The sequence below is a fragment of the Strongylocentrotus purpuratus genome, unplaced genomic scaffold, assembly GCF_000002235.5.
Source record: "Strongylocentrotus purpuratus isolate Spur 01 unplaced genomic scaffold, Spur_5.0 spur5_scaffold_6, whole genome shotgun sequence".
Lineage (NCBI taxonomy): Eukaryota > Metazoa > Echinodermata > Echinoidea > Camarodonta > Strongylocentrotidae > Strongylocentrotus > Strongylocentrotus purpuratus.
Genome location: NW_022145612.1, coordinates 36,170,762 through 36,242,850, shown reverse-complemented (window position 1 = coordinate 36,242,850; position 72,089 = coordinate 36,170,762). Strand labels below are relative to the sequence as shown.

The 72,089-nt window shown below is 38.3% G+C and overlaps 1 protein-coding gene and 1 long non-coding RNA gene across 2 annotated transcripts; both read right to left on the bottom strand.

Moving 5' to 3' along the window:
* Positions 1–35,600: 35,600 nt before the first annotated feature.
* On the bottom strand, positions 35,601–39,884 carry LOC115919167. Its single transcript, XM_030972233.1, has 2 exons — positions 39,231–39,884; positions 35,601–36,651 (listed from the first exon to the last, which is right to left on the bottom strand). Exons 1-2 carry the CDS (start codon positions 39,538–39,540, stop codon positions 36,185–36,187), a joined length of 777 nt encoding a protein of 258 aa, XP_030828093.1. The 5' UTR covers positions 39,541–39,884; the 3' UTR covers positions 35,601–36,184.
* A 1,097-nt stretch (positions 39,885–40,981) lies between these two features.
* LOC115919168 lies at positions 40,982–42,014 on the bottom strand. The gene is made up of 2 exons (XR_004061735.1): positions 41,827–42,014; positions 40,982–41,092 (listed from the first exon to the last, which is right to left on the bottom strand). It is a non-coding gene; the product is annotated as an uncharacterized LOC115919168 (long non-coding RNA).
* Between the last annotated feature and the right edge of the window lie 30,075 nt (positions 42,015–72,089).

Here is a 72,089-nt window from a genome sequence, read left to right as displayed (position 1 = left end):
AGGCCATATCCTAAAAATGGAGAAGGAAAATTGCATTTCAAAATATTTACATTTTCCCCAAACCATGCAAGCTTCCAATAGTAGTATGTTTAATAGAATTAAAATGTTGTCATTATCATTTGCCTGGTCTGTTCTGGTACCATTAGCCAGAAGAAATGTGTGCTTTCCTGGACGGTCCATGGGGATTCCCCTTCACAAAATTAATTCAAACCATTACAGTTCCTCCAAGTAGCACATGAGATGTTTCTAGGGTATATGGTGCTTGTCCAGAACAATGGAATTTAAAGTCTATCCCCACACTGTTAGAAAAAAATTAAACAAGTTGTTTAAAATTTTAAACAACCCGAGTTAACCGGTGAATCGCTCAACATTGTTTAAGAATTCAACAAATTAAGGTTGTTTACATTTTGAACACTTAGTTGTTTAAAAATTAGGAAACCTTTTAAACAACAGTTGTTTAGTAATAAAATTGCACAACTCGGTTGTTTAACGCAAGCTGTTTAAATTTTAAACAATAATGTTTAAATTACTAAGCAACTGTTGTTTAGTAATTTAAACAATAATGTTAAAATTATTAAGCAACTGTTGTTTAAATTACTAAGCAATTGTTGTTTAGTAATTTAAACAATAATGTTTAAATTACTAAACAACAGTTGCTTAGTAATTTAAACAATTTAAACAATAATGTTTAAATTACTAAGCAACTGTTGTTTAGTAATTTAGAATTAGAAGTCTCGAATTTCGAGCTACGATCAATCGTGAATTACTATTTGTATCCTTAGTTTTTACCTTTTATACGTTTTTATACGTTTAACAGTTTTAAAAGAATAATTAAAATGAATTAAATACCTTGAAATGTCTCTATGACTTCAGCTAAACCCCATCGGCAAAGCCGAGCAGAAACCAAATCGTCACCTTGCCTTTCCGCCATATTTTCATCTACACTGCACTTTCACTGCATGCACAGTACATGCACACTATATGGATGTCGCATGTGTGCGCACAAATCCGAGAAAATGTCAACGACGCGAAATCATGATTGGTTAAATCTATCACGTGATTTTTCCCCCAGACCTTTTTAAACAACTCTGTTTAATTAAATATTTTTTTCTTTTAATACATAGTTGTTTAAGTCAATCGAGCACTGATTTTTCGATTTTGAACAACGTTGTTTACTTTTTTAAACAACATTCTTTTAAACAGTGATATTTTAAACACCGTTCTAACAGTGTGTGTAAGCAAAATATTGCTATATGCATTTACCACAACGATATGTTGTCGATGTATTTCCTCGTCAGTCAGCCCCCAAACATCCGAGCCCTCGAAATGCAACCATCTGGGGCAAAAATCACATCCCACCCATTTCTCCTCTTGCTCGTATTGCCCTTGGCAAACGCAGCAAATATCCTCCACCACATTTTGTTCAATTCTGGCCTTTTTTTTGTTGATGTCTTGTCTCCGCCTTTTCTCTATTTTTACTTTCTCGCTCCTTCTCTCTATCGGCCTTTCTCGTCTCTTTCCTTTGTTGTAGCTCCATCTTCTTTCTTCTTCTCGCTTCTCCTTCTTTGTCCCGGCTCTCTTTCCTCTCCTTTAGCTGCTGCTCTTTCTCGAGTTTAATTCGCAGCCGCTCTTCTTTTCGTAGCTTCTTTCTGTTCTCCTCATCTTTTCGCTTTTCCTCTTTTTCCTTGATGTAATTATGGAAAGCAACACTAGAAATGGCCTCTGGTAGTTGCTGACGACGCTCCCCCTTCTTTACCTCTACAGTGGGAAAGCGTACATACTCGTGCAAAGCGGGGGACACAAAGTCTGCAGGCGCTGCTCTCGAAGATGCAGGAAGCCTTGATGGAGGCATTCCTGATGCCGAGGAGGGGAGCGTTGTCTACGTAGACCGTCCAGAAGGAGGCTTTGATGTTGCCGAGGATGAGAGGGATGATGAAGTACACAACCGAGACGGAGACTGCCAGGAAGGAGGCCTAGCTGACCCCATGGAGGAGAGTCCTATCGACGTAGATGAGAGGGATGATGAAGTACAGGGCCGAGACAGAGACTGCCAGGAAGGAGGCATAGCTGACCCCAAGGAGGAGAGCCCTATCGACGTAGACCGTCCAGAAGGAGGCTTTGATGTTGCCGAGGATGAGAGGGATGATGAAGTACACGGCCGAGACAGAGATTGCCAGGAAGGAGGCATAGCTGACGCCAAGGAGGAGAGTCCTAGCGACGTAGACCATCCAGAAGGAGGCTTTGCTGTTGCCGAGGGGGAGAGTACTATAAAAGTAGACCGCCAAGATGGAGGCATTGCCGATGCCGAGGACGAGTGTGATGTGGAAGTGGACGGCCGAGACGGAGACTGACAGGAAGGAGGCATAGTTGATTCAGTGGATGGTAGCGCTGTCAAGCTTGATGGTGGCAACGACGATGGTGACAACAATGCCGAAATTGATGGAACGCAAGATGATGATGGCAGCCCTGCCGAGGTAGATGGTATTGCCGACTCTGCTGGTGATGGTTGGACCTGTTGCCAAACCTGTGGATGGTGTGATAGAAGACGTTAGCCGGTAGATAGAGGATGGCATCACATGTTCCTTTATGTATCGTCAAGTGTAAGGATACAGGCCGGCAGCTCGGAATCCGTTGGCAACGACCCCGGGCTTCTTTACATACCATTCCGCTTTGAGGCATTTAAAAAATGACACTGTGGCCGAAAATATCGTATCATTTGGGGCACCGTCCATATATCGACCACAAACCCCCTGTCCGCTTTGCCGGAACGATGATGAGGGGTGGCATGACATCCTCCGCTGCGTTGAGGGACACCAGGACGGACACTTGCGTCTTGTCCGTGTTGCGCAGCTCGTGGACTAGCTTGATGCCCATTTCTGCCAGTACCCTTGTTCCCGCCCTCCCGCCAATGGCAAATCCCGATTCGTCGAAATTAAAGAGCCGTCGTGGCTCGTACAAACAGCTCATAGCACCCACCTGCAAGAAAAATGAATAATAAATAGTTTAAAGTACATTGGAACAAATACTTCACTTCCAGTTAATTTGTTTTATTTAGAATGTTACACTTTAGAACTCGCTATGAAAGTAGTTATCCTCATCATTCTCATTGTCATTGTGATAATTTACATTCTCAAATTAATAATATTTTATCATCATGAAGCTAGGCCTCATCGTCAGCTTATCGTCAACATCATAATCATAACCTTTATCATATTTTTTTATTCACGTTCATTAGCAATTCTAATCATACTCATCCTTATAATTTATAAGTCTCATATTCAGTCATGTCATTATTATATTCATCATCATCATCATCATCATCATCATCATAATCTTTATCATCTTCTTTTATTCATATGTACGTCATCATGGTAATTATCATCATCATCATCATCATCATCATAATCTTCATCATCTTTTTTTATTCATATGAACGTCATTAGCCATTATAATCCACATCATGGTAATTATCTTCATCATCATCATCATCATCATCATCATAATCTTCATCTTCTTTTATTCATATGTAGGCCTACGGCATTAGCAATTTTAATCCTCCTCCTCATCATCATCATTATCATCATAATCTTTATCATCTTCTTTTATTCATATGTAGGCCTACGGCATTAGCAATTTTAATCCTCATCATCATCATCATATTCAGAAATGGTCTAAATTTAAACCTCCTTTGTGAATTCCGGCCATTGAGTGTTTTTATCTCATATTCTATGATCTTTTGATTTTTTTCTTAAAATTAACTCAAGTATATATCAAATAGTGGTGTCAGGCAAAGAAATTTCGGCAACATCACATATTACGTGCTTATTTGGCGTTATTTGGCAAAGATGGTCTACAAAACAAGAACTTTTGCAAGTCTAGTGATACTTTTTTGTTGTGTTTAGTTACTTTGCGCTATGGGTTTTCCCCAAACTCTGATTTCTTTTAACACATTCTGCCAAATTGTGCTTAGCTTTCTTTGGTCTATTTGGCAGAACACTTCCAACACATCTCAAATCTTTTTCCTTTAATGGACAGTTTGAATTTTTTGGTTTTCTGCCTGTTTTAATGCACTTCCTACCACCTAATCTGGATACCCTGCGTGCAATAGCCGTAGGCTGCACATCAATTTTAGCACCATGCACCATCTTAGCACCATGCACCATCTTAAGCTTTGTTTTGGTTCCCTTCAGACTGAAGGAAGTGTACCGGCCAAAACAAGCAAGAGCTGAGTCTAAAGCATTATTTGTAGATAGATTTCCTGTCGTTGCAACAAATTTCTTTGCAGAAGGCACAAGTGATGGGTTGTTTACTACCCTCTGGCAAATAATGGATGCTGCCTCCATTATCTGTTCTGTAATGCTTGTAGCTGGATTCTCAGCTTCTAAAGTTGCTGCGTTCTCTCTGCCTCTCTTGCCCCGTCTGAGGAATTTGTTCTGGAGCTCCCGTCGTTGTTGTAAACTCCAAGGATCTTGGAAATCATCATCACTAACCTCATCAGATGCAGCTGACGGACAATGAGCTGAAGACTGTTCTTCACTTACAGGTGGTACAGGTGGTGGATTGGGGTTTTCTACTGGACCTGTTTGTTTCAAAGTTGCAAACCATCCCTCAGATACATCTTTCTGGCCAGTTGCCAGCTGTAGAAACTGCCCACGCATAAAAGGTGAGTTTACAGGCACAACATTTACCGAATCTACCCCAAAGTACTTTACTACTGCATGTTGGTGCTTACAGGAGGCACCAGTTTTGCCTACAAAACAAGTGCACAGACTTAGTGTGGTATCAACAAAGTATGTCGTATCTTCCTGGCTCTCACTTTGTACCCTGTACAAAGTTTCAGACATCTTTGTTATATTATCCTGTTCAATGTAACAACTGGTTGGGAGAAAGCACTTTGAGAGCGTCATGTCCAGACAATTGTTGGCAACATCAATGAAGCGACGTTCATAGTATGCCTCAAAGCGTGTGAAGATAAAATCCAACAACTGCACAACATTGAATGCCCTTGTATGGACAAACACCTTATCCTTCAAAACTTTCATGGCCGCCTCCACGTAATTGTTCGTATGATTGCCTCTAAGTGGTAGTTCTTCATGCAAACACACAGCCCACTCCTTTCTCCTGTCATAAATGCCCTGTAAATGCTTCCTGTAGGCCTCATACTTCAGCACTACCTCATCTTGTAATGCATTGTTGTATGTCTGCTGAAGAGTATCTGAAGAATCAGCATACACCATCATCTTCAAAACTGAAAGTAAATGGGGTCTGTCCTGCTTTGCAATCCCATTCTTAGCATCCCATAGGTACCGCCAATTAGCCTGCAGCAAATGGAAGATACACAGCAACAGGGTTGACTTCAGGTAAATATCTCCAATTGCTCCACGCTCTGCACTTGAGTCATCACTTAGAAAAACCTCTGGACCATCAGGGCCTCTGCCAGCAAATGCACCACTTGGTAGTACATCCTTGAGGAGATTCAATCCAGCACCAATGACTTCTCGAGATTCCGAGGTTGTTATGAAACACCCGAGGGGTACACCACCAGCACATGAATGAGTCAAGAGGAGGAAAATTCTACAGTGATGGCGGTCAAGTCCACCACTGGCATCAATAAAGACGATCTCTCCACTCTGAGGTATCAACGAATGTGCCCGCTTCATTAATGGAGTGCATAAAGCCACCACTAGGTCCTTTCCAACTGTTGTTACACGTGCACAATCTGCTTTCTCCAGGTTGAACTCATTGATGTGATGCTCAAGGTCCTTCACCATTTGTTCACCGCTTGGAGCACCATATGACTTGGAAAATATCTTGTAGTATAGCCTGAAAATGATTAAGAATAGTTTTAAATGTCAGTTCATCTAAAAATTTAACAGCAGCAAGACAATGCATTATCAACTGTCATAAGCTAAAAATATATTTTTTAAACTTTTTACATAAATCATACTTTTAAACAAGGCGATAGCCATAATGTGTCTTGCCCATGGTTGCGAAGTTACTATGGATGAACCATAGGCCTAATGAAAATTCTCAGGTGAAATTGAACATAGTTCTCCAAACGTTTGTTGACCCCTGTTGGTGACCTTTGACCTTGAGATGACATTCACCGCCCTGTGGGACATCTACCATCCAAGAAAGACCACTTCCCGATGTTTTTCTACCGAGGAAAATTTGAGGTGTTCCTTGCATGCATTGCTATTCATTTTCATTGCTAAAAAAACAAAAACAAAAACAAAAGACATGTACGTTCATCTTGATCACTTAGTCTTCCTCCACCTCTTAGGTCTTGACGAAAACAAAGATATTCAAATGAGAGCTGAGCATCAGATAGCATTAGGTGACTTTAGGTCTCATGACAAAATTGGACACAGTGATGCAGAGTCAATACCCAGTTTGAAGCATGACTCAATAGGGCAGGAGTCAAATAAAGCAGCAAAACTAAATCTATCAAGGGGTAATTGTCCGGGGGGTAATTGTCCTCGGGGGGGGGGGGGGACAGATTGTCCTAGGAGGTAATTTTCTGGGGGGTAATTGTCCTCGGGGGGGGGGGGGGACCTTTCCTGGGGGTTAATTTTCCAGGGGGGTAATTATCCTAGAACCGACTCAGAGGCCTAAAGCCATACATCCTGTTAACCCTTTAGGCCTATATGAACTTGTCATTTTATTTTCTATTCAAGTACTGCTGACATTTAGAATGGATATGCCTAGAACAAAAAAGCATGTGGAAGATGTATGTTATACTGTGCATATTGCATGTATTGTATACATTATGATAGGGTTTATTGTGAATATCTGTAAGTATGGATACTTTCAATCCTTATTGCTCCTAAACAAAAAATATTATATCTCTGAAACTTTTATATGTTTAAGTGAACATGTCAGAGATTACATTTCATGAAAAATGTTGTCAAGGTCACATGATCCACAAGGTCAATTTCAAGGTCAAATCTTAGGTCAAGAGGTCAAAGTACCCCAACATGTACAGATTTTCAAAATGGCGGCAGATTTGGAATCCTTATTGAATACCCTTTCCAACAATACAAATTTTGTGAAGATTGACCCATTAGGTCCCGAAATGCAAGGGTTCAAAGGTAGGCCCGCCACCCCCATTTTTGAAAAAATCTCAAAATTTGGTGGGCCATATCTCCCAAACCCCTTATCCGATTGATCTAAAATTTTGGATTTGGTGCTGTGAGATCACACTCAACAAGTACACTAAGTTTCATCAAAATCAAAAATGGTCGGGTTAAAACCATTGGGTGATTTGACATGGAATGACCCTATTGTGAGATTTCATATCACTGACACGTAACTTCAGTAATCGAACCTCAAGTCTATTTAGCACAGTTGCACTTGCAGAGTGGTGAACAGTCAAGATTTACCTTGCCACATTTGCAGGTAGAACAGTTTCCTTTGCATGAACACTTGACCAGTTCCTGACATGCTTTAGAGACATCCGATATTGTCATCCACACTGGTAACCAAGACCCTGAATCCTTGGTCCATCCATAGTCTTGTGGAGATGGGATATCTTGATGAGCTCTCATGCTTGATGTCCAGATTCCTGCTTGAGAAACGACCCGTTTCACATGCTGCAGTAATGCGTCCTGCGTGGGTGGCAGTTTCTCCATCGATCGATTTTCGTGGCAGAAGAGGCTTCTTCTTGTCTCTTTGATAGAGTTTGAAGGACTCGATTTGTCGTACAAGACAACGGTCAGCCTTTCAAGGACCTGGAAATGCTCAGAATCAACGGTCATCTTCTGAAAGGGATGCTTGGCTAGATAAGCAAATGTCTCTGTGGCATCATCGTACATTTTCCAAGCCTGCCAGACTGACTTCTTTCCCTTGCCATGAAATGCTGATGTCGTGTCGCAACCCGAATATGAGTGTAAGACAGGTAGGGCTTGTGACTTTGACTCTCCCAAACTCTCACAAATGGCATTGATGTTGAGGTACCTGTATTTCTTCCCCATACCAAATGCCATCCAGATGTCAGTTAACGGTGGAGTCTTGAGGAAATCATAGAATTTGCCGACAAGGATGACTACAACATCAGTGTCTACTGTTCACACAAGGACAGTCTTTGCTCCCTGCTCTAGTGCATGCATAATATGAACCACAATCCTTGTGTCGGCTTCTTTGTGATTGCAGTTTCCCATGCCGATGCTAGATCCGACGGATGACACAGTTTCTCCTGATGTGACAAAAATCTCTTTGCCATGTGGCCAGTGGAACTCTTTCACTTTGGATGTAAGAAAGGCAAACAGTTCTTTCTTATTGATTGGGTCACAAAGAAAATCCATCCAATTGCCTGGAAGCTTGGTCTGGCCAGACACTTTCCTACGGATGCCAGTTCCCCTCTTTTCACGGGTAGACTCTTTCAAACTGTCTGGAATGTAAGTGTCCCACACAAGATCTAATCTCTTGGCAGTCTTCAGTTGCTTCTCGAGGTATGGAATGAAGACTTCGTTGGCGTATCCATCAAATGTACTGGTGCCGATAACAGGCAGACAGTGGACGATGACAGCTCCATCGAAGACTTTACAGCAATATGCTGATGGTGGCTCTGGTTGGTCAGGCTGCTCAAGGCAATGCAGCAGGTCAGACTTTGTACCTGGTAGATGAAGATTACATGGTCCAAGTCGAAGAACAATGGGGTGAGCTCTTCTAGGACCTTCACATACAGTGTAAAGTTTTTCTCTCTGTGAGCTCTGATGAAGATGAGTATAAGGGCTTCATATTTCATGATCTGGTCCCAGAACATGAAAGTAGGGCTCTTCTTTAGCATGGTATCTCTCCACTCCTTAGCTGATTGTTCATCCTTGGGGCCCGTAGTTAGCATGAAAACCTCCTGCTGCAAATTGTGCAAAGTCAAGAGAGAGACTTGATGACCATGCCGGGTTCAAGTTAGGTGTGCAGCCTTAAAAAAAAAATTGGGGGGGGGCACGTGCCATTACTAAATTCTGTCTCTTTCGTTCGTTAGCCTCATATGCCAGTGTACGCGGGTAGGGTCGGCTGCTCTCAGCCGACCCTACCCGCACATGAGGCTAATGAGGCTAATGAACGAAAGAGACAGAATTCTGGGTCTAATTCCTAACCACAGCTCAGATCTTTTTGTAACTAAAAGCACGGTTTAACAATGAACATTTCAATACAAACCTTGCTCTTTTCAGACAGGTTTTATCTACAATAACATTCCGAACACCAATGAATTGGTCAGCCTTCACATTGTCCATTTTGTGACGTCCTCACTCCTGATGTGCTCCAGATCATTAACGTACAAATCGTACAATTCATCAATTTTGTCAACAGCCACACGTCCTCGGATAAAATCCCGACCTCCTTTAGATCTCCTCTCAAAATCCTTGACAACAAACAGATTGAATTGAATTGATTTATTGTCCATAACAAATGGAAATTCGTTGTTCACTGGTACAGGTGTGTTACAAATAATGTACAAAATTATACAGATTATAAAACATAATAACATCATAACATCAATGGCGTAAACATCCAAAAACACAATGCTCAGATCTTTTTGTAACTAAAAGCACGGTTTAACAATGAACATTTCAATACAAACCTTGCTCTTTCCAGACAGGATTTATCTACAATAACATTCCGAATGCCAATGAATCGGTCAGCCTTCACATTGTCCATTTTATGACGTCCTCACTCCTCATGTGCTCCAGATCATTAACGTACAAATCGTACAATTCATCAATTTTGTCAACAGCCACACGTCCTCGGATAAAATCCCGACCTCCTTTAGATCTCCTCTCAAAATCCTTGACAACAAACAGATTGAATTGAATTGATTTATTGTCCATAACAAATGGAAATTCGTTGTTCACTGGTACAGGTGTGTTACAAATAATGTACAAAATTATACAGATTTTAAAACATAATAACATCATAACATCAATGGCATGAACATCCAAAAATATAATGTGATTACTTGCCTGGGAATGGAGGAAAGCAATAAAATAGTTCAATGTCTACATTACTTGCCCTCGTTTTACTCTACTGTTGTAAATGTGAATCAAATCTGGCACAAATGTACGTCTAAATAGGCGAATTCCTGATCGGTTAAAATTATAATTATGGAACAAAGGATGTGATGGGTCTTTCATAATACGTGTTACCTTCTGCAATGTCACGCAAATATGTCTGACGTTGAAGTCGAGAAAGTAAATTACGGGTTCCCTTGCATAACTTTGACACTGCTGACATTCGAATTTCACAGATAGGACGCTTACATGACATATTCATAATTCCTGCCAAGTTCTACAAAATTTGATGTTGCCAGCAAAAGGAGATAACGGTAAATGCTGCCCTCTACTGCTGTACTACTGCCAGCAACAACAAACAAATGCAGATTTTCTTTCTCCATACAGAAAGTATAACAGTACAGTCAAAAGGCTCATTTGGTCTCAACAGAAAAATATAATGAAGAAAATATTTATCTTAATTCTTATGCTTAAAATTTGATTTGGCACGCCCGTCATAACCCTGGATACGGTGCTGTGTAGCGCCATCTCGCCTCCATCAGAATACAGTTATGCAATGTTGTCAGGCAACTTTTTATGTCATGATCGGCGATAACAATCCCAAAGCCGATTTTCCTTCTTTTATGATCACGTATGATGACAAATTTGTATTCATTAAAATCTTCTTCAATAAGACACTAAAAAATCACTTTCACATACTTTTGGTATCCAGGGTACAGCCCTGAAGAAAAAAAAATTCACCAAAACGGTGGATTTTTAGTCAATACCCCACCATGCCCATCAATTCCGTTTACGGTTAGACCTCATAGTCACTAGGAGAGAGCATGCCCAGGGTATCAAATACTGCATCATTTCCTGAATCAGTGGTTTAACTGGTCACCAAACAAGAAAAACTTTCACAGACAACTTGCTGGTAAATAATATTATGAGTTTCACTCTTTTGATCTCGTATTTTGGTTAGGATATTAGGCTACAGCAGGTTGTAGCTGTGTAATTTCAAGTGAGGATGAGTGGTTCAGAAAAACAAGCGGTCTTAGTTCTTACCTTTGATTTTGGCGTGAACTTGAAAGAGCTCGGGAAACGTAAGACATTTGTCAAAATTGCCGTTGTTCCCACTGCCAATCCCAATAACTTGCATCTCAACTTGTCGTCATAATTGTTAACATAACACGGCATAACACCAACAGAACTAACATTAGAGTTGCCTTTCTCCAAAGACAAACTGTTACTGCTTGCGGTTGCACTGGCATCAACACCGCTGTCGCTGGAACAGGCACGCTCTCGATCTCCTCCAGCGGCATCACTTGTTTCAGCAACTTCAAGAATCATTCCTACAATATACTCCCGACATCCGATCTTAGCCGAAATTCAAATGCCTCCATGACTTAATAGTTCAGACCACCATTATGATTAAAGGACAAGTCTATCCAAAAGGCAAAAAGAAAACAAAATTGTTACAACTTTGGTTCAATTACAGTGCGAAGATGCGTAATTATAGCAAAAGTGGACATCTAATCTCTCTAGACGTCGACACCACATGTGCTTAGCGCTTTCGGGCACAGCACACACGAATATGATTCATCCGCTACCGATGATAACGTAATGGAAGCTGACCAAAAATATTCATATGATATTTAATACCTGGCCTGATACCTGCTAAATGACGAATCTCTTGATCACAGTCAAGTGGTACAGCCTTGATGGTACCATCACTGATTTGCGAACTTCTACTTTCTTGTCTTGCTTGGATTTTTCTTTGGCCCACAATTTCTGGTCAACATTAACAATCACTGCATCTGTTTTGCACAGCTTTTCCACTTCATCTTGATAGAATATGCCTAGAATTTCTGTTACAAAGTGTGGTTGCGTTTCATTTTTCCTTCCATGAGGTTTACAGGGACCCCATGGAGTCGCGAACAACTGTCTCCTTGGCACATTATACTGTGCCTCCAAAAGAAATTGGTGGCGTAAAATCCATGGCACTTACCACACATTTTCAGGTTTCCTGATTTTTCTGCTTTTTCTCATTCATACTTTGGACTTTCATCCTCAGACATCATGTGGTTCCTATAAACCTCGTATATTCCTGTCTTCCGGAAATTCGAAAATGCCTTGTCTTGCTCCCTTTTTGGGAGCAGGACAGCTTTCTTGGCCTCCTCATCCTTGCGGACAAGTCTTATGTATTGTGAGAGCTTCTCCCCACAAGATTTTTCACAGCAGACGGAGAAAGGCACGGTTTGGGAGATATAACATTTACTTGATATGATTCCTTACAGCTCTCCTCTGGTTCAGGTCCCATGGAGGACTTGGCAAGGCGGGGTTTGGAGGATGTGATATTTCAGGGTTTCAGGGTGTGATATTTCCTGGATATGATTCCACACTGCTCTCCTCTGGTTCAGGTCCCATGGAGGACTTGGCAAGGCGGGGTTTGGAGGATGTGATATTTCCTGGATATGATTCCACACTGCTCTCCTCTGGTTCAGGTCCCATGGAGGACTTGGCAAGGCGGGGTTTGGAGGATGTGATATTTCAGGGTTTCAGGGTGTGATATTTCCTGGATATGATTCCACACTGCTCTCCTCTGGTTCAGGTCCCATGGAGGACTTGGCAAGGCGGGGTTTGTAGGATGTGATATTTCAGGGTTTCAGGGTGTGATATTTCCTGGATATGATTCCACACTGCTCTCCTCTGGTTCAGGTCCCATGGAGGACTTGGCAAGGCGGGGTTTGGAGGATGTGATATTTCCTGGATATGATTCCACACTGCTCTCCTCTGGTTCAGGACCTATCAAGGTCCCATTAAGGCAGGGTTTGGAAGATGTGATATTTCCTTGATATGAAATCTCACTGCTCTCCTCAGGTTCATAGGTCGGATCTAGGACTGAGTCATCAATACTTTCATTACTTTCATAGTTGGCTGGATCAGTTTCATTTGATAAGCTTTTGAATATGAACCTTGAAGAATGGCATTCGTCATCAGAATTTGATGGAAGAACATAAGATGACGTGCACTTGGGTTCTTGAATCTGTTTTTTTCAAACAAAAAAATACACAAAAAAGAGATGAAGAGAATCTGATGGTTTTAAAGGGCTGTGATGAACTCTTGACAGCAAATCAACTCAGCAGGAGAAGGTCACTAATTTAACAGCCACCAGTTGAAATATGATAGAAACTGATCAATACATTGCTAGTTTTAAATTCAAACTTTCAATGAACGGCCCAACAGATTTATTTAATACATGCTCAGTATATTGGAAGTAGCCAGAAGTTTCAATTGTAATAATACATGTTTATCTCTACATGTTAACTGATTTGAAATAAATATCAGAGCAACTTTAGAACAGTCCTCCACTAAAAATTGACCTATTTTAATGTACTTAGAGTACACAATATTTCCCAGATTTCTACGATGTTCAGGGCCCGTGAACGATCTCGATTGAATTTTGGAATCTTTAATTTCCAATTTCCAATCAGAAATTCCCAGATCTCTTACAAATTTCTCAAAAGGCATGAGGTTCCCACAATTCTCCAAGGTGGTATTACTTGTAAATCGCACTATATTGTCACATGTTGAAGGTAATATGTGATCTGGTACACAAGCTGATCCATTATTCGAAGGAATAAATGGAGGGTATCTTGAACTACTAGGGATATTGGTACTGAGGTGAATATTGAAGGTGTGTTACAGTTGAATCTGGATTTGCTAGACTTTGACTTTTGGGAACACTTACTAATGTCTATTCATAACTGAACAGGCTCTTGGAAGTTCATTACATCTCTGAGCCATTGCATGTCTGAAATGTTACTCACATAATAATAATAATAATAATATGACAAATTTATATAGCGCTTGTGACAAAAGTTTTAAAGCGCTGTACATGTACACAAATCAAAATTACTTCAAACAAAATCGATATTACTAATGGAATTAACATTACTCAAATTACCAAGAAAACAAAATATTACCTACATAACTTAACTAATTATCATTACTTATATTAACAAGAAAATCAAATATTTCTATCATAACTTAACAAATTGACATTACTCAAATTACCAAGAAGATCAAACATTACTAACATTACTAAAGAAATTAACAAAACATGTAAATTCCTTGGAAATTAACACATTATATCAGTAATAGTAATAATTTGAAAAGACATAATGAAGGCATGGTAATATTTATTCGAACTTATTTTAGAGTTATTTGGGTTGCTTTTGGAATAGATGAGTTTTTAGATTCTTTTTGAAAATGTCAATGGTGGGTGAGTCCTGGATATGGGCGGGGAGAATTACATATACCAAATTATCCAAATAATCTTGCCCAATTTTCTTTCCCTCATCAATTTCAGAAGATCCAACTGATCCACTCTCATCAAATGTGATGGTGACACTTTCTCCATCTTCATCTGTAAAGAGAAATCTACTTGGCTTGATGTAAGGGCCACACATGTCATTCAGAGGATCCTTTACACTTTCTACTTTTTGTTTCTTCTGCCTACTCTTTTGGCTTTTACCGAACTCTTCTTTTCCCTTTGCTCTGCCCCTGCACCCTTGATTACGTTTTAGATTTTGAGTTTTTAATCAGCATAACAAAAACATACAACATTGGAGGCAAAAGTAAGAATCTGGTCCATTTAACAACTGGTTACATGATTAAATCAGCAAGACATTTCAGGAAATGCTGCAGTCCTCGGCTGCATTTTTATGGGCCACCCTGTACAATAATTCCACCAATATATCATGTCAATCAAGATTTTCAAGACTGCTGGCTCTGGAGAAGGAGAGGAAAACTTCTGTTTTGATGGCTGAGCCGGCTGAGCCACATGAGCCTGTTGCTTCATTTCTCTGCATCTCTTCCTGATTTCAGTTAAGAGAGCTGGCAATTCTGTGAACACAGAAAAAACAGGGCATAATCTGGATTTCATGTAAGGATACCAACATTTTAATACCATGAACAAATAGGAAATAGTTATCGTTTTATTTTTGTGACATAAAAAGAAGTGTAGCTCGTTCAAATAATGCTTAATGTATGTAGTAAGTGTTTTTCCATGTATTTGAAATTATGAAGGGATAAATTTCTTCATTATTATATGTGGGCACAACATTTTAAAAATGTGCTGAACAGAAATTGTGCATCTCTGGAATTAGATAAAGGAATAACCTGTAGACAGAAATAACTAAATGCTTAATGTTCAGGGTTTGGCAAGTGATGAGTTACTGTATGTAACAACAATAAACCAGTATGCACCTTCACTAAGGGCTAAGGCTGTAGTCAGCCCCTGAACTTCCTTCTTCAAGGTCTTATTTTCTCTCTGAGGGCAGCATTCTCCCGGCGGAGCTATCTTACTGCACCTTCACTGTTTTCCTTGGTTTCCTTTATAATAAGAAAAGCAAACCCAGAATTTTTACATAGATGAAGTTTTAACTTTCAGATGTTGAAAATAGAAAATAGCTTCTTCTGAAATTATTTCATACCCTAGCAGACGGGAGCAATTTGTATGTCAATTATGTTCATTTGGTATACTGGATGGTTACCACTGGTATGCATCATTACCAATTACAGCATACATGTATGTGATACATTAAAGAGCAGCATGTTCATGTTTTCTTATTAAGACTAGGATCTTGAGGAGAAGCTTTGGCGGTTTGGTGGTCAATTTTCACAAACATGGTTTCAAAAGATGCTAACTGTTGAAAGAAAAGCAGTCATGAAAATATGTGTTGACCATTTGATATCTGAAGCAGTTAGTCACACAGCCACATTATTTTCTGGATGATTGCATCATGCGATTCAACTGCTGTATATATCCACATAATCAGGAAAGAAATATACCTCTGCCATGGCTTGTTTGTCACTACCCTATCTCAGCCTCGATGAGTTTGTTTGCCTCTGTTGTCTCCGTCTCGATGACAGCCTCGTATTTCTGCTTCTATGGGTTTAAGAAGAATTATCACATATTCATGGTATTGTTTACAATTGAAAGAACTATCGAAGTAATACAAACAGCTTTCCCACGTCTCCACATATCATTTACTATCTAGTCCATTGAGGTCAAATTGTATTCAATTAACTACACATTCCACGCATAAATCTTCCCAGGTTTAGAGTCCATCAATGACTATAATGCATATTTGAACATCTTTCAAATGACACACATCATTGCACATTTGTCCTCAGACTTCTTCAGCAAGACAAACAATAATAATAAATGTTGCAACCGTTGCATTATCCCAAATTATGTTCTTGAAATAGAAGTATAGGTATCCTACCTTTTCTTTATTTGACGACAGCAGTTGGTCCTCCTCATCCAAGATTTCCATGTCGCTTTCTGAATCAGAGAAGCGGGCTTTTGGTACGGATCCCCTTTTCCCTCTGCCCACAGGCGACTCAACTCCGTCTACGTCCTTTCCATGAATAACTCTGTCAAGGGCAGGCTTAAGTTCTGCCTTTGTGTCTGCAGGAATTATAAAGTCCATGATTATGGCATCTGTTTGACGTCCTTTATAATCCAAGTTCTTGTGATAAATGGTCTTGTGGTCTTGATGATTGCACCACTGGACCACTTTATAACCGACCTCCATCAACAACATGTATCTTGCTGTTTATTTCCAAGTCAAGTTTTGTAGCTGTTTCCTTGAGCATCTTGCCAAATTCATGCTTTTGGGGGTTTCCTCATCATGCGATCCATTGTGAAGAGAGATGTTGGGACCAGGGTCAGCTCAATTTGAATATGTGTTCAATCCCTTCATCTCTCTGCCATGATAATCACTTTATTGAAAAGAAGGGTCTTTTCGATGTAGATCCTCTTGTCACCTGCCTTTACTTTCTTCTGAAGGTCGGCCAGATTTTTGCATGTCTTTGATGTCTTCATGCTCTTAACTGGTGACTCATTATCAGGATCCTTTTGCTTTTCATGGCCTATTCCTCAAGCGTTACAACAACTTCTAACTTCTGCTCCTTAACAATTTGAGATGCCTTGATGAACAGCGGCAAATCACATGTTATTATTGCTGGGGATTGGTATGTTCCTTTGATAGCTTTTATGATGGTGGTGTATATTGTCTGCATGTCATTAGGATTTGCATTGATGATGGGCAAGAAACCCAATGGAAGATTTCAATGCTAGTCCATTGTATTTCTGATGCATGAACCCCATGAAGTTGGGATGAACGGTTCTTCCTTCTATATTGTACCATTCTATGACAGATGCATCTGTAGGAATGGATCTTTCTGGTATTTTGTGCTGAATTAGCTCTTCATACTTAATGAGTTTTGTGTCCAGTAGAACATTTGTTCATTGAGGAACGTCGTTTTGCAGACCATCCATATTTGAGAGAGTATCACTTTTCACGATTGGCTTTCTCTGCAGTTTTTTTTCTTTTCCTCATTAACTTAAAGTGCATTGTGTTACCAATGTGTTGTCTATTTCCCAATATCCTGAGAAATAGTCCACTGTAATCAGGTAATTCCGGCTGTTCAAGTTGAACAAGACTGACCAACCTTTGCCCATGGCCTCTCTTAAATGTCATGGGACTGCAGTGTTTCGATCCCTTGGTTGTTCTCTCCCTTGAGCTTGGCAGATGTCACATTTCTGTACAAAGTCTCTGATTGCTACACTAATTCCAGGCCAGCTAGTACAGACATTCCCTTGCCCTTCTCAGACAGCCACTTACACCGATGTGGGAATGGTGAATTCATGCAATCATGTCTCGTCTCCTGGCTTTAGGAATGATCACTCTCTCTCTCCTCTGAATATGAGATCATTTCCGATACTGATCTCGTCTCTCACATGGATATATGAGATAAGCTCTGGGTCCACATCCTTCTTATTCTCTGGCCAACCTCGTTTGATCATCTCTTGCAACCTCTGCATAGTCTTTCTGCATTGCATCTCTGTTGTCAATAAGCAGAGGTTGTGATACTGAGATGTGCCATAATTGCTAGGTTTACAGTCTCTAGCTCTCTCATGGTCTTATCAGTCTTGCCAGTCTGAATACATGCCGCTTAAGGTGTCTGCCAGATACATCTCCTTCCCTGGCCTGTACCTTATCACATCATAAGTCGGTGCCAACTTTGTATTGGATTGTCTGACCAAGGAATTCTGCAAAATCCAGTACTAACTCCCCAGAGACCTTGATGGTTGTCCTGTTTGTCAAATGACATGCACAGGAGTGCTGTATAAAATGAAAATAACAATTTCCATTGATAAAAACCTAAACACATTACAAATGTTATTATTTTTTTTGTATCAAAACAGTCAAATTCAATAACTTTTGAATAAACAAAATTTGCACACTTCAAGTGATATAACCCAATTAAAGAGAGAAGAGTTAGTTTACACATTAAAAAAAAAATTGTTCATCAAACTCCCAAAAGTTTAATTAAAATATGACCAATTTACTACTAAAAAGATAGGCATCTATTTTACAAATTCAATATATAACTAGATTAATTCGATTGCGGGCAGTTAATGGGTATGCCTCTGACATCACATGATACTCGATAGACCCTTCCTATAACCCTCAGAGTTACAGCCAATTAGTCCTACAGCCTACCTTTGATATTTGACCTTGGGTGGATCTTGCCCAAAATCTAATTAGTTCATCTACTCCTGGTGGTGCATCCATGTACCAAGCATTATCCTGGTAAATGCAATATGTATATTCAACAAATGACATTAACAAAATATGTTAAACTGTGATACACATCCAATAATTTACAATGGTAGACAGACAAAAGAAATCCATGAGTAGTGCATTTTACATTCTGCTTATATAATCTGCTTTAACATTATACTTAACCTTCACCGATACAAGCCTACACCTGTAATCTTGGAGCATCATGCTCTATCTCATGATTCTCTTATTGTCAAACTTCTTCGCTTGAATATAGACCAAAGATTTGAACTTTTTGATTGCTCGTACTATTGCTAAGCACTTTTTCTCTATTGTTGTGTAATTTTCTTCCTGTGGTAATAACTTCTTACTCGCATAAGCAATCAGGAATTCTTCTCCTGAATGCTACTGCATATAAGCCCAGCACCCACACCCCTGTCAGAGAAGAGTGCAATGCTCAGACTTTTCTCAGGCTAAGAGATCTGAAAGCATTGTCACAGTGTGAAGTTTTGAATTTGATGATCTCTGCAGGCATTTCTCTTTCCAATTGAACCTGCTTGAAAGTGGTCCAATCAACCTCTCCCACATCATCTGAGATCCTACACTTCAAACTACCTAACTCTTGTCCATGTGTTTTCCAATCCAGAATTTCATTTGTTCGGACATGTTTTTCGACATACGGTCTGGGCTTATGTCAAGCATCTTTGATTAGAGTGTACAGTTCACAAAGGTGAAAGATCTCTTCCTTGCATGATTCATTTTGTTCTATCACAGAATGCATACTATCCCCTTCCTTTTGCCCATGGTTCGTCTCAAAGAAATGCAGAGTGATTTTTTTCACATTGCACGACTTAGAAAGAAACCCATGAAATATAGCTGGCAAGATCGAATTTACAGCCATCAGAAAACAGGTCTACACATTCTTTTCCTTTACTTTCACACTTATTCAAGTAATCAAGGAGGTACGTTGACACCTCACATGCACCATCACGTCTGGTGATAGTTTCATTGGAGAGATGGCAATAGCCTTCGTGAGAAACTAAGTCATATATTGTGAAATTTCAGCAAGCCAGCCTACGTTTATAGAAAATCTCTCCCCGGCTGGACTTACGGAGATTGATAGATATTTTGATGCAGGCCAAATACAGCAGCACTACGTTTTCATCAACGAGTGCTTGCTGTTTACTTAGACCTTTGGGCAGCTAGCTCTCACTGCAACAACCTCCATTCTATGTTTTTGATATTTTGTGTTCATTTGACATTTCTGTTCTTCGGACGAGTTGCGATATGTTTCGCAAATTCCACACTTATCCTTCTTTGGCCTTTGGATTTTGAGCTTCTTTTCTCTCATGACTCTAATGTACAGAGAGTATGAAGCAAGACCAGGGTTCTACTTGTCAAACATTGGAAACATTCTGTTCTTGCTTGGTCAGATCTGCTGACAAGTAAAAGCACTTTGTATTTGCCCTGCAATAATGTGAATCAATACACCGTGGCAGGCAGTGATATTTCCTTAGATGATCTTTTGCTTGAACTCGATTACCAAGTCACTCTCTTCTCATCTCCCGCGGAAATCTTGGGTTCATAAGGCGGGTGTACGTGTGTGGCAGTCGCGTGGTACTTGTACCCATGGTGCGAATCAGCCCCAGATGTTCTTGATCAAGGTCCTTGCCTCTGCTCGCTAACTCTGCTGGTTTCGGAGGGGCCGAGGCCATGATAAAATCTTAGATAGGTTCTCAAAAATGGACAGAAAAGCTTTGAATATGTTCCCAAAATAAACAAACGTAATAACTTTACAGTTTATTGAAGTAATTCACCAGAAAACCCCAAATTCCTGGAGTCCTACAGCCAACCTGTCCTATATAGTAAGGCCAATGAGTCCTACACCTCAAGCATCAAGTTATTACCCACGAACGAGTCATAACTCACAAGTCCATGAACTTGACAGTGGGAAAAGGCCTCCACTTTGTAGGCCTAATTGACACAATGCCTAGCTCGATGTTGAGCATAATTACATAGTGCCGATCTCGAAGCTTGTACGTTTTATTTAGCACCAAGCTCATATGCTCTGTATGACTTGTGGATGTCAAACTCATGGAACTTTTTGTACATGTCTAGCTTGTGGGCCGTAAATGTTGAGGTGGTGTGATATGACCCCACTTAATCAGTAGGTCATCACATACACAACCATTCCACAGGGTTTGCTGCAAAAGTATGGCATATCAGAAGCAAATAAACTAATAATCAATGGAAAATAGTTGCAGTTTTTTAAGTTTATTTTTATGAATTCAATTAAAAAGTTTACATCTATAATTTATACTATTAGTAACAACTTATGTCTGGTGTATGCCTGTAGCAATTCTGTAACAGGATTTTGGTGGCAACTTCGATCAGCAGGGGTACAAAGTTCATGAATGTGACACTGGTGCTTAACAACAGCAGCCTGATGGTTTACAAGGCCCACCAGGTCCTGCCTGCATGGCATGTGCAGCATCCCACTTGGGTGTTAACGTGGTACTCCAAGCCTGCTTGGCTTATATGGCTTACAATCTTGAACTCCGTTTCAGATATCTGCATTAAGTCAAATAGCAATAAATGAATGAAATCTACACAAAGCTTTAATAAAACAAAAAAGAAAGATTAATGCAAGCTATTGAAGGTGATATCTTGGGGTTTTAATATATTTTCATTTTCTTATTCACTCCTGTCTTTATAGCATGTGGTGAGCATGGCATTTGCATTTTACAGTGATTGGTCAGTAAGAGCACGTTCTTTGCTTTCTTGTTTCAATGACCTGACCTTAGCAATTTCCATTCTGTGTCTAGTGTAGGTTTCATGGTGTTTGGTCTTTTCTTGTGCATTGCCTTTCAGATAGGTTTCACACTGAACCCTTTTGTCTTTCTTGGGCGTGTGGTTTTTTATGTTTTTGTCATGCATCACTTTTTTGTACAGTGAATAGGAACCACCTACTGGATATTCTTTTTTGAACATACAGAACATTTTATTCCTTGTCAACTCATGAGACGTACTTACACTTACTCGTCTTGCGACAACCAAGTCAATATTTTGCCAGTTCGTAAAAGCGGCGACGATATAGATCTATCACCAGCCACTTTGTAGTATTGGTCCTAATGCTCTAACTGCAATTCATTGTCATCATCATCATCATAATCATCATCATCATCATAATCATCATCATCATAATCATCGTCATCATCACCATCTTCATCGTTATCATCGTCATCACCATAATCATCATCATCATCATCCTCATCTGCACTGTCAATGTCACCATCATCAAAATTTGTATTTTCAATTACCTGTCCATTTTTGCTTACCGTAATAAATGTGTTAATCTAATTCATGAGATTTGTCTGGGGCTGTCATATTAGGCCTAAAATAAAAATTCATTGTATTGCCCTTTGCAACCAACCCCAAAATCAAATAAAAAAGTTTTATTTTGCTTTGTTACCGTTTTGAATAAAAAGATATATATTTTGTTCGTTTAAATGCATCAAATCAAATTATTCCAAAATTCTCACTCGTGCTAACCATGGATAATTATGAGGTGAAAAAGATAGAATGGAATGATGACGCTATAAAACACATGTATTAATGCATTAAAAACTGGAAAATATCAGCCAAAAGAGGGCGGAAAAAATTCAAATCTGAAAAATATCGGCCCAAAGAGGGTTACAAAAAAAAAAGTATTAAAAAAAAAAAAACTTTTCTGACCGACCGACCCATGTTTTGGCACCCAAAGGGCAATACAACAAGTTTTTATTTTAGGCCTTATCAAGCAATCTGCTTACAATGACAGTCCTTCTTCTGCAAATAATTGTATACTGTTTTATAATGTTTGAGGAAATTTAGTATTTATGACAGTTTATCATTTCGTTTTTGAAAATAACAATTTATTCAGAAAATACTCATTGTACTTGATATTATTATTGTGATTGAAAAACTGTGTACGGTACTTACATGAACGCAGAAGAAAATAAAATAAAAATTAAACCAAATAATAATTCATACTTCAGGGCCTTGAGGGCGGCCGTGGGACCATACTTCTTGTAGAATAGTGTTGCTTGCCTTTGATGCATCTCAATGTCTCAGAGTTGCTGCACACTGGATGTTGTGATTTTTTCATGGTTGGAAACTGAGGGAGATGTACAGTTTATCGTCATGTTTCTGTTGGAAAATAAAATAAAATTAGACATGCTTTCATTCCCAGGTTTACATAGGAACCTTTTATACAAAATATGCAGAAGTGATTTAATACTTCCTGGATTTTAGTGTTGGACATTTTTCTTACCAGTATTTAATAGCCTAACAACCTGTCCTTAGTGTCAAAAGAATGACCATGGGGAGCATTATTAACAAAAGTTAGAACACTAACTCAAGATCTACCTTAGATAGATTCGATATTCGTGTTGCAAACAATATTTGATGCTAGCGCATGCAGGTACAGGTAGATGGTCTAGGTAGTTGCCGCCTCAATCAGACATGAATATTCAAGAAAATCAAAACTTTCCAGACCCTGCGTAATGAATATTCATGATGTAATGAGAATCTAGGCTCGCTTGGGTACGAAAAAATAAAACGCAGACTGGAACCCGATGGTCTTGAATCCAATTGACCGAGCAATGGTGAAGCCCCTGATGTAGATTGGCTTGAAAGTAACTCTTCATTACTGCCCCAGTCGGAAAAAAAATAGGGGAAAAATAGGGGAAAAATAGGGTTGAAACAATTTTTCTATTTTTGTCCTATTTTTCAGGCCTGAAAATAGGAAAAAAATAGTGTAGAAAATAGTGATAACTAGGTGCTAGTGAACAGTGAAAAATAGTTAGAAAATAGGGGGAAAATAGTGGGAAAATAGTAATAAAATAGTGAGGAAATAGGAAAAAAATAGTGAGGAAATAGGAGAAAAAAATAGTAAGGAAATAGGAAAAAATAGTAAGGGAATAGGAAAAAAAATTAGTAAATAGTGAGGAAATCAGAAAAAATAGTCAGGAAATAGGGGGGATCACTCATCCTTTACTTTCATGGATTTCTCAAGCACTACCATCTCACACATCCACTCAACGACTCCGTATATTCAACTAAATCATACAGTGCAAACTTGATATAAAGAGATCAGTTATACCTGAAATGACAAGGTAATTTACCAGCTTTTGGGAGTTAAGATGTCTTGGTTGCACATGACCTCATTGTAAAAAGTTTCCACTGTAGAATAGTCACCCTACTCCTACAGCTCTTTTCTCTGCATCGATGCACCTACTCAGTTTGCCAAATTCACTCTATCCTTTCAGTCCAATCCATTCAGTAGAACATTTAAAATAGTCAATGGGTATAAGGAAAATGCTATACAGTCCACTCCTATCATAACGAACATTGATACACCAAGATTTTATTATGAGGCAATTCTAATCAGTCCCAATTTTAAACAAACCAATGTGTTCAGTAACTAGACATAAGTCTTTGGTGGTGTCGTCTTACTGAATGTTCTCACAACTCACCTGCAGGGAAGAGAAAAAGATTAACTATGCAAGATTGAAGTAAACATTGAAATTGAAATTTTATCCAAAAAAGGGGGAAAATGGCATTAATTTGCTTTGCAACATTTTGTAATCAATAAACAGAATAAGTATTAGATATTGCATGTGCATAAAAAATATTTATCAACTTTTTTGTCCAGTTAATAGTTTGCCAAGGATATTTTGCATTCAATGATCTTGTTTATGTGGCACTATTTTGTATCCATGCAAAAACTTCATTACCACTAAAGTATATGTTTACCGGCCTCTTCGTATGGGAAAGGCCTTTTAGTGTCATTGTGTAGGAAAAACTGTACAATGATTTTGATATTCTCAGAGCAATAATATCTAATGAAATGAAAGTTTTCCTGCATGTCCCATTTGGGTCAAGTGTTTACAGCAATACACTAATACAAGCACAGACTGGAAGATAGTTCTACTAGTACAGATTATGAGACTTACTTTTTCTTGGATCGGAATTTCAGTCCTTCAATCTTAGAGCGGATCGCCTGTCAGATCTCGACAAACCTCCCTCCTTTGGCATTGGAAGCAAAGGCTACAATTCACAGGATCGAGCAAAACAAAAATGATAAAAATAAATAATTTTCAGTGAAAACATGCCAATCTTAATATGTACTAAAAATCGTTCATAGATATTTTGCTTTTCTGGTTGACCTTATATAAGTAATTCACATTTCTGTTAACCTTAACCCCATTATTTCAGATTCAATAAATTGGGTTCAGTACACATAATTTATGGGCTATATCAGAGAACAATTTTAGAAAAAAATAAGAAGAAAAAGCCTACCGGTAATTGGTGTGAAGTACATTACTTCACATTACCAGTTAATATTCTGGATATACGCAAGTATTTATAACTATTAGATATCCTCATAGCACTAGAGGTAAAGATTTTGCTTGCTTGCTTGCATCCATGCTCGTTGACGGTTAATCAAACCTGCTCCTTTTCCACAAGTTCATGAAATTGAAATAATTTTTTATTCTTACCTATGATTAATGCCAATACCTGGTGGTACAATCCGGTGTATCCATGTTCCAGGAGTTCCACTTTCAAAAAAAAAAAATTCAGAAGAAAAGTTGCAGCAAATGTTGCACTTTTCTTTTGCAGAGCAGCTGACAGGTTGTACTCATAGGTGAACACTCCAGTCCCAGGAGACACCTCAACCATCTGTTCATAAATAAAGTAGGAACAAACGAAACCTAGTATTCTTTCTTTTCTTTTCAAAGCTGACATATGACACACTTCTCAGTTTTAAAACTTAATTTACAAATGGGACAATACAGAGATTTTTAGAGAAAATTGTACCAATGCAGAAATTTAAGGTTCAGCCAATTTAATTTCTTTTACATGTTTACAATTTTGTTCTAATTAATAACATATCAGTTATATACAGCATGTGTAAATAACGATAAAACTTAAAATTGGTAACTGTTTAAAAAATTCATGTGAGGCACCGAGAGTACTAAAGATAGTGTTTGGGCCAAAGCACAATTGCGCCAACTTGTTGGGTGAGTAGTAGGGTATTGTATTAGAGTCAGAAGGAAGATTGCCTAGTGGAATTACTTACATTATGCTCCGCTGCCATGCTTCTTGACATTTTTCCAGACTTTGGACGGGCACTACCTGGAAATTGTTTTTTTTTAAAGAAAGAATGATTATGATTGTGCACATGTTAATTCTGCTACCATACATGTTGACGTCTGTCCAGACTTAGAACGGGCGCTACCGGGACATGAAAAAAAAGATTATCATTCTGCACATGTTTATGAATGAATGAATGATAAACACTCACTTTCAATGGCAAGTTCCGAACGTAGCTCCAATTCCGCAATCTTTGCCTTATATATGATGCATTGGGCACATGGTGATCTGGATGAGGTGCTCGGAGATGTGGTCTGGGCATGTTGAGCAGGTGTGGTCTGGATCAGGCGGGCAGGTGTGGTCTGTGTCGGGCAGGCAATATGATGGTTTGGGTTGGGCGGGCAGGTGAGGTCTGGATCGGCCAGGCAGGTGTGGTTGGAGTCAGCCGGGCAGGTGTGGTCTGTGTCGGGCGGGCAGGGGTGGTCTGGGTCGGGCGGGCAGGTGAGGTCTGGATTGGCCAGGCAGGTGTGTTTGGAGTCAGCCGGACAGGTGTGGTCTTGAGTCGGGCGGGCAGGGGTGGTCTGGATCAGGCGGGCGGGTCGGGTCGGAATCGGGCGGGCAGGCTGGGTTGGGATCAGGAGGGCAGGTTGAGTCTGAAATTGGCGAGCGGGAAGCTGGCAAGCGGGTTTAGCAAATGTGCCAGGAAGTGGTCGTGTATGATGGTATGGTGTATAGTCGTCTTCCTCCTCCTCCGTTGGAACCTCTTCCTCCATCGTCTGTAATTCCTCTACTGTCTGTAAAAAAAAAAAATTAAATGAAGACAAAACATGAACATCCTGTAACGTTATACTTTTAAAATAGTCTCGATCCTACTAGTAAACTACTCCATGTGTTTATTACAAATCAATATCATTTAACAAATAGGTTGTAACTTTGTGTAACTTACACAAGGCTGAAGACTATAGAAAACCATATTCTATCTTTATTAAATACACTTGCATTAATGGATACCCAAATACTATGCTATACCCCCCCCCCCCCCTAAGAAAAAGTACACTTGTTTATAGACATCAAATCATCCCTAATTCCTATTCTCTATTAGGCATTCCATGAATTAATATTTACTGGTAGGCAGTAAGAAGGAATGGATAGTATAAAAACATTTAGCTTTTGTCGTGCATGCCAAATTTCAAATAAATCCAAGAATGCCTAATAAAATTTTGGAGGGATGATTTTATGTCTATTAAGAGTGTACATTTTTTGTTGTGGGGGGGGGGGGGGGTGATTTGTCTCCTTTAAACTCTCCTCTAATTTCCTAGAGAGGAAAAGACAATTATTCGGACATGAAAATGTGAATTTACTCATAAGTCTTCAATTTCAAAATAATAGTCGCATCATTTAAGAGACATTTAAAAACTCATTTGTTTTCTCTGTAATTGTCATTTTTTTAGAGTGTAATGCACTTGGAGAGTATATAACTATTATGTTTGTATTTTAAAATGTAAAGCGCCTTGAGCATGATCATGTAAAGGCGCTAAATACATACCAATATGTATGTATGTATGTATAGTTGAATATATGTATTCTCAATGGTCTCACCTGGCATTCTTCTAATCTGTCTAGAATCCTGCCTTCCAGGATAGTCTGTGCCATATTTTCCCTAGCCTCTCCAATCGTTTTCTTAGACCTCGCCACTGCCTCTGGTACATCTATGTCATAACTCTATAAATTAAAAGATAAGATGAAAAATCTCAAATATACATATATAAGAATGATGTCTAGCCTTTTTAAACCCCTTCACAATTGAGAGTTTACTCTATTTTCTTTTTCTTTCTTTTTTCTTTAAAGCTTTACAAAAGTTTAAAATAAGCTTTACTTACATACATTAGACGAATATATTGTATATACATGTATATATCGTCGCCGTTTTCACGAACCGGCACAGCCCTACGCGCAAAGAAATAAGTACATTCTGAGAAAAACGCGTTTTAAGTTTAACCCGTTTTAAAACCGCCAGAAACATGTCTTATAAAACTGTGTATCACAAAATACATATCAACTAAAAGAAAATATTCTGTATTTTCTAAACATATCATTTGTATAGTTTAATGACAATTACTATTAATGTTACAAAGCTCTGAACTCTTGTGCCGGTTCGTGAAAATAAAAAATTGCTGTTTACGTAGCAAACATATTTTCACGAACTGGCACGGTCGCCTGTGTCGTCTGTCAAGCGCTGAATTTGTTTTCACGAACCGGCACAAGACAGTGTGCGCATGCGCGCTCTACGTAACAATGCGTTATTAATGTTGTCTTTTCATGCAGGAGTACCATTATGTGCATGTAGCACACTTTGATCTCGTGCTATCTTCTTCGAGCTAATCATATGATTTTATGTTTTAGCTTGTTCTTAAGACATCCCGAATGGTGATCCTCAGGACAATACCAATATCCTTAAAATTCTGTACCACATGGGTATTAGGATTTCAAAACAATTTAGATGAGATTTTTACACACGTTCATGACTTTTCGTTCGTGCAAAGACAAAAAATTAATTGATGAAAAAATAAGAATTTTGAAAAGAAATGAATTATCAATAGTTCAATATTTCAAACATTACCGTATCCGTTATACCCGAATATTCATGATTTCATTTTGTAGAATGACATACTAAGAAGGTATAATCTTTATCTCATTTAATCTTTAAAATATTTGCATCATAAGCAACCAGTAGGCCTATTATTTTGGCTTTGATATAGGCCTATAATCACTCTACCAATTTTTTCTTTGTATGTATACTGTTGATTCTCTTTTATTCCCTCTTTTCCTCATCCTTCTACAAGTTTGATATGTCACTTAATTTCTCTTTTGATCTCTCCCCCCGCTCTCTTTTCACGTTTTTGCTTTTGTTCTCTTTTTTTGGGGGGGGGGGGGGTTGTCCCTGCTGTATCTCTCTCCCTCTCTCTTTATTTCACTGTCCCTAAATCAATACATTAAAACATCTCATAAATATTCAAATACAGATACAATTCTATAACAGGTACTTATGAACAATCATGAACGAAAACAATTGTGCCAATTAACATCATTGGAAGAACAGAGTACACAGAAAACGGCTTATTGGATTTTAAAAAATTTAATCTTGGTTCTTAAGAGAACACTCTTGGGTAAACTGATTCAATGTGAGACATTACTGATTGTAACAAGAGGAAATCATATTTTCCCATCATTTGGTTGTCATTTCAGTTATAATAAATCACAGAATCTATACAATTTATTTAAATACACATTTTTTAGTTCCTGTATTCACAAATTCATTTTCTTTGAATCATTAATGAGTTAACACATTCAATTTTAGTTCCTTTTTGATTTTTGATTTTTTAATTTTATTTTGGGGTTAGAACAATGCAACTTTTAAGTAATACCAGTGTATTTATGATAACATTTTGTACTCAATAAAAGTCACTGAGCTTTTAATTAATGATGTATTGATTGTTCAAATACAGTTCACATAATGATGTCTAAATGATTCCTGTAATACCAATTTATATAAAGGGGCTACAATTATGTGTACTTGTATGAATAGAAGTGTAACAACAACGTTAACTGTTCATTGAAGAACAAAGTAATTAAGTACTTAAAAGACTTTTTTTTTTTTTTCAAAAACACAACTGAGATGGCGTAAATATTCATATTTCAAATGATAGCGCTGTTAAAACCAAAAGCAACAACAATATTCAATTTAACCATTTACATTTCCCTACCTACATTTACTGCTAGTCTATTTTCATTGCATTTTAGCCAATATTAAACAATAATTATAGTTCATTCAATCCTAATTATTCATTAAATATATTTCATCTCATAGGAAACACAAATTGTACAAATAAAAAATATCTACATTATCTACAGAGTCAATTGAATTTTATTTTCAATACTAGTATTATAAATAAATAAATACATGTATACGTCTATTAATGATGTATTTATGAACACAAATAAGTGAAGTGCCACAGTTTAAGAATGTTCTAAATATAGTTCACACAGGCAGCTTGTATTATATGTATTCTGTATATGAACAGTCTTTTCTCTTATAATTGGTAATCCTTTGAGGTAGACTTTTTATAACAAAAAACTTATTTACACTTCAATCTTAATATTTTCAGAACAACAATTGCAAAAAAATAAAATAACAATGGTTATAATGACAATTAGGAGACTACAATAAATATGCTATGTCACATAATGTGCCGTGATGAAAGAGCTTGTTTGTTTCTTCCAAGACACATTTGGTACTTATGACCCTTTCCCAATTCTTCTACTTGTCAAGTAAATTATAATCCTTAAATAGCAGCTACAAAATGTAACAATAAGATGTTCATCCTTTGAATGTAACACTATCAAGATCAAAAGTACCATAATATTCCGACTTCCTACTTATTATCAATACGGAATCAAACAGCAATAAATTCAAATGTTGATTACACAGTATCATACAATGAACAAAATTTTCTATGTCATAGAGCATATTAAATTCAATAGGTCATATATCAATTAACTCTTTACAAGTAAATGTTTACCTTGACAATTGACACTTTATGGTGTCAAAGATGTTTGAAAAATGTGGTTTTACATACACGTCATTGAAGAAAATTTAATGGGTACAATACTTCAACTGATCCATCTTGTCTACGGAATCCAAGCTCATCGCACAATAAAATCAATAATTATAAACAAAAAAGTTCCTGTGATCAGATATGAAAGAAGATATCCTCAGGATTGATGATATTATAGTCTTTAACAAAGACTGAGGTGCAACATATAATCACAAAAGGGTGACAGTGCAGTAAAAATGATGTGCAATACAAATGGGGTGTACATAGAATGCTAGAACATAAAAAAAGGTGATAGTTAGCATTAGAGAAGGTGCTGTGAATGAAGAAATACTTAGGTGCAACATATACAATCACAAAAGGGTGACAGTGCAGTAAAATGATGTGCAATACAGATGGGGTGTACATAGAATGCTATAACATAAAACAAGTTGACAGTTAGCATTAGAGAAGGTGCTGTGAATGAAGAAATACGCAGGAAGTGTGGTGTTAGTCTTTAACAGGGACTGAGGTGCAACATATAATCACAAAGGGGTGACAGTGCAGTAAAAATGATGTGCAATACAGATGGGGTGTACATAGAATGCTAGAACATAAAACAAGTTGACAGTTAGCATTAAAGAAGGTGCTGTGAATGAAGAAATACTTAGGTGCAACATACAATCACAAAAGGGTGACAGAGCAGTAAAAATGATGTGCAATACAGATGTGGTGTACATAGAATGCTAGAACATAAAATAAGTTGACAGTTAGCATTAGAGAAGGTGCTGTGAATGAAGAAATACTAAGGTGCAACATATACAATCACAAAAGGGTGACAGAGCAGTAAAAATGATGTGCAAAACAGATGTGGTGTACATAGAATGCTAGAACATAAAATAAGTTGACAGTTAGCATTAGAGAAGGTGCTGTGAATGAAGAAATACTTAGGTGCAACATATACAATCACAAAAGGGTGACAGTGCATTAAAAACGATGTGCAATACAGATGTGGTGTACATAGAATGCTAGAACATAAAACAAGTTGACAGTTAGCATTAGAGAAGGTGCTGTGAATGAAGAAATACTTAGGACTGGTGCTCTAGTCTTTACAAAGACTGAGGTACAAGAGAACCAAGGATTGTCCACTCTAGATGTGTTGATGCTTGTCCGGCTTACCAAAATTCAAAGTTCTTCTTTTATTGGTTGGGTAAGTTGTCCAAATATTAATGGCAATGTTGATTACTAGGTGAAATATCTCAACAATCTAGGGGAAAAATGAAAGGAAAGAACACGATCGAGTTATAAAATGAGTATGCTCTTTTTCTGTCAAGCTAAATCAACTAATCCAATATGATATTATATATATATATATATATATATATATATATATTCTTTTCAATAGCAAGATGTCCAATTATTATTATAGCAATGTTGAGTACTTGGTGAAGTATCTCAGGAATCTAGAGGAAAGAATGAAAGGAAAGAACACTATCGAGTTATGAAATGAGTATGCTCTTTTTCTGTCAAGCTAAATCAACTAAACCAATATTCTTTTCAATAGCAAGTTTTTGTTGTTGTTGATATCCAGTTTTCAATAGATATGAAAAGTCACAGCGAACTGCCAAGGAATTTTAGTTTCCTTGTGTTTTCAAATACACGTATTAGTTTTTCCAAATAAAATGTCCATACCATCAAGTATGCATAATCAATCTGATTAATTTGACAAGTGAATACAAAACAAACTTGGTTAAATCCACATTTCCATTGGATTTACCATATTGCCTTCATACAAAAATGAGCTAGAGAATTTCCCTATTGCATAATATGTAGGCTATAGGTGAATCGCTCATTATATAGTAGGGGATTATGTTGAGCCACAAGAGTATGATGCTATCGATTCAACTTTGGGGACAACTATTATCTAGAATGTGATACACCAGTGTTATTTCCCTTTTCTCATGATTTACATACTATAATCTTGGTTAAACAGTGTTAATTACTCCGAGAAGTCAAAGGATTACAAACACTGCCACACTTGACATTCCATCTTAAACAGCAATACTTTTTCATCCTAACTTATCTTCAATGTAATGAACGATTTCAGTCAAATTAATTATAGTTACATCACAGAAGTGATTATAATCTTGGAGATAAACAATGAATTATTTCATAGGCTCTATAAAAATTCACCTTCGTATCATTATCAACATCAAAGCAATTCTACATATTTTTCAGTTCTCATATTCCTCCTAATAAGGTGTTCCTTGAAAAATATTGTCAGTTATAAGTGCCAATTAATGAGGAAGTTGGCGATAGAATGCCTGATAGTCAGGATGGGCAATAACAGGAATACGGCCTTGACAGAGTGTCATTAGATCGTCATACTTTCCCTGGGAAAGTTTTGGACTACCACCCTCATATAGGCACTGAGGTTCATCTCGGACATTTATCACTGTCCTGTTCCTTCTGGAGCCTTCAATTAGAAGGGGATGGAAGGACTCCTCCGTGTGGCTATTCTTGAAGAAGATGGAGTCTTCTTTTCCTCTCACAACCTTGATGACCATGAACTTGGTCCAAACAATGTCCAGGCCATCTTCAGAGGTGCGGTTCCTCAGAATGCCCCGCCTCTGGCTGTGCTGCTTCCAGTCAAGCACATCTGAGGATGTGACAGTGGTCACTGTGAAGGGAGCCTTTTCCCTTGCCATCTTACACACTGTTGTCAGCTGTGCAGGGTGAAATATCTCCTTATGTTGTCGGAGGCGTTTCTCGATGACACTATGCATGACATCGCCCTCGGATTGGTCATGGTTAGTCGCAAAGTAATTGATTGTGATGTCATTGATATTCTTTGATGAAGCTAACATCGACATCATCATCCCGGGCAAAATGGAATTCTTATTTTGCCCCACACAACCATCACAAAAGAACTCCACGACTTTTACACCCTTTGCATCTTGCCATTCAAGAAATTTCTTCAGGCAAGACGCAATCTCACAGGCACCACGACCTGTTTGACCTTCATGCGAAAGAAAGCAATGGCCCTCCCGCGTTCCGAGATTATAGATGGTGAAATCGTAGTTGGCCAGTCTTCTTTTGTAGAAAATTTTGGCTCGCATGGACTGAGGCAGGTAGATCACTTGCTGCAGGTCAAACACTGCAGCACAGTAAGTAGGATCAGCCTGTGCTTTCTCTTTAGCTGCCTGCTTCTTCTGCCGAACACCTTCCTTTTCAGCAATGTGCTGTTGATGCTCAATCTGTAGGCTCGCTTTCTGCTCTGGGGTGCCTCTGTGGAATGAATCGCAGAGCCCACACTGGTCTTTTTTGGGCCGATGGAACTTCAAATTCATACCTTTAAGGGTTGACAAGTAGAGACTACAAGATGCTCCTTCGGGGTGGTCTGAGCGATACATCTTGTACATGGTGGATACACACAAGTCGGAAGATAAGTAGTGGCAGGTAGAATTAGCTCGACAATAATGGGAGTCAACTCGAGGAAACCTATTGATGTGCTTGGTCACCTCCTCTCTCAAGGCTTCGTCCCGAACCTTGCGTGGTGCCTGCCTTCCTCCTCGTCTGTCTGTGTCCAGAATTCCACATGGCATGCATTTTTCAAGCACGGTACGCACTTGTCGATGTGAGACTGCAATAGTGTTGGTGAACATATAGTCTTACATACTTGGCGTTTCTGATGAGGGTGCGTGGTTGAAGGCAGAAAATAGAAGACCATTTTTCTCATGTCATCTCAGATCTCTAGGTGCCTTGCGATCCACTCTCTTTGTTTTTGGAGATCATTGAGGTCATAGAAATGCTGTCTTATGTCCTTTCGTTCTTCATCACTGATCTCTTGACATTGATAACTTCACAACCTACAAGCCTTGCAGTTTCGTACAAATGGTGCATTTCTTCTTCCCTCAATTTTCCTGTTGGTTTTCTCAGTGACATAGGAATTTCCACTATTCCTCTGTTTCTTGACATGAAAATTACGGCTCTTTGGAGACTTAACTGGTTGCTCAAATAGTGGTGTACCCTCACCATCTACGAGGAAGTCTTCTGGCTGTAAATTGATATTTTCATCAGAGTAGGATGGAGTTGATATAGATGTACTGACATCAACTGATGGATATGAATCATCAGGGCCAAGACTGGTACTTGAGAGAATACTAACAATAGCGTTGCTAAGATCAGAGAGGGCATCTACATCCGTAGATGCAATACTGTTACCATGGGTGACATTTGATTCTAGGAAGAAGACAACTTTAGACTGATTTGCAGTTTGCTCGACATTTATTCCGCTCCGAAACTAGGAGTCCTTTTCCTCAAAACATGTAAAGTAGGAAAGTCAAAGTAAAACAAGTAACATGCATAAAAGCAATAACAAAATCTTATAACCACAATAAAGAGGGTCCACCATAAACAATTCGACAATAATGTATAAACGTGATATGATTCAACAATCTTAAGGGTACATGTACCATGAGTGAAACTCAAAATTGTAGGGATCTCCGGTCACGTGATCAGCGGAGGGATAGTAACTCCTTCCGATCACCCCAGGTCCCTGGGGTTTACGTGACCTGCCGGTAGGATAGTATCTCCTACGGATGATCCCCACAACTTTTCAATACTCACAAAATCATCAATGCATAACTAACATAGTTATGGAAACACTATATTTGTGGGATCTCGAGTCACGCGATCAGCGGAAGGATAGTAATTCCCTCCGATCACCCCAGGTCCCTGGGGTTTACGTGACCTGCCGGTAGGATAGTATCTCCTACGGATGATCCCCACAACTTTTCAATACTCACAAAATCATCAATGCATAACTAACATAGTTATGGAAACACTATATTTGTGGGGTCTCGAGTCACGCGATCAGCGGAAGGGTAGTAACTCCCTCCGATCACCCCAGATACCTGGGGTTTACGTGACCCACCGACAGGATAGTATCTCCTGCAGTATCCCCAATGTTATCCCGGTGCTACTATACCAGCGCATATATAAGAAGTGGTGATAATCGGAACCAACCATGGAATAATCACGAGTAAAAGAAATCCTCCACCCACATTTTTTTTTTTTTTTTTTTTTTTGTGGGGGGGGGGGGGGTTGGGCGTGGTTTGCCATGGTTGCCTCCTAATACCATCTATGGACCCATGCTGTTTCACTAAATATTAATATGACATGTATCATACTTCATGTATTTCTCATGGATTCAATCCGTTACATATTGTAATCTTATATTATTATTCTTGCTGCTAGCCAGACAGTGATAGAGGCGAAAACCCGACAATATTGCCATTGTGGCTTAATTTAACGAGCAAAATAATTATATTTCCTTTGTCGGGGAAAATTCCCCTATGGCCCACTTTGTAGTTCTGAAGCTACTGTGCGACCGAGTGACTCTGACTCCACCCTCTGCTAGCTTAACAATTATGTATGATGTATACTAGTACATCAAAATCAATCATTAATTTAAATATGGTTCTAATTTATCAGCAATTAAATAAATTTCAAATTTAATGTGAATCCCAAAAATGAAGGCGTATATATCTGAATATGTAACTCACGTTACAACACGCTATTCCTCAACTTCTTGTGTTATAATAATTCCATTATCACATCGAACCCAGTCTGTCCGAAATTCCACAAGGCTCATTAATAGCCGAATTAGTGTTATTGTCCCGTTTCCGCGAATATAAATATTCTATTCATATATACCCAAGCCCGAGTCTATTCCTTCTTGGAAATTATCGATGAAAGCGTCGGATCCTCTGTCGGACAGGTGTACCCCATCTCTTAAAAATAAACTGTAATTGGATGGATCCAACTAATGAGCAATAACTGACGCATTCGGCAGCCGGGCTATTAATCTCCTCGCGTACTTGTTGAGCGATTTCCTGACCCCATCCATGGCGTCTTGTAATGTTCGATAACCACGACTGCTATGATAGAATAGACGTGGGATGATGGTCGACCAGGCGATGTGCGTACGAGGCATGGCTGTCCGTAAAATTTGAAGAGCCATATCGATCGCGATTCTGCATTGGCAGGCATCATTCAGGCCCAAGTTATTTGTTCCTAAATGCACGATTACTAGCGCAGGTGCTCGTTGGTTGTATCTCAACCTATTCTCCACCAGGCGCGGAAGGTCTTGTAACGTCGCTCCTCCCTGACCGTGCCATTGGACCGTCCCTCTTGCTCTTCCCAAATCTTGGTGGTTGAGCATGTTCGCCCTCTGCTTGGCACGTCTGACCAAGCTGTCGCCTACGATCCAGATCCTGTCGCCGGTTGTCTCTGAAACAGGATGGAAAAACTCCCCAAAGTAATGTGTTCTATATTCATATTCATATCATCATACACGTGGGCTACTTATTCTCCCACTTATAATTTACTATGAAAATATGTGATAGTAGGTTTCCATTAAAAGGAAAAAGGAAGGAATAATCGTTCCTCTGTGTTACATGTAAAACCTAGCAGCGATGGGGGTTACGACAATATTAATGATTGGGGGAGCCTAATCAGGATAGTAACTCCTGGTTGATCCTCCAGTCCCATTCTGGTTATTAACATGAGCACTTCACATAATTGATCTGCACATTGTATACTCGGTCTCGTGCTCCTGGTGCTAATTTGCGGAATCGCCCCATCTAAAATCATGAAAGGGAGTCGGCAACACCATTGTCAAATATATATACGTAAACTGCTTTATAAACAATATTTTTCTTTAAGCAGATCAACACAAATTTACGTAATAACTCCATTATTTTCGAACATAATAATGTCTGCTTATTTATTATAAACTTCAATAACATATTGTCTGTATCCAAAACTATTCTCCTATTCTGGAGTTCCTCCCCCCATGCAGCGATGGAGAGTAAAATGGGTATCATTTCTTTCCATGCTATTAACGTACCCTCGATAATTTCGCGCGACGACCACTTGTTATTAAACCACTTGCCTTCAAAATAGGCTCCGAAACCAATTTCCCCGCTAGCATCAGTGTACAAAACGTGGTCGTTATCTCCTCCCCACCCTTCCTGGGGGATGACTGATATGCCATTATGGTGGTTCAAAAATTCGAGCCATATAATTAAATCAACTTGGGCCCCCTCATTCAACATTATACTGGTACTTTTCACATTTTTCCCTTTTATTAAATCTATTAACCGTCGTAAAAATGCTCTGCCCGGTCGTACAGCTCTGCAAATAAAATTCAAAGAGCCAATCAAAGATTGAATCTCTTTGACGGTGGCTGATTTATGAGCTAGCGCCCTACCGATTTTCCGTCTTATTTCCACCAATTTTTCTTGTGGTACACGTACTTGCATTAGTAATAAATCAAGCTCTAAGCCAAGAAATATCAATCTAATAATAAACCCTTCTAATTTTTCTTTGGCTAGGGGGACGCCTAGTTCTTTGCACACTAATATTAATGTATCAACAACTTGTTTACATGTTAATTCTTCATTTTGTATTGAACCCACACATAAGAAGTCATCCACATAGTGCACTATTTTGTTGGAGCCAATTCTTTCCCTAACGCAATATTCAATAAACGTAGAAAAAGATTCGAAATATGCTGGGGCACATCTGATACCCATGAGTAAGCATTTGTCAATATAATATTTGCCGTCAAACTTGACCCCGAGCAATTCAAAATCATTTGGATGAATCGGTAATAACCTAAATGCCGATTTAATGTCCTCTTTTGCTAACTCGGCACCTATGCCTGCTTCAACAATTAATTCTGTTGCTTTATCAAAACTCGTGTATTCAACCTTGCAAACTTTATCCGGAATAAAATCGTTTATTGAAACCCGAGTGAGTATGACAAGTGGTTAATTAAACGATATTCGCCCGGCACCTTTTTGGGCACCAGTCCAATAGGACTCGACCGTAATTTATTTAGTGGCCTAACTTCAAATGGGCCTAAATATCTACCCAATCTTACCTCTTTTCAATTTTTTTTTTTTTTCTTCAAATGCTACTAATTTGTTATTTTCCACTAATTTTAAATTGGGCATATCAGCCGGCATGCGGGGGCCTGTGTAATTTAATTTGAAGCCTTCAATAAAGCCTTTTTTCAAAAATTCTGCGGCCTCCCTGTTAAAATACGTCTTTTAACATAACTTTTAAGTTCTCGGTTATAATTGGTGTTTGTGCTAAAAACATTAAGTCACTCATCTGTTGCGTTATGTTATTATCTTCTTTCAAATTGCCATGTATATCTTTATTATTCTTCTATATTTGTTCCCCATTTCTGGAGGTGCAATTATTTGTTATTGGGTTTGATGGCTTTGAAATTTAACCGTTGGACTCCAGTGCAGTGGATTTTCCCATGCCCTTTGTTACCACAAATGGTACATGCGTGTGTAAAGCGGCATGCCTATCTAGAGCATTGCCCTGACCGGTAATTAAATTCATAGCATTCTCCGCCACGAAAGTTTTGGGCCCGAAATGGCGCCCTTCCCTTATTCATATTGGGTGTGAACTTTATTGTGCTCGACCCCCGGGGTGTGGCCCATTCCCGCTTGGTTGCCCACGATCCCTATTGGGTTTGGGGGCGGTCTTGTATCCGCCCCTGGCAATAGCACCTGACTGAATCGATTGCCCGACACTGCTTGCCCGTGTGGGAGGATGGGCTTCATTATCCCTCAAATTATGACTAGCTCTAGGCCTAGTGTCACTCTCGTTGTGTGTAATTTGTAATTGAAAGCCAGCGTATAGGCTACCGGTGTTTGGTACAATCGAGGGGAAGGAAACCACCAAGTTGCTTTCCCTCTCGCTTCCAAGATTGTTAAATCTATGTCTTGTTGTTTCACTAAATTGTGATATTTCTGGTAAATGTGATTGCATAGCTACGTCTACCTCACCTTGCATTGGCTGTGCATGTGAAGGCGGCTGGCTTGATGACTGGTTCGCTCCAGTTGTCTCGTTTCCACTGTATTGTGGTCCGTCAGTCTCCGGAGCCGGGTTTATGCTGGTAGTGGCTGAGCGTCCACTGTTGGGGTTACCGCTCGAGTGCCTCGCCCGTTTTGGCCGCCCCGCCCGCCGGGGAGTTGAGGTGCCGAGTACGTCTTGAGTGGTGTCGTTGCTAGACTGCCTTAATCTTGTAGACTGTCTAGGCCTAGCAATCTTTGGTTGGCGGGCCACCCGGCTCTGGCTTGATTTCCGCTTTCCCATCTTTCGATATACTGGGATTTCCTCTCGTTATTTAGACTTATCTGTATACTCAATTGTAGAGCCTTCTCGAAAAAGGACTTCTCCGAGCGGAGATAAAGTCGAAAGTGAGAAAATCTTGCACACGGCGTTCCCACGCTTACTGCGCGCATAACTCCACCGTTGTAGATTCACTGGCTGTGCGCATTTTCGGTTTCTTTACAGAGGTAAATTTCACATGTCGCTGTCTCACAAAGGCACCGCTTAAACAGCTGTAAAAGGCGCGCGCTATTTCTGGCCTATGCCAGCAATTGTTTTGTCTATCCTTGACTCTCCCAGAATGACTCTGATCATTTATTATGATCACGTTATTCCCTGGAATCACCGATGATACTAGGAGTGTGTACACTTGATGCACGTGGAGCACTTGGACCATTGCTAAGATCAGAGAGGGCATCTACATCCGTAGATGACATATGGTTACCAAGGGTGACAATTGACTTGCTGGAATCGCCGATGGTACTAGGGGTGTTAGGAGTGTGTACACTTGATGCACATGGAGCACTTGGACCGTTGCTAAGATCAGAGAGGGCATCTACATCTGTAGATGAAATACTGTTACCAAGGGTGACATTTGACTTGCTGGAATCACTGACGATACTAGAAGTGCGAACACTTGATGCACGTGGAGTACTTGGACCGTTGCTTAGATCAGAGAGGGCATCTACATCCGTAGATGCAATACTGTTACCAAGGGTGACATTTGACTTGCTGGAATTGCAGATGGTACTAGGAGTGTGTACACTTGATGCACGTGGAGCACTTGGACCGTTGCTAAGATCAGAGAGGGCATCTACATCCGTAGATGACATACGGTTACCAAGGGTGACAATTGACTTGCTGGAATCGCAGATGGTACTAGGAGTGTGTACACTTGATGCACGTGGAGCACATGGAGCGTTGCTAAGATTAGAGAGGGCATCTACATCCGTACATGAGATGGAATTACCAAGGGTGACATTTGAATTGTTAGAATCGCCGATGGTAGTGGAAGTGTGAACACTTGATGCACATGGAACCTGCTGGCAAGCATGAGTTGAGGGAATGCTAGTTATGGTACTAGAAAAGAGGTTACAATGTTGTTTAAATGAGTTTACATCAACATTATGGAGGCGGAATGCTACATTATGATAGAAGCAATTTTCACTTTGTTCAAAGTGTGGAAAACAAAGGAGACAATTACATCTATGGCAAGCAGCTCATTAACGCATCCAAAGACGTACTCAAAATGATTTTGCAATTAACTCTGTGACCTTTGGAATCCCAAAAATCAGATCAACTATACTCCACCACGTGCACACAGGTACCAGGTCTAAAGATATTGCACTAACATTTGTTTGCAAATATCATTATGTGCCTGCCCGGACTACGACGACAAACAAACGAAAGCTCGCACGTGTTCTCATACTGGGTAAACAATAGTCAAAACAGCTTTATTGAATCTAGTCTCTTCATCATGGTCAAAGCTGACTCTTTGGCTTGCTGATTCACTTTGTTCCTTAGATTCCCGTAAAAACTATAAACAAACAAACAAATGAACAAATGAACAAAATCCAACATAAGTATATCATCATATCAAAGCATGTTACAGTGCAACTGCATTATAACGAGGCACTTGGGACGAGAGAAGATACATTGTTATAGGTAAAGTCTGCCACATCAGTGCCTTTAATAATAAGGTTCCACTGTATTATGAGTCTAAACATTATACTAAGGTGAATAACAATTAACTTCAATTTAAAGTAATTGGACTTAAATTATCATAATAGCAATACTGTCCAGTATTTAATACACTAAGTGTTGTGAAAATTAGAAATAAACTCTAAACTGATATCCTACAAATAAGGAATATTTGTAAACGTATTTAACTGTATACAATGGGTGTCGAAAACAGCTTAAATAGACAATGTAATTGCAAAAATGTTATGTGAGCAATAAATGTAATGTCAACCATCTTATATCAAGTTTTGGCGTATTTGAGTGCTTATTTCCTCAGGACTGAGGTTTGAGTTTAATCTAGTTGAGTTATCATTACACAATAAATTCGATACTGATTAAGAGTTTCTGTATATTTCCATACAAACAAATATTCATAATTATAGTACTACACAAAGACCTGCACACTATGCGTACAATGCATCAATCTGATACACGAGCTATTGAAGTTCTACAGTAGGATAACACTGATTGCTGTATGCATACTGAGCGAGTTCTCTTGAAATTAAACCTAAAAGTTCTATTTATGCTTACCACTGTGCCACTTGTTACCAAAGTCTCAGGCAGGCATAAATAATATGCCGATTAACGATGCAATTCCTTTTCCATCGCCATAACGTGCCCCAGTTTTGGGCCAAAAATTACAATCTTCGCAGACGATAAAATTATGGAATGCCAAATAGACAATTACAACCGCACAGTGTATGAAGTGCCTTTACACATTAGGTGTGACCTTTGACCTCTTGCCATATGACCCCATAATATATTAAGATCATCTACTTTAAGTGCACACAGGAATCAATGTCATGGGTATCAAGGAATATTATCCTTACCATAAAGTGAAAAATATGTCGCATTACATATGGGATCAGAAGAAATGTGATTTTTTGTTTTTTACTTGACCTCCACTACCAACCGCAGATAACTACTAATTTGCATAATGAATGCAATAGTATATTAAATGATTGAAAAAACTATGCCAAAATAGATTAGGCTGTGCAAACATCACTCTAAAACATACCAACAATCGACTAAATCTTCATGAATTGTTTGAATAATGGTCATGATTTGAAAGTCGTTATGTTTCTCACCTGTTTTGTGTCAATTTTCTCATCTTTTTTGGAGTATTTTTCCTAAAAACAAAGATTAAACAATCTGTGTTCATAAGATAAGATAATATAAACCTATCAATGTTACAGCAAAAAGCAAAATGGTTATTCACTGAAGCCCAATTTAAACCTAAATGGGGGTTTAGCCGTTTGTGAGGCGAATGTGCAAACTCGACCATGGCCAATTAAGCCTTGCATTTTGTGAGTGCAATGTTTCTTTTCCTTGTGGATCGTACCTTGTTTTAACAAAGTCCCTATAGGACCCAAGAAATTACTCTGTTGCAATGAATTTTTATAAATGTCAATATTGCAAAACAATAACATACAAAAAAACACAAAAGGATTTGGGACTGTAAAACTTGCATTCATTTCATCAGGATTTCACTGTATCTTTGTTCGTTATATCAGGATTCCACTGTATAAACAAATCATTTTTCATGACTGCACAGTTTGAATTCTCGCTCCAACAATACTACAACCAAGAATTTAAACAACATTGTCATATTCATCTAAAAATTTAACAAAGAAACCGGTGCTTATCACATCCATGCCAATATATAGTGTTCCACACATTGATTTCCTCATAGACCTTCCTCTAATAGGATTATTTGGAGGCAAAATTGACTGAAGAGTTCATACTTCATGTACTTTTCCTTAGAAAATAGAGGTCACTCGATCATTCCCAGAACAATGCATTCCTAAGTAAGGAAGTGCAAGTTCTACATGGTTTTAGAACTTAACGTTCACAGCCCTAACAAATCCTTTTTTAAAGTAAAGTATTCATATTTACATGATCAAGGAGTCGAGGGTATCTATCAAGCACCTCGGAGATGCTTCTTTTGCTGCCATCTTCCTTTGTATTCCTTATCCAGTTATATCTAGACAAAGCAGTATCTTCCATGTATTGAGAAGCTTTCTTCCGCGGTGATCTGTTGTGTTTTAGCCTCTCGATTTTGTCGTTTTCTTCCTCTACATTTGATGGATCTGAAACAATGAACAAGGGCATCCATTAAAGCTCCTTTCAGCCTTCTGCAGGTGTTTGTAGATAATGCTCTCATATGAAAGAAGATGTAATTTGAGAGCTATGCATTTTTAGACTGAAGTTGTTATTAGTAGGTTGGGCTAACCCCAAAGTACAATCATATGTACTCAAGGATTTTTTTTTAAAAACTATTTAAAAAAAATTGTAACTAGGGTGATCATGGGATTTCTTACACATTATTATTACAGCATTGCCAGCCTCAGGTAAGAAACCAACAAATTTTCAAACAGTTCCAAACAGCTAAATTCCTCGAATTTATGTCATAATCTGAACATAGAGAAGTTACGGAACAAAGTAAAATAGTCAGATTCCAATGAAAAATTATATCCATTCTATTAAGGAATGAACTCTTTGGTGTATTGATGAGCTATAGGAGGGCATTACAATACATTGTCTAACTAAAGAGCCCGAAAAATAGGTTAATACAGGTGAAAAGAAGAAACACTAGTATCTAATGGTTCATGGCTATGGACGATGTAGTTAACATATTCATATACTGTACCTGGAATTTTCATGGGTGTCTTCAGCTCTGGCTGGTCACTTTTTGCTTTGGATGTCCTAACACTCTTGAGATCTGGTATAAAAAAGTGAGGTAAATAGATTACAACAAAATAAACAGAAAATATGATTGAATTCAATTATTTCATATAAATACTAACCTCCCCCAAAAAAGTCAACAAAAATATCATTGATATAAAAGTTCAAAAGCTGGGCAACAAGAATTGAATTTAATTAAATTGGATTGGATATTTAGAACCTGAGGTAACATTGAACAGAGGGTCCACAGGTAGATTAAAGGTAGTGTTAGTCATGGGGGTCTTGAAAAGAAAATAACTTGAAATGACAGGACATGGTCTCAAAATACGAAATTATTGAGTTCATGTCAATAATGTAATGTTTGATTGAAAAACTAAACGGTCTTGAAGCGTAGGGCCCTATACGTCTAAAGAAAGCAAAAGAAAATGGACGTTTCTCATTTCTTAACTGGGAGGCATGCCAATTAATCTTATGCTTTCCTCACATTCCTATCTGCAGAAGACATAATGTGGATATTCAAAGGGGTTGCCAAAGATCTACATTTAACTAAGGTCACATGATGCAAACATTACGGCTCAAAACTCAACTGACCAAGCATGTTTTACTTGCAAAAATATTTTTTTCACACTTGCAAACAAATTCCAACAAACTGTATTGCACTTCTTATTATTGCTTGACCCGGCTCAATAATTCACTCAGGGGCATATAGACAAAGGGGGGGGGGGGAGATGATGGGGTATGCATCCCCCACCTCACAAGGTGTGTGTGTGTGTGTGCACATACAAAATTGATCGTCGTGAGGGGCAAATCACCCCCCCCCCCCCAGGTGTAAGAACCGGTCTACGCCACTGCCTTCAATATTCCAGTCCTGGGAACCATCTTGAATAATACATATCAACAGAAAGTGAACATATATGCCTTCCACATAGATTTTGAAATGTTTTTGTAACAATGTTAGAAATTTCCAACAATCTTTACACTCTAGCTGAGTAACTTTTTCACACCAGAATGAACATTACCTTTAGAGTGTTGATTCATGCATCGGCGTACATACTTTAGGTGTGCCTCTAGGTATCCAGATGCACTTCTACCATGTCTGCCTTTTATAAACCATGCTTCCTGTTTTGGTATAGCAAACAACAAAAAAGCAATTAATTTCAACTTGGCCATTTTTTGAAGCACAATCATTAGGCATCTAATAAGGAATATTTATACCAAATCCAGCATATGATCAAAGCTTTATTAGTTGAGTTAAAGGCGGAAACTACAAGCATCGTCGACTGCGGGCAGTAACAAATTATGCCTCCACCATTGCGCAATTTTTATATCAAGCCCAGATATGAGTTACATGTACTAGCTGAATTGATTCTGCAAGCAAACTTAAATAAGATGGTAATCTGTCAACCAGATCTTGAAATATCACAAGCTATTTTTGCATATATAATGAGCCCTAGCCTGTGACAGATTTCAAATAGATTTCAGAAAATTAGGAAATGAATGTTTTCAAGAGTCTGATTGGTCTTGCAGTTGACCTTCATTCATTCATTACAAAAATGAAAAGTTATCCATATTGATGGTAAAGTCCTTTTAAAATTTGATTGTGGTTTTATATTTTGGGTTTTCATGAATTCAATAATCCTTCATCAAAGTTCTACAAAGTTGATGTAAATAAAAAGTAATTTTCATGGATATACCAATAACATTTCAATGACCTATGACCATGGTCAGAATTAACTATTCTAGACGGCATCTTAAAGGATTATGATAGGACTTACATAGCCTGTCTCTCCCTTGGGATCCCGTAAGAAAGGGAAGGCATCAGTGAGGTCATGAGCCAGTATTTCCTTTAGCTGTGATGATGGCCTAGGTGGAAAAAAATGAAACAAAAATATAACTAGTTGATATTTACACTAACATATATAAAATTTAAACAATTGAACAATTGAAGACTTTAAAACTATTTCTGAAAGCAAAATTCTTAAAATAATGGGGCAGAGGTATAACAAGGCAATAGTTATGTGTCTTTCCCCTATGGTATATTACAAAAAAGGGCATATGTTTGCAAGGTTATCAGAAACTTGCAGGTAACATTAAATTTTTGACCTCATCGACTTTTGAACTAATTATATGACCCCATGAACAATCTGCTCCAAAGTTAATAAAATTGTTGTAGGCATTACAGACGGACATCATTTTGACATGACATGTTAGTGAAGTAGCTAGCATACATTACAGTATATAAGAATTAAAGGCAAATATCATACGCCTACAGTGTTGAAGATGGTGAACATTTGCTAACTTTCTGACTACAATCTACCGTATGTACACATATTCTGGCTCTTTTTTTCGAAATAACCTTCAAAAGCCATTCACAATTCAAAACAAATATAAATTTCATGGTACCTTGCAGTATGCTTTGATATGATAAACCCGACCAACGCATGGGTAACTACTACCCTCTCCTCCCTTGATGCAAATTTCTTGCGGATCATCTGCTCCATTACGGCTTCCCCTTTCGGAAAATGTGACAGAATTTTCTTGATATCCTACATAAAAGAAAACAAGAACTGTGTTAAAAGACAATTTCAGTAGTATGATAGTATCCACTTTGCAGTGTATAAATCTTCACTGTACCAAAGTTCAAATTACATTAGAAAAATGTGAGAACAAAGTAGATACTAAATAATGAATACCACTGAGGATGTTGACCTCAAATGACCTTTGACCTTGATCTGTGGTCCCTACATATGTACCAGATGATAGCCCTTGACCGAAGGTACATGTATGCGTTCAATGTATGAGCCTGAACAAACATGTTGACAACCAGACTGCAGACACACACACAGATAGATGGACACGCATGAAGGGAGAAGACACTCTCTGCATGTGGATGACATAAAATTGGAGGGGGGGGGGGGAATCTTCTGGCACCAAAGGTTCTGGAGGCATGATGATGATGATACGACCACTGCCAAGTGGGTAATCCTTATTAGCAAAATGTTAGCAAAAGTTACTTACTTTGGCAATGCATAATTGCCTGTAAACTTTTACATGAAGTACTTACAAACATGGGTGCTCTCTTCATTCTTTTTAGTGCTGGTTGGTCTGCTCTGGATTCTGCAACTGGATTTGAGTCATTCCTTGTCTTGACTAGACGCGGGTCATGTTCCTCATCTGACTCTATTTCCATGGGTGTTTCGAAATTGCTGGAGGAGTTAATTGCTGATGGTTGGTCATAAAGTCCATCCAGTAGCTTTAAAAAAAAAAGAAGTTAAAACAAAAATCTAGAAATTTTAATTTTACTCCATGTTTCACATGGGACAATGTAGTAAATTTTATGTCCAAATCCCATAACTGTTGGCCTTGTATGACTGATCGATGTATTTTCAAAAACTAAAATTAACTCTTAGCTATCTGAACCTGAATTAAACCCCTCATTATCAGGGGTTTTCTAGCAAAAGAAAAACACTTGCCTGTTTTCAATCGGTTGTACATGTATCGTGTTGCAACACATGGAAAATTTGTGTAAACATTTGTTGCAGAGAATTTTATGCTCTTTTCTAAAAATAATAATTTTGCTGCAATTTTCTGCCCAAAACTGCTTTTTTTTGTCTTCCTTTATTTCCACTAAAATGTATGTGAATTGCAATTCCTTCAATAAATTTAACAGGAAGTTATCACAGTGTGTACATTGTAAACTCACCTAATATTCTAGACCATTTGGAAACGTGTAGGTATGTAGAGACAGTGATCTGCCTCAGAATAGCTTTTCACTGAATGGACAGGTCTATGACATCCCAGGTTTTTCGGTGTTATCACCTGCACTTCAGTGTCTGTAGATGTTTTCACTGCATAGGCATGAAAGTGTCTATTGAAGTTCATTGTGATCCATGGTTGTACTATTAGGTGGATCTGAGAGTCTACTATCACGATCTGCTGGATCTCTCCAAACTGTGGTAACTCTTCACTCCAACAGAGTAGCACAGTTGTATGTGGTCTTATCCGGTAACCATTAACTACAACTGCACTAGCTAAGGTTACATAGGATTTAATATCACAAGCAATTCTTGGGCAGACAATCTCAGCATTTGACAATGCAACTGCAGGCACTACATCTTGACTCAAAACTTCAGTATTCCTAGAACCAACACCTTCTTTCAAGAGAAACTTATGACTTTGTCCAATCTGATGCTTCTTTGCAACAGTTTTCTCTACTTTAATGTAGTTATTGGAAGTTCTGGCATAGTTTTTGAGTGGTTTGTGCTTTCCTTCAAAGCGAATGCATGAAAAGGAACTGAGTGGGCCAAAGCGTCTCAATGCCTGTGCATAATGCACCATGTGATGCTGTTTTGGTGTCAAATGAATAGTTGGAAAAAGTTCCTTGAATAGGCTGTGGTGATCTTGAATCCGGGCTTGTAGCATGAATGTTGCAGCAACACTGACGCTTGGTGCCAACAAAATCTTGTAGATGTCTTGAAGAGTGAGCAGTAATTCCCAGTATTCTGAATCTTCATTTACCAAGTCTCCACATATCAATGGCAAATAAAGAAAGAGGCACTGCATCTGGACAGCTTTCTGTCCACTGCTTCCTTTTGGGTTTGACAGGCTAGAAGCAGAGACTGGACTGGGTCGGTTTTTCACATCTGTAAACCCATAGCTAAACGAAGCTATTCTGCTGTTCAGTTCCTCAAGATTGAAGAAATTCTGGTCAATGAGTTCCTTAAGGACAAGCTTTACCTCCAGTGGGAGTACCCCTTCCTCAAGATCATGCATCAAGTCAGGAACTCCATTATCAACTACATGATAGTAACTCAAGCGATTCAGGCAGCTATTCCTGGCAATTCCTGTTTCTGAGAGATTGTTTGTCTCAATGTCTTCAGCATAGTTACGTTTACTACGCAACAGTGTGTCATCTTCAAAAGTCAAAATCACTAAGCAGACTTGTAAAAACATTCTCAGTTAAGCTGCCCTTCTGAAAATCATCCATCATAGAATGTATCTTTGTTTTGACATGATCAACAAACATACCCATCAAGTCCTCAACATTTACAGCGACTTTATTAACAGTGGAAGTAGGTACTCCAGTAGTACCTTTTAAACTGGCAAGAAATAATGCTGCTTCATGCTTTAAACTTGTCTGAAAGATCTCACTTGTATTGCATTGCTCCTCATTACCACCTGCTTCAACAACTTCATGTTCATTTTGCAACATATCACTAATGCCTTCAACATTGTCATCATCATCCTCAGGACGATCAACTTGTTCAGCTTGTTCTGAATGGAGTGATGGGTGGTATGATAGCACATGTTTCTTATAGGTTTTCATATACAAAAATTGTTTTTGACATCCAACTTGATGACACACTATATGTGTGGCAGTGCCAGTATTGATGCTATGGACAAATTTTAAGTGTTTAAAAAGATCATTCTCTGTCCCATTTATTTTTTTCAAACACTTGAAACAAGTGTAACTCACTTTTACAGGTAGTTCTAGTTGTATGGTATCAACTCCATCAGACGCGTCTTTCCTTTTGCTGAATTTAGCAGAAAACTTCAAGCGGTCCCCTACCCTCGGTATCAGCTCTCGAATAGTTGCCTCATCCAGGAGCTCAAATGCAGGATCATCAATGCCATTTTCTGCACAAAAAAAGAGAAAAGCAGGCCTTGAACAGTATATTGTGAATATACATGTAGATCTATCAGATCTATGTTCACAATATAGGGAATAGGGAAAGTTTTGAGACATTATAGATCCTCCTTTTAAAGCTAAAGACATGGGTCATGCGATTGCATAGTGAAAGAAACGTTGTGAAATCGATCAGAAAAGGTTGATCATCTAGCATAGATGTACTGCAAGGTTCTGGAATCATCAAAATTATAAGAAATTTGGCCAAGTCTTCATAAAGTTAGAAGCACTGTACACAGAAAGATGTATATGGGACTACACACACGTGCGTGACACATGCATTTGTATCTCTCAACAGTATATAGATATACTAATTTACCAAATATATCAATTAGTAGGCGGTTTCCCGTCAAAAATGTTATCGTCATGCAATATTCAAAACATATTCTTTCACATGATTGGTAATAAGAGCTTCCATTTCATTTTTTGAAATTGGGGCGTTTCCAATACTGGTCTTTACCTTTAACAGTATATGGTGTTTCCTCAATTGTAAAATATGTCCACCAAGATGTGTGAACTCCCAACAGTGAAAAACTAGAGAGGGCAGTATACAAATGTCAACAGTTTTTCTCTTCTTTTTTGTTGTATGAAACCAATAAAATATAATTCTGATTCTGAAAATCAGTTCAATGTTTGTCCATCATGAAATATTTTTTTCTTCATATTTTTCAATTTATTTTTTACTAAGACATTTTGACTGTCCAAATCTTATAATTTGAAATTTTGTAATGCAAGTCGCATTGACCCCTGTGTATATTGTGTACAATCTCTATGGAGCACACACTTTCCCTGGATACTTGTGTGATGAGGGATCACCTTCCAAGATGCACTCTTTTTCTAGATATGATATGATATGAAGAGTTGGAGAATATAGAAGGAAAATACTTGGCAGGCAACACCCAGTATATGCTTAAAGGGATCCGGTAACTTTGTCTTAGATCATTTTAAAAAAAATCCATGATTAAGCTCGTGCTGCAATGATAATTATAAACCTTAAAGGGATCCGGTAACTTTGTCTCAGATTCTGAAACAAAATTCTGGATTTAGCTCATGATGCAATGATAATTATAAACCTTTAGGTCAGTCAGGAACCCCATGACTTTTACAAGCCGATCGCCTGTCTGATTATCAAGATATTTATGATTGGAATTACAAATTTTGAAAACCGTTCACCTGACGGTTTTCATAACACTACAGTCTATTGGGAAAAGAGTATGGTAAAACCGGTCACTCAAAGATTTTTACTTTTTTGAGGCACTTCTTGATCATTTTGAAGCGCAATTTTTTTAGGGCTTCAATATTACACTATATCACAGACACTGATAACACGTAGGGCCGTGTATCTCAGATTTAACATTGTTAGAAGATCCCTTTAAGGTCAGTCAGGTACCCCATGACTTTTACAAGCCCATCGCATGTCTGATATTTATGATTGAAAATCTAAATCAAATTTTGCGTTTGCCAAACGGTTTTCAGTCTCAGAGACGCCAAGGTACAAGATCGGCAATGCGTGACATTTTCATTTTTCGGCGCGCATGCGAGGGTATAACACACGTATAGGTATGGCATTTTTTTTTAATCTAGCGCGCGCCGTGCGTAAAAGCCGTTTTCAGACCCTCCAAATGCGTGACGTCACGCCTAATGCGTGACACTTGCTAGCTCTGCAGTCTATTGGGGAAAACGAGTATGGTAAAACCAGTCACTCAAAGGTCTTTACTATTTTGAGGCACTTCTTGATCATTTTGAAGCGCAATTTTTTTAGGGCTTCAATATAACACCATATCACAGACACTGATAACACCAGAACTACCAAGTGTCACGCAGTAGGCGTGACGTCACGCATTTGGAGGGTCTGAAAATGGCTCTCACGCACGGCGTGCGCGCTAGATTAAAAAAAAACGCCATACCTATACGTGTGTTATACCCTCGCACGTGGGCGCCGAAAAAAGAAAATGTCACGCATTGCCGATCTTTTACCTTGGCGTCTCTGTAACACGTAGGGCCGTGCATCTCAGATTCAACATCGTTAAACGATCTCTAGGCCTATTGCCTGAAAACTGGCATCCCTGTCTTGGGCACCCCATCACAAAATACTAGGCCTAGACCTATAGTAATACAGAGATAGTGATGGCTTAAAGTTATATCTAGAAAATTCTTTAAAATAATAACATTAAGAAATTAACATTTTAGCGACCGTAGTATTATTGATAATAATCTATGGTAGATGTGGACCTGTTATGTTAGTTACCCAGACTGTGCAAATGGCTCACTGCTTTTCCAAGCCGATGAGATCTCGTTGAGCAAATTATGATTTAGTTCTACATTTTGGTCGATGCACACTTGCCGGTTGCAGAGGCTCTCTGCATTAATTTTCAAAGGTGTTGTATAAATACCTCTTGCACTTCTGACAGTGTGTCATTTGCAAATTTGCTGTGATGGAGCAAACCCGGAAGAGCTACCCTTAAAACACAAACTATAAATTCATTGCACCAGCACACGTAGACTAGTCTACATGTAGTTGTTTCACAATAGGCTTCTACATATGGCTACGCATGTTGTTAGCTCGTGCGCTAACACAGTAACAGAACCCACAAGTGCAGAAACTTGTGTGACACTAACCTATTTTGAGTTAAGTTGGAGATGTTTCCGGGGCCCTTGGCCTAGAACCTAGACTTCTAATAGAACTTCTATACCGTAGGCCTAAGTATAGGCTTAACCTAGACGGTAGACCCTCTACTAGCTCTAGGCTAGAGTAGATGTAGAGTCTCCGGTGAGCCACATCATGACATAGGCCTACCCCCGCCCCGTTAGGCAGTCATGGTCCAAATCTAACAGTTAGACGCACATTTTTTTGTCATTACTAAAGTAAATACTAGGTCTAACTGTAGTTAGGGAGGACGATGAAATTTTGAATTTGTGAAGGAACCCCAACAAGTTTGGTATCATTGGAAAGCTTGTAAAATGAGAAATAGAATGGTGCTTAAATCAGCTCAGTAGCTTATAGACTTACAGATATATTTCAAGTTAAAACGTAGAAGATTCAACAATCCAACATCAGCTAGCAAAATTAACTTGAATTTTTAGATCCATCTACCTAAATTTGGTATCATAGGAAAGTTTATAATTTAAAAAGACATCTGATGGCATTTAACCCATTGAAGGTGAGTCTCGAGTATACTCGGGCTGGAGTCAATTGGAAATGCTTGTTATATCAAAATCAGCTCGTCTTCAATGGGTTAAACTTAAAGTAAGATGTTACTTCGCAGTTTTGCCGAGATAAGCAACCTTTTGTACAAAGAATTGTTTTGACAATTTCAAAGGCAACTCTGCATGTGAAAAGGTTTACTTTTGATGAATGGTAATTTATGTGCATGCACTCTGAGCATTTGATACTAATGTACCTTTTACCTTCTATTATATCACACCAAGATCTCCAGGTCCCCTTCCTCGTAGTCCTTCAGAAGCTGGTATGTGTATATTGAAGGGTCCTGATCATACTTGATGTTGTACCAGTCAGGAAAACCAGGAACCTAAAAAAAAAAGCATGGAAGCACTTGTTACTGAATGCTCATTTATGTAGAGAGTAGAAGCAACTGTTACTGAAGTGAATTTACAAACAAAATCATACACAGAAAAGTACAGAGACTGAAAAAATAATCTAAATAAGCAATTCACACATCATTGTAATAAACATGCAAAATAAATCATGCCAATCCAAAGGAACATTGTAAATATAATTAAATCATCTTTCAGAAAAGGAAATTGCATGCATCAAATAATCAAAGTGAAATGAGATATTGATCTGGAAAACAAAGCACATGCAATTTCAAACTTTAAAACCATATATCACTTTATTGAAGTGTGTTAATGATGAACAGTATAATCCAAAACAAACTTGAACACCAGAAGTATTAATAAAGCAAAAAGAAATGGAAAACAATCTGAACAATTCATCAACAATATAAAATGAAAACACTGGTAAAACATGAACAATGATTTCAACTTAAATTTTTTTTTTTTCAACAAGATAACATCAAAAGCATTCCTCGATTCATCTGGTGGCTTTTGCTTCAAGACATCTTGCCTGAAGTTTAATTGGGCTTTCAAGGCTTCTAGTTTTGTACTTTTCGTCTTCACTTCTTGTAGAGAGTCATCGACCTCTTGTTCTGTTTGCCACAATCCCCAGTGAACAATCTCTGATGTCAGCTTTTCCTTCTTCCTTACAATTCGAGCTCGGGCTTCCTCTGCAGCTTTCATTTTTGCAGCCACTGCAGCTCTTCGAGCTTCTTGAATGTCGTTCTGTCTCTCCTTGAAGGCTTTTCTCACCTTTGATACAGCTTTGCGTGATTGTGAGAAAAGCTTTGCTTTCTCCTGCTCACTCTTACCCTCCAACCATGAAAGAGTTTTATTATGGGCAAACATGATGTAAGCTTCCGCAGCTATTGTAGAAATATTTGGTTTCTCACGCAGTAACCTATCTAAGTGGCCAAAGACACTCTCAGAAAACTTGTTGTGCTTTGGAAGTCCTTTTACTTTGTCTCGTACTTCAGATCTTGCCACCTCCCTCCGTCTAAATGGTCAGAAAAGATGCGCTTCAAAAGTTGTGCCATGGCTGGTAGCATGTTGCTGAGAATCACCTCCGTCTTGTCATCATGATCAAATGCTTTCACCAATGCACTGAAGATGACATTGTCAGGGAAGTGATTGTAAGTGTTTGCAAATGAAAGTTGGAAGGTTCCTTCCATGAAGGTTTGGACATTGTTACTGGCTTGCACCAGAAAGTCTATAATTTCTTGATATCTTGCCCCAACGTCAATAATGTGAATTCCTTCATCTTCAATCGAGCTCCATAGTGGGATGGTCACCAAATAGGCTACTAGTCCTAATGCTATACAACCAGCAAGGTACTCTGGGACTTGAATGTCATGCAAAACCGCCTTCAATAACTTGTTGTCAGCACTGCTTTGAAGAAATGTGGTAAGTTCTTCATGTAGATAGAAGACACTTGCAGCATTACGAAACAAAATGTTGAACCTGTTTCCATGAAATGGCTCTATTGGGAGTTTCCTGAAACCATGTTCCTTCAACCATGGCCTGATGAACGCCAGAAAATTTCCATGGCAACCAGATTTTTCATCTCCTCCATGTGCCACTGCCTTGCAGGCAGTTCTTATCAGTCTTGTTGTTCCAGGTTCTGAGGCTTTCTGGAAAGATTTATCAAAAGCAGGGGCTTCGCTAAAGAATCCTCGTTGAGTCTCCAGCATTGATGATGATGCAGTCTCTGCAAGGTGAACAAGAGCATGAAGGCCGCAGAAAAAATTGCAAAGTTTGCCTACGGACAGCTTCTCTGCGTCTGAAAGATGCTCATAATTGTCAATTGTCATAGGCAGTATTTCCTTGCGATAATCTTCTAGGAGCTCATTGAATTTAAGCTGAGTGCTAGCCCTGTCTGACATAGTGCAGCTGATTTTGAGGAGAATGTGTTTGGCAGTGTCATCTGCCTTTTCAGATGATTGCTCAATGTCTCCAAGAATCACCTTCAGTACATCTAGAATATCTTGACCAGCCTTTGACACAATATCTCGAAGTCCCAACACTCGAAGTCTTCCTTCTGGATCAGAGACGTGATAACCTTCATATTTTTGGCCAAATTTAGAAGTTTCATCGCTCAGTAAGCCAAGACTGGACTGTGAAGGCAATTCTTCTGCTAACTGATTCTGTGCAATAATGAGTCGCATGATGTTCCAATCTGTCACTGTGGATTTGGAGGGGATGTTTGATGCTTTAAGGCCACCTAATTTTAGCACACTTTCAATTACTGGGCCAATTTTGCCAGATGGCACATTATGATTTAGGAGAGCAAAAACACATTGTTTCATTTCATTTGTGTACTGTCCACTGGAATCCTTTGTTGGAACTGTATCTTGCACCATTTCTCTAAGCCATTCATTCTCATCTTTCAAATTTTTTTTTTCTGTAATTAGTTCATTCATAGTTTCCTCCAACTTTCCAACTTCTTCCTCTTTTTCTTCTTGTGTTTGCTTAATTTTATCTTTCAGTTTTTTTCTTTTGTCAGCAAATTTGATGGATTTCTTTTGATAGTATGCAGACGATGAAGCTTTTCTTTTTAATTCTGCTTGTTTTTCTGACAACTGTTTCTTCAGTTTGTTGTTTTTCTTCTTTACTTCTGATGCTGGTGGTGACGGTGGTGGTGGTGGTGGTGGTGGTGGTGGTGGTGGAGGAGGTGGTGGTGGAGGAGGTGGTGGTGGAGGTGGAGGTGGGGGACGTGGTGCTGACTTCTTGGGAAATATGAATTCTAAGTCTAGTAACTGATCTAATTGTAATTTCACTTCATCTATCCTTTTACTTTTGTTAAGGTTCTGGTATCTTGATCTAAGACTTTCAATCTTATATTTGTATGCACTGCGAGAAGGTTTTTCCAATGCATCATCTGATTTAATGACTTCATTAATGGCACCAGCTATTCCATGATTGTTGATTAGAGTAATCACTTCTCTATTCTTCAACTTGGTAATTACTCATGATTTAACATAAGCTCTTCAAAGGCATAGTATTCTTCAGTAGCGTCTTTTTTAGATTTATCGCCGTCAAGTTCTAGCATAGTACAATAGTGTAAGGGCACAAGCAGATGTTTTTGGGCCTTCCAAACGAAATCGTCTACTGTGTCCTCTTCAGTACAAAATATGTCTTTACACAGACAATCAAAAATAAGATCTAAAAAAAGGTTCATGAATGGCCTCTGTCTGTCATTGGCAAGTGAATAAGATCTGACAGCATTCACCAATGCCTTTTTGCAGTCATCCTCTGTATATCTGTTATTAATAGCAGTGATGAGTAGTTCACATCTGGCTAATTTTTCTTTCTTAACAAGCTTTCTAAAACTCATCTTGCCTTGGCTGTTTCTTGAATTCTTCACTTTCTTGGAAGACTGAAACTTGAATTGATTCCTAATATTTGCCAAATCATAAAAAAAGGAATAATATTGGTAGAATTGATTGACTCTCATGCAGTTTGTCTCTAGTAAAGAGTTTCTTAGTACCCCCTCCCCCCAAAAAAAAATCTAATTTATATGGGCTACACTCGTTAGACCTGTTAATTGTTGAGTCATTAATGATCTGTCTTATCTCTTAAAATAAGTTTGAAACTATGAAAAATACAGTTTAGATTTTATCTTTAACAATAAATTAATTATTTTAACTAATTCGAAATAATAGCAATGAAAGTCTTTTCAAGTTAACATCAACGAGCCATCACACACACAGTCAAGATGCGATTCCAGAATTTCCAGATTTCTTAGATTCGACACCGTTATAAACAAACGTAAGTCGCAGCTTATCGCACATGCCATATCAAAATCAACGTACAACTTTGGTAATAATTTAAATAAATACATTTGTGTAGAATATGAGAAATCATAGATCGAATATCACATTTTGTAAGCTGTTCTAAAATGTCTGCGAACGTTGGTCACCCCTTCATACAGCCTACATACGGGACACAAATTGTTCTTAATTTGAGCAAGGACCTTACTTCTCCTCTTCCTCTTCCTTAGACTAATATTAGAATCAATGATAACATTTAAATCATTTCTTACCTGCAAACACGGGGATAAGACCTCCAAGCCCCCATTCCCTCAGCGTCTTTGCGACACCCTCCAGATCCAGCTCCATTTTGTTTCTTGATTTTGTTGCAGGCGCGGCTCTGTACGTAGTACTAGCGCATATTGCACGTATATTGTATGTGCTTTTGTGGCTTTTGTGTACATTAAACTTAATGTTCGCGAGAGATGACATGCAGACGACATCGACGTGTATACGCGCTTCGTTCAGTTGGGTCACGTGACCAAACTTTAATCAACATTGATTAAACTTTACTGTGGGAATTTTGTTTTTAATCCATGCTGGATTACAATGGTTGTCAACGTCTTAGTCTTAACCAACATAGTTTAAAAGGAAAAGTTTTGATCAACACTGTTTTTAACCAACGCAAGATTAAAAGTAAATTTTAATCAACACTACATTTTTAACCATGGTTGAGCGTTTTTTAATCAACAATTTTTTAACCCGCAGTTTTTTAATACTTGTTTTAACAATGTAAGGATTAAAATTTTACATTATTTTGGCGAAAGAGTTGCATGCATGTTATCATGAATATGCAATGAGTGAGCTCATCATGTCACATACCATCATCCATAATGCATCAGTCTTTTTCCTACTACTGTCAATGCCTTAATGGCAAGTGGTGCCTAATAAATATGTTTGTTTGTTTCCTCACTGTGTCCAAGATGCTTGTAGATGTACTGTCTGTCTTGCTCAGACACGTCCATGAGAGAAAACTTGGAGCTGACAAAGTGCCGGTTTTTGGTAGCAGTCATATTCTGCCGGTTTTCCAGCTCTAGTTTTTCACATACATTATTGAGTGCATGCCAACCAGACATATGATTTTCTGAATGACCTGTACTCGGGAAGATGAATTTGTTGCTTTCTGCAACTGTTGCACATTTTCTGGCTTCCGGATCTGCGAGCAACCTCATGGCTGCATGTGTATCATTGGGGAAGAGTAGGGGAACCAGATGCTTAACTCCTTTCCCACTCTGATACGATACCTTTAGCTCACTGGACAATGCCTGATCAATGGGATCAAGGTTTTTCATCTGTATTTTGTCCAGCCATGCCCCTTTATCAGCATCAATCCAATCTTGGATTTTCAATCTGCTTGGTTCACCCCCTCGGCGGGCATTGAACAATGTCAGTCGACAAATGACCAAGTCCCGAAGTTCTGTGTAGTTGTGTACATCCACCCAAGTAAACTCATCACTGGCAAGTTCTGTAATTCTGCTTACAGTATAGTCTCTCACTTTCTTGATGTCTGATTCTGTGGGTTATGATTCTGGTCTCCTCAATTTCTTCTCTCGAGCTTGGTTGAGACAATATTCTGCATCTCCAAAGATCATGTCGTGATTTACTTCTAACACGGTGGTGAATTTATCTATGTCTGCTGCTTGGGCATCCCCTTCTTCGTCTGCCTCACACAGATAAAGCCCTTTCATGATCTTACTAGCAGATTTTAGTAGGTAATAAAGTCCTAATTTCAGACCTGGCTTGATTCCTTGTTCAGAGGCAGATGGTGAGAAAGCCGATTGTTTTGAAGTGTATACTTCAACTGCCTTTTCTAGGTGTCTGAAGTTATTTCTCTTGAACAAATCACGTGCATCTCCTTCCTTTGACGGAAGTTCACCCAAGTTTTCTTCTGTCTTCGCATATCTGACATAACAGCCTTCCTCACCTCAGCTTTCTTGTTTTGCTTTTTCTTTTCTTTACGCCACATCCTCTGGCCAATTTTGATTATTGTAGGATCACTTCTACACAATTTGCTGCATGGGATGTTTTCACTACATTAGAGCCCTCTATGAACAACTTCAGGCTTTCTTGAATTTGAGGCTTCTGGAATTGTCTCTTGATCCTACAAAATGTACGAAGATTTTGGACAAGACCATCGACCAGTCTGCGAACTTACAAATGGTCTACAAATGCTGGTTTTGTACGACCTTCTTAAGAAGATCTTACAAAATAGTCTGAAAATTGTAAGGTGTTCGTTGTCGTTCGTAATGGTATTTGTGACCAAGGCTTAAGGTACATGGACAGCATATCTGAAAATTACTTATTTTCACAAAAATCATCTGGAGTCTTAAAAAATGCAATGATCGACAAAGATAACAAACTTGAAAAAAGAAAATGAGTGTCCCTTCCACAGTGGATGAGAAGGGTTTCAATCAATACTTACATGTCCTTCACCATACCCATCGAAGAGCTTTGGAAACTCTTGAACAAGGGATGTGGCCATACCAAGTTTGATAGAGGGCTTTGAATGAAATATAAAAAAACAACTTTATCAGACTTACTTCGAGCGAATTGCCGGCGAATCTTCCCGCCACGCTCGTTACAACGTAATGGGAACAAAGTTTTTGTCTCTTTAAATATCTCTGAGGGGATAATAATTTTACCATATCATAATTTGACTCGAGCAGGTCATATATAATGTCAAGTGCATGGTTGTCTACAATGTGGTAACCAGGTATGTCATTCAGTGAGCAAGTCTCTTATTCCTTTTCTCTGCATATTTCCCTCATTAAGATCTTGCTCATAGTTGGTCCTTGTTCTCAAAAGAGCTGCCTCTTCCATATCTGCTTGCCTTGCGTTGTCACGGTGCATCTTGCACCTTTCATGATGAATACCAGCATCTTCGATAAAGTCGTTTGTTTTATATTAATTATATCCTTCAAATGGTCGACAATGTCTTGAAAAGGTTCTCCTGTGTTTTGGGGGATTCGGATAGCTGTAGACTGGACAACACTACTCGAAGCTAGCAGTTCAGAGATGATTATTCCTGCTCTGTTTTCACAATCCTCTGCTGTGAGGTAGTCCCAATACTCATATTCAGCAACCTCGGCAGCAGCACCATTTTCTTCGTCAACGAAATAATCTCCACCATCATCATTGAACTCCTGATACTCTCCTCTCACGGGTCGTTTCGGATTACGGCTTCATTTAATATCTCTGCTTTTCTCGCATGCTCACATATTAGATGTACTCGGAATGTTGACACATAATTATTAAAGGAACGTCTACACCCATCTTGTGAACAAATGATTGTGTCCATAAATAGATGTCCATGAATCTCATTGTGAACATACCTTAAATGCCATATCAAATATGAAGGGCTGCCTACAATCAAATGCTCACATGACTTGCTACGCGTCCTCGTCCAAACAAAAAACGTTGGAAAGGGTCTGAGGTAGAAGACTTTAACAAAAAAAACTCAACCACCATTTACAGGTACAAAATAATACGCCTGAAAACTGGAATCTCTGGAAAATATGTCAACTGTACCTCAGCAATTCTTTGCAGCAGACACTTAAACTTTAGTCTGGCCCCAATCGGTTTGATCAGCTCTTTAAGCCTCTCCTGTTCAGTGTAGAGGGTTTTAAGGCAGTCCTTGTTGATGCCTTGTTCTTGAGAGCCGAAGGTTAGTTTTTAACCACAACAGGACAACATTCAAAGATTCATAACTTTCTTATTCTTTGCCCGAATTTGTTCAAATTTGTTCAAATCTTCAGTTTATCCCAGAGATGCTCAGTTTTAATCCCAAAGCAACTCATTATCCCAGTATCAATTTTGATGGCCAACTAATGAATTTATTGGCAGGTCCCCCCCCCCCCCCCAACAAAAATTGAAACATCTCTTAAACAGTTCACGTACCAGACACATTCCAAATTTCCAACCACTTACACAAACATACTTCCTAAGAGTTGTGCGTACGGATATCACTGCAGATTTTTTTTTCTGGTAGTTCATACACAAGAGAGCAAAATATAATTATTTGAAATATAATTTTTCATCTTTAATTAGAAACCTTAAATTTGTACATTGGGAAATACCTTTCATCAAATCATCTCGCAAATTTGAGAAATTTGCAAAGATTTTGGTGCTCTTTTTAGTCAAGTGCAGCGAAAGTTCGACATAGTTTTAGATTGGTTTGGGCCTATCTAACTCAGTTCGTTAGGGCTAAGTTCACATCTAGCTTAGACGGCCACTGTCAAACAAACAAATAAGTTACAGTACGGCAGGTAGTCCGTGGAAAGTCCACTACATACATCCCAACACATTCTGAAAACTTTCACTTGCAAAACAAATTGAGTTATGATCGGATGATGTGAATTTCATCTCTTAGAGACAAAGCTATCCACTATTGCCCACACTTGGGAAAAGGCAGGACCGTGTCTTGGCAATTCACACATTCATTCCATCTCTTCATATTGTAACTTGTATCTTTTGAAATAGAAAATCATCTCTTTTTTTTTAAAGTTGTGCTATTGTGAGCAAGTGCAAAAAATTGTGGTAAGGTGCTTTACGGTGGTTATATTAGAAATACCTTTACATCGCTTTAAAATACATGTATATGACACACTATTTCATTTTTTTCGAGCAAAAAGGCATTAACTCACGTCATTTTACACAGACTTAAAGCCATTTGTGGCTCCAGCAGAAGTCATATTATTGAGACCGTTCGTAATATTTTCAGGATTGAATCTTTCACATCAAGAAAAGGCAATCATATGTCAGAAAATGTTTAAATCATGTATAACTTCAAGATGTGGTGTGTTGGAGTTAAGTGAAGCTTCTTAATTGAATATTCATAAGAGAGTGAAAATAAATCGATATTGCAAACACTCTCTAGCTTATAAGTAAACGTTAAAAAAATTAGAGTGTTTGAATTGTTGAAATGACTATTTCACAATTTAAAGATACTATGTCACTCTTGCAGCCAACATCAAATTCTGTAAAACTTTGCAGGAATTATGAATATGTCATGTATGTCCTATCTGTGAAATTTAAAAATTAGCAGTGTCCTAGTATTCAAATTATGCAAGGAAATCCGTTTACCTTCTAGACTTTACTGTCAGACAATATTTAGTGACTGACATTTTTTTCTTTGATAAGGACATAACATGAGCTGTAACATGTACATGGGCATTTGTCTACATCAATAACCCACTACTTGTAATGGCCAAAATTAAAGTGATTACATCTTTTTGCAGCAGAAACGTATGACCAATCGGTAAAAGGGCCTGAAAATCAGACTATTACTTAGGTGATTACAATCACTTTAGTGAATTCGACAACTAATGGTCGTTATTTTCCCACTAAAAGCCATTTTCAAGCCCTTTCGTTTTGAGGGCAGTTCTAAATTTGTATTGTTTTTTAAATGCTGTTGGAATTTAACTTTCATTTTGGGGGGCTTGCAAATGGGACATAGTACCTTTAAAGTACTGGGGGAAAAGACATTGGGAAGCTCTATATCATAGTAAGATTTTTAGTTGTATGGTAAAAAAAATGAATTCATAACTTTCGTTTCCTTCTATAAACTTGTTTAGCAAAATAATGTAATGCATACCGGTAAGTTTTTTATTTCTGGTTTGTGTTTTTGAGAAAAATATAAATGTTCTCGTGTGTTTCCTTCTTTGTTTTATTTACAAATGATGCCAATTAATGTGGATGTTCTATTCAGCAGCATAGCCAAAGAAATGTTACATCAAACTTTTAACAAAGAAATTGAATTATGGTGTGTGAAACATTTTAATAACATTTGATGCCTGTCACTGTTATGCTTTCATACTTTGTGAGAATGTGCATTCTGTGTGATACTCTGTATGTTTCATTTATGTTATGTACACCATATCCAGTGGAGCTTCAGTACCAATAATGGCGTTAATGTCCTTTGGCAAGTCATATTTGTTACCCAGGTGTAGTGAATGGGTAACTGGTGGGAAATAATTCGTTGAATGCGTTTAGTGCTCTAGGGCAGCTTAGCTCACACCAGGGTAGTGGGAGTACTGAGCCTGTAGGTTCCTGGAATATCTGACGCATATTAAAATATATATTCTCTCTCATTTTTCAAACATAAGACAATCGTATTCTTTTAACAAGATGATTTTATAGGATTAAGTAAATGTGAAATCTGGATTTACAATTTGCCTGCTCATAATAAGACGCGACCTGTTTTCAGTTACTTAAAAGAAAGATTGTTGTTTTGAGTAACCACATTGGTATCCATTTTGAATTGCTTAGTTTTCTTACTATCTTTTCACAAAAGAGCTCAACTAAATAAAAACGTTGAAGCACAATGTATTTTGTATCGTCCCTGATCATTCCTTCATTGTATTAAATGTGTAAGGATTGCTTTATTCGAATTTTTATTTTGCCGACATCATGCTTTGTATATATTTCGTTGTATATTATTATTTTTTGAATATTTTTTTTTTGTCACTAAGTCTCATTTAGCTTTGCCTTATTTTCTATTTGACAAATCAGGAGGAAAAACAAATTGATTTTGATGTTATGATTTGTGGTGGCTGAATTTGATTAGTATAATTATATTCAGTTGTATATCATCATTTTTTGATATAATTTGTTTTGAATAAAAAATTCTTGTCACTAAGTCTCATTTAGCGTTGCCTTATTTTCTATTTGACAAATCAGGAGGAAAAACAAATTGATTTTGATGTTATGATTTGTGGTGGCTGAATTTGATTAGTATATATTCAGTTGTATATTATTATTTTTTGATATAATTTTTTTTGAATAAAAAACTCTTTTCACTAAGTCTCATTTAGCTTTGCCTTATTTTCTATTTGACAAATCAGGATGACAACATCTGATTTTGATTTGTGGTGGCTGAATTTGTTTAAGGAGTATGATATAAATGTAAAGTGACCACTGCGCAGTGCTGAAGAGAAAATGTACGAACATGAACGTAGAAAGAACGAATCCTGTCACATTCAGGATGCAAATCGATTTACAGTACATGACTTGAGTCTGTAATTTGAAATGTTTACATGTATATCGTCTGCTTAGAGTGAGAAGGCATTAACTCATAATTCTGATTTTGTGTTTTGTTTTATACCATGCTGGCTGTCAAATGATATTGCGATTCTATAAAAAAAAAATGGTTCCCCCCCCCCCCCCCAAAAAACAAAAAAAAAATTGTTCTCACATGTCTATAAACATGCTATTTAATATTCCTCTGTGGTGATAAAACAGTCGTACACTTGAGTTCTTGCATTATTTGTATGCTAACTAAAGCCCCCATCACACCGAACTAGTTCTCACTACGTTCTGGAAAATGTTGCCAAACTGGCTCAAACTGTGTTCGAACGGAGTTGAACATAGTACCAACTGTTTACGATCTGTTTAAGAACTTCCTCATGGACAGGCTCAGACTGGCTATACGGGAGAGTGCTCTAGAATGTTGAGGCTGTACAAAAAATTCCCCGTCCTGCAATATTAGACGGAGTGACAACGTAGTTAAAACGAGGAGGACGTACTCCAAACGGACGGAATTGCTGTACTTCTATCCTACTTGGAACGTGTTACAACGTGTTGTGGTCGAGCAATAATAAGCAGCAGTATAAGCCCCCATCACACCAAACTAGTTTTCACTACGTTCTCGAACGGTCCTAGAAAATCGTTAAAACGGGTTATGGTCGGGGAAGAATGTGTAAATAATGTCTATGATACGATCTTAGATCGTTCTTAAACATTTCTCAATACGTCCATCTCGTCTGTACCCTATCCACAGTCAGATCATGTCAAGTTTCAGATTGGGTTAATTTGCCATTTCCAAGCAGTCCAAGTCCGTCCTTTATCAGTTTAAAACTAGTTCTACCTCGTCCAAATACGTCCAAACCATTCTAACTATTTCGCAACTTGTTCTAACTGGTTTGTAACCCGACCATCCCGTTCAAGGACAGTTCAACTCGTCCTCATCTCGTGCGTTCGAACGCGCTTAGGCTCGAAGGCTATAAAAACCCAACACGTTCTTGCCATTCTACCTTTCCTTTCAATTATACTACTACTAATTGATGCTCGACCACATCACGTTGTTACACGTTCCTATTAGGACCGACGTACGGCAATTCCGAAGTACGCTGTCATTCCGTCTAATTTCAGGACAGGGAAAATTTTGAACAGGCTCAAAGTTCTATAGAGCACCCTTCCCGTCCAAGCCAGTCCAAGCCCACCAATGAAGTTCTTAAACAGATCGTAAACAGTTGATACTTCGTTCCAAAAGAGTTTGAGCGGGTTTGACAACATTTTACAGAACGTAGTGAGAACTAGTTTGGTGTGATGGGGTTTGACTTGAATGTCTTGATCGGCAAAGCTTGAAGCGTTGAAGTTGATCGGGAATAAGGAATGGCAAGAACGCGCTGGGGTTTTATAACCCTTGAGCCAGGACGTGATTGCACACGTTCTAGGAGCGCGTTCAAACGCACTAAGAACAAGACGAGGACGAGCTGAACTGTCTCCAAAATAGTTAGAATAGGTGTGGTCATATTGGGAACGAGGTAAAACTAGTTAATAACGGATTTAAACTGTCTTAAACTGACTAAGGACTGGCCTGGACTGCCTGGAAAAGGCAAATTTACCCGACCTGAACTTGATTTGAACTGATTGTGGACGGGGCACAGACGAGATTGACGTATTGAGGACTGTTTATGAATGAACTAGGATCGTATTATAGACATTATTCTACCCCGACCACAAGCCGTTTTACGATTTTCTAGGACAGTTCCAGAACGTAGTGAAAACTAGTTTGGTGTGATGGGGGCTTTAACTGTGAATGTAGAGGCGAGTCCTGTAACAGTACATTGTTTCGTAAGACACTATTAGGTGCTTATAAAATGTACATGTACATTACATTTCTATTGGTGGTCTGAAATATTGGATGACTTAAAGAGTTGTTTATGAAGTTGCAGTCGCCAAAGAGGTGAGGGCTGAAGAGACATCGGGGCTTATTCTTATAAACAGCTAATCTATTATAAACAATATTATTTAATTTTGTCCTATTAGATATGAGAGTTTGATAGTTTGTGATTGATTTGAGGATAACTGATTGATATTATAATACGTGAATCCCTCTCGGAGATGAACGAGAATTACAGGAGGCGTTCGCTTCCCACTCCTACCACCTACACACACACACACACACACACACACACACACACACACACACATATACACATTGCTGGTGTCAATCGAGGATTCCCTACTTTATAAATCTTCTGAACAAAATGTAATACCAATATAAATTGTATTTTTAGAATTTCACAGTCCATGATTGAACTATGTGAATGAATTTTGATAGTTTTTATCTCAATTTTCTGCATTGCTGAATATTTCTTGCTATCTCCCCTCATCTGTAATGATAAGGTACCCTTTGTCTGTCTCTTCCCCTCTTCAACTCTCTCCCTCTCTCTTTCCGTCTCTCTTTCGTTCCCCTTCTCTCTCTTTCTCTCTCTCTCTTCCTCTCCTTCTCTCTCTTTGTCATCACTCTAACTCTACCTCTCCTACACCTCTCCCTATCTCTTTCTTTTTTTAACAAAAATTTGAATTTGATCAATGAATTTTCATGAAAAGTCTATGTTTGATTATGGATTTATGTCATATTTTGTGTTATTTCAATTTAAATTGTAATTGTATTGTATATATCCTTGTGAAATGGATCGCAATTCAGCCATTGGCTGCGATGATCTTTTTAATAAAAACCATTTCTATCTATCTATTTCTATCTATATAAAACTATACATCAGTGAATTATAACATGTTCGAGCCTTCGAGGACACACACGTTTGTATGAATATAATATCCCGAGGACCGTATGGCATTTTACTGCATAACCGAGGACCTTCTTTTCCGTTCAAATAGAGCACCTGAACAAAAGTACCCCTATAAGAAAGGGCCTCAAATTTTAAAACAATTTACAGGGTTCTCGAACCGAGGAGGTCCTCTTTTCATGAATGGTCGACAAAGTGAAGGTAGGCCTACAGTTCTTTTGAGTTTCCTCGGTACCCGTCTTACATACGCACACCCACGCACACACACCCACATATTGGACCTTCTACTTAGTTTATCAAGCAAAACTGCAAAAGCTTTTCCCTGCAATATCCAGCCTTATTATGCAACCCATTACTCTCGATTAAACTTTAATCAAATATTTTTGCGCATTATATGACAACAAAAAAGGGATTTGTTTGTTTTATTTCCGAAAATCATCGTAAAAAACAATAACACAATATAAAAAATCGACGAACTGCGAGCAAACGTGAGTTATGATCATGAATACAGAAACTCAAGTTTAATATGTATTACGGAAACTTGGCTTCGTTCAGACATTCAATCTAACAACATTGAGATAAATGGTTTCTACTCCATGAGATTGGACCGTTGTTTGGAAGAGACAGGAAAAAAGAAAGGAGGTGGACTCTGCATATACGTTAACAAACAATGGTGTAGCAATATTACGAATAGATCGAGTATTTCGTCCAAAGATATCGAACTGATGTGTGTCTCATTTCGCCCCTTTTATCTGCCAAGAGAATTCCCCCAAGTCAATGTACTCTTAGTTTATATACCTCCGAGCTCAGATAAAGAAATTGCCAAACAAATTATACAGGAACAAGTGAACGAACTCGGAATACAGTCCGCCGATGCACCCGTTATCATATTAGGCGATTTCAACCATTGTGACCTGGAAACTGTTATGCCCCATTATTACCAATACGTTGATATAGCAACAAGGGGAGAAAACATTTTAGATAAATGTTACTGCTCAGTTAAGGATGCCTACAAGTCTCTTATTCGACCTGGGATTGGTGCTTCAGATCATCACACTGTCCATCTTATGCCAAGGTACAGACAAAAGATTAAACGTGAAAAGCCAAGGAAAAGGGAGATAAACGTGTGGGACAATGAATCGAGTGAAATGCTACAAGCCGCATTTGATATCACTGATTGGGACGTATTTCGTGACGAATGTGATGACATACATGAACTAACGGATACAATAAATAGTTATGTCACTTTCTGTGAAGACTTACACATTCAATCTAAAGAAATCAAAATCTACCCTAATGGCAAGCCCTGGTTTAATGGAAAGATAAAAGCAACCATAAAGGAAAAGAAGAACGAGTTTAAGAATGGAAATCATGATCGGGTGAAAGAACTGACTAGAGAAATAAAAAGACAAGTCAGTGAAGCAAAGCGAAAATATGGAGAAAAGCTGGAAAGGTGCTTCAAGACAAATAATCCAAGGAATGCATGGAAATGCTTAGAAGCAATGACGGACTATTCCAACAAAAAGCATGGAAACACTTTCGAGCACGAAGAGAATGCAAAAGAAAAGGCAAATGAACTTAACTCATTCTTCTGCCGCTTCGAAAACCAAGATCGTCAAGACGAGCTCAACGAACAACTAACAGCGTTGCGTAACAGAGTAGACGACCGCGAGCCTTTTGTGATCCATGAATCAGATGTTCGCAAACGGTTCAAGCTCATTAACCCTCGAAAAGCATCGGGGCCTGACGGTGTGAATGGACGAGTTCTGAAGACCTGCTCGTCCCAACTCGCCGTCCCATACGCTATGATATTCCAGACGTCGATCTCCGAAAGAGTAGTACCTGCCTGTTGGAAAGCGTCTGTAGTTACGCCAGTACCCAAGAACAATCGCCCCAGCGCGAATGGGGATTTTCGCCCTATCGCACTGACATCGGTTGTTATGAAAAGTCTGGAAAGACTAGTACTTGAAAAGCTGACAAGCTCAGTTCTTCCGCTACTAGATCCAAACCAGTTTGCATATAAAGCGAAGCGTTCCGTTACCGATGCAGTTCTTACCTTGACAAACACGCTGTACGAACACTTAGATAAGGCAAGGTGTTATGCCAGAGCAACTTTCATAGACTTCTCGTCGGCATTTAACACTATAGAACCCCTCATCCTACTACAGAAACTTCAACATCTACAAGTTCAGCCATCTATTATATTGTGGCTGCAAGACTTCCTACATGAAAGGACACAGAAGGTCAAGGTCAACGGTGTTCTCTCTGACGAACTTATCACAACAATTGGTACCCCACAAGGGTGTGTCCTCTCTGCGACCCTATTTACCCTGTACACCAATGACTGTATATCTAATTCTCCATCTGTTCACATACTTAAATATGCAGATGATACAGTAATAGTAGGATTGATTGAAAATGAAAATGAACTTGATTACAGAGCTACCATTTCCATGTTCGAAAATTGGTGTAGGGAAAACTATTTACTGCTGAACTCAAAGAAAACAAAAGAAATTGTTTTTGACTTTAGGCAAAAGAAAGCTTTTGAACCCATTGATAGACCTGTATACTTTAATGATGATACTATTGAGAATGTTGACAGTTATAGATACCTAGGTACAGAAATCGACAATAAGCTGTCTTGGGAAGACAAGTCAAAGCGCACACTAACAAAATGCAACCAGCGCTTATATTTTCTTAGAAAGTTAAAGTACTTTCATGTGAACGACAGAATTCTGTTTCTCTTTTACCAGTCGATAATCCAGAGTACTATTACATTTGATTCCATTATCTGGTTTAACAATGCAAGGCAAAGTGACAAACAAAAGCTGAGAAGGGTTGTAAAACAAGCCAGCAAAATAATGAACCATACTGTTGACCTAGATGAAGTCTGTAAGGAAAGAGTAGTATCTAAGGCCCTATCCATTATGTCTGATCTTACCCACCCCCTTAATGACCAGTACATACACCTGAGGAGCGGACGAAGATTGAGATCTATTAAAGCAAGAACTAGTCGCCGCATTAATTCATTCATACCACTTTCCATAAGAGTAGTTAATGAAACCCAGTAAAGAATAGAGAATGTGAAAACCATGCAAAATACCCTCATTGACATGTTACACGAATATATATATTGTTTTAGTATACTTACTTTACTGTTGTACCTCTACTGTTATACCATATCAAGAAATAATTTTTAACACAAAATACCTACTTTAGATTAGAGCATATAAGAATTTAAAAAATGGAGGGTATGTAAGAAGAAAGAGAAGAAGAAGAAGAAGAAGAAGAAGAAGAAGAAAGAGTATTTAAATGTATATTCATCATGACCATGTATATTATATCAAATGTATACTAAAACAGGGCCCTATGAATGTCAATTATATGTTGTTCCTATGTTCATTTATATGTTGAAGCAAGATTGTTCATGTGCATATAAACAATTATCCTATATGGACTCAATAAAGAAATGAAATGAAATGAAATGAAATGAAATAACAAAATCAAAGACTGATAATACAAAAATAGAATGATAAATCGGTTGGATAGTCCATTTCAGAGCCATTAACCTAATGGCTCTGTAGCCTCTGTTCTTCCATGGAGTAATGCACATTATCTAACCGAAACTTTGTCTAAACAGTACTCTAACTGGGTCGCATGAGGTACACAGGAACTTTAAAAAAAATTGTTTTCTGCAACGTGTTTTGGAATCCCACAAAGCTGTAAACCTGATATTAGTAAGCTTGCCACTAATTCTACTTGATCGTACTTGTCAGATCTTGATAGAAATCTTCTTATTTCCAACACATTCCGTCTAACTCGTTTCCAAATCTTTCCCCCGATTGATACCTCTTAAATAGCCAGTGCTCGGTTTAATTTGCATTTTGATTGCATTCTCGTGTTTCCAACGTGCGTATGTGGGATCCGCATCATAAATATTTCATTTAAATGGAATGGAAAAGCCCGGAAAGCGTTTAGAATTATCAGTACGGAGGATAATTATCTCTTCCTTCTGCTTGCCTCCTATATTTTACGATCTTCATCTTAAAGATAAAGTTGAGTTCTGGTCACGCGATTGCATTGTGAAAGAAACGGAGTGGAATAGATTTGAAAAGTTGATCATGTATAGCATATAAGTATTGGTGCGTAATGCAAGGTTCTGGAGTCATGAAAATGATAGAAAATTTGGCCCAGTCTTGGTAAAGTAACAAGCTACTGGACACATATAGCACTGTGGTCCCATATACATATTGGACTACACAAAAATGTGATATAAAAATCGGGCCTCATTTTTAAGCTGTTTCTTGTCATATATAGAATATGAAGGCATTCGAAGAGCCATGATTTTCAGGGAACATTGTTTTTCTCATGTCCCTCCACACTTGCATAATCACAATGATAACGCTCACAAATTTTTCACCTCTCCGAGTCCCCAGAACTCAACCTTCTCTTTAAAACCCGCTAAAGTGTTGGGAGCCCCAGATCTTCCCTAAAACCTTATCTCAAAATGTCACTTCAAATTTATAATGACGTGAAAGAGGATGTCATTTAACAACCACTTGTGCAAGGGTTTTCAAAGCAAATGTGTCTAAAGACAAATATTAATGAAAGAATGCACAATTTTAGTATTCTGCGTACAACAGAAAATCCAAATTGTGTACTATTTCATCAATATTTTGATGGGGTTAAACCCCACATTAGTATTTTAATGTGTGTATTTTTGTGGAACCCCCCCCCCCCCCCCCCCCCCCCCACTGAGCGACTTTTTGGCCGGTGCGATTTTCAAATTTTCAATTCTCTGAGAAGGAGCTCTTTCTGACATGTTAACTTTAGGGCATTACTTCAAGATTATGTTTAAGGTAACGCTGATGATTTTGGAAGAGGAGGGAGGGGGAGGCGGAGCAAAAATAAAAACATTTCATTTCAGTATAACAACAAATTCAAATTCAAGTTCATTGATACAAATCCACAAGGTCGGATTATCATCATACACGAACAACAAGACACAAGGACAAAATACATACATTGGTACACAATCCATACATTAGGTCAGAATACACCTGGTTGTAAGTAAATTCTTTTATTTATTTTATTTATTTATTAGACTTATTTTAGTAGGGTGGCTCCATCCGTAGTTAAATACTGTTTTCCGTGGAGGCCCTACAAATTAAAGATCATAAAGTAACATCAAATCAACATGCCATAAGTGCACAATACGGGAGTACTTAA

Bases quoted from the DNA above. Each gene is read 5' to 3' on its own strand.
- LOC115919167 (XM_030972233.1), bottom strand. From the start codon at position 39,540: ATGGGAAAGCGGAAATCAAGCCAGAGCCGGGTGGCCCGCCAACCAAAG. The intron at 36,652-39,230 runs GTGAGGTAGACG...ATCCTGTTTCAG, and splicing joins ACATGCACAGCCAATGCAAG to AGACAACCGGCGACAGGATC.